The sequence below is a fragment of the Medicago sativa genome, chromosome 6 (genome assembly GCF_051527215.1).
Source record: "Medicago sativa cultivar Bolivia chromosome 6, Bolivia_mono, whole genome shotgun sequence".
NCBI lineage: Eukaryota > Viridiplantae > Streptophyta > Magnoliopsida > Fabales > Fabaceae > Medicago > Medicago sativa.
The window spans coordinates 10006766-10069404 of record NC_140754.1 but is presented as its reverse complement, the minus strand read 5'-3'; the positions used below and the strand labels follow the sequence as shown (position 1 = coordinate 10069404).

General features: G+C 33.3%; 6 protein-coding genes and 2 pseudogenes across 9 annotated transcripts; 5 read left to right on the top strand and 3 right to left on the bottom strand.

Annotated features, from left to right (window-relative positions):
• The first annotated feature begins 6695 nt into the window (after window positions 1–6695).
• On the top strand, window positions 6696–8405 carry LOC146912701 (phenolic glucoside malonyltransferase 1 pseudogene; annotated as a pseudogene). The gene has a single exon (XR_015016837.1). The product of XR_015016837.1 is annotated as a phenolic glucoside malonyltransferase 1 pseudogene (transcript).
• A 7620-nt stretch (window positions 8406–16025) lies between these two features.
• Window positions 16026–24183, top strand: LOC146912700 (nuclear matrix constituent protein 1-like). Of its 2 annotated transcripts, none has more exons than XM_085722198.1 (8): window positions 16026–16453; window positions 17451–17660; window positions 18617–18870; window positions 18974–19244; window positions 19350–19433; window positions 19873–21941; window positions 23369–23561; window positions 23658–24183. In XM_085722198.1, exons 1-8 carry the CDS (start codon window positions 16154–16156, stop codon window positions 23880–23882), a joined length of 3606 nt encoding a protein of 1201 aa, XP_085578324.1. In that variant the 5' UTR covers window positions 16026–16153; the 3' UTR covers window positions 23883–24183. The 2 variants fall into 2 exon arrangements, with proteins under 2 accessions (XP_085578324.1, XP_085578323.1); XM_085722197.1 differs by having other exon boundaries at window positions 23369–23567.
• A 3220-nt stretch (window positions 24184–27403) lies between these two features.
• RPK2 (receptor-like protein kinase 2) lies at window positions 27404–31468 on the bottom strand. Its single transcript, XM_085722200.1, has one exon. It carries the CDS (start codon window positions 31303–31305, stop codon window positions 27970–27972), a length of 3336 nt encoding a protein of 1111 aa, XP_085578326.1. The 5' UTR covers window positions 31306–31468; the 3' UTR covers window positions 27404–27969.
• A 1811-nt stretch (window positions 31469–33279) lies between these two features.
• LOC146912698 (hydroxyproline-rich glycoprotein family protein) lies at window positions 33280–35310 on the top strand. Its single transcript, XM_085722203.1, has 3 exons — window positions 33280–33651; window positions 34615–34726; window positions 35004–35310. Exons 1-3 carry the CDS (start codon window positions 33452–33454, stop codon window positions 35085–35087), a joined length of 396 nt encoding a protein of 131 aa, XP_085578329.1. The 5' UTR covers window positions 33280–33451; the 3' UTR covers window positions 35088–35310.
• Window positions 35311–35559: 249 nt separating this feature from the next.
• CRR7 (chlororespiratory reduction 7) lies at window positions 35560–37577 on the bottom strand. The gene is made up of 3 exons (XM_085722202.1): window positions 37417–37577; window positions 36869–36996; window positions 35560–36006 (listed from the first exon to the last, which is right to left on the bottom strand). The coding sequence occupies exons 1-3, from the start codon at window positions 37469–37471 to the stop codon at window positions 35734–35736; spliced, it is 456 nt and encodes a 151-aa protein (XP_085578328.1). The 5' UTR covers window positions 37472–37577; the 3' UTR covers window positions 35560–35733.
• A 1460-nt stretch (window positions 37578–39037) lies between these two features.
• On the top strand, window positions 39038–40492 carry LOC146912696 (uncharacterized). The gene is made up of 2 exons (XM_085722201.1): window positions 39038–39886; window positions 40165–40492. Exons 1-2 carry the CDS (start codon window positions 39045–39047, stop codon window positions 40370–40372), a joined length of 1050 nt encoding a protein of 349 aa, XP_085578327.1. The 5' UTR covers window positions 39038–39044; the 3' UTR covers window positions 40373–40492.
• Window positions 40493–43597: 3105 nt separating this feature from the next.
• Window positions 43598–47545, top strand: LOC146912695 (LRR receptor-like serine/threonine-protein kinase RPK2 pseudogene; annotated as a pseudogene). Its single transcript, XR_015016836.1, has one exon. The product of XR_015016836.1 is annotated as an LRR receptor-like serine/threonine-protein kinase RPK2 pseudogene (transcript).
• Window positions 47546–53511: 5966 nt separating this feature from the next.
• On the bottom strand, window positions 53512–61030 carry LOC146912694 (uncharacterized). Its single transcript, XM_085722196.1, has 3 exons — window positions 60869–61030; window positions 58687–58897; window positions 53512–58381 (listed from the first exon to the last, which is right to left on the bottom strand). The coding sequence occupies exons 1-3, from the start codon at window positions 61025–61027 to the stop codon at window positions 53655–53657; spliced, it is 5097 nt and encodes a 1698-aa protein (XP_085578322.1). The 5' UTR covers window positions 61028–61030; the 3' UTR covers window positions 53512–53654.
• Window positions 61031–62639: the final 1609 nt, after the last annotated feature.

The following is a 62639-nucleotide window of genomic DNA, read 5'->3' as shown; positions in this document are numbered from 1 at the left end:
ATGTCGGACTCAGCCCCACATTCAGGCGAACTTCCCTTGTTAGAGGAAGAGCAGAGATTTGAGATAGGCGAGCCTATTTGACCCACTCTCTCAACACTCTCAATCGAACTCACAAACGATTTCTCGAGTCAGGGTATGCTTAAGTCTGGCGAACAAGGTCCGTCTCATCCTCGAACAAGGGGACACATACCAGCTAACTTTCCCTTGGGGTCGGCTTCAAACGATCATTAACGCCCACACTTAAGTCATCACTCTTCATCAAGAGCAACGACTTGGGGGGTTACTGTTCTGGCGTTATTGCTCGCAACATACCCTCTCCCCGCGAGGGGGGTGCACGAAGCAAACGATACCGGTTCAAACGAACCCCAACGTCTCTTTGCACGTTCTGCACGTTTCCGCAATAAACTCTCTGGCGGTACACCTCCCACGATTTCGTAACCGCCAGAGCCAGGTGTGCCTCCTCAACGGCTCTGCAGCCCTCCACCTCTATAAATAGGGGACTCAATGCAGTCCCCAAGGTAGAACTCTTTCTTCCTCTAAAAACCTCACTCTCTGATCTCTACTGACTTGAGCGTCGGAGTGCCTGCAAGTATACACCCCCCATCCGCTCCAAGAAGCATTCCAACACATCCCTACCACCGTAGCAACCACCGCATTCAAAGCACCGGCAGTCACCTTCTGATCAGGTACGATCAAAAGTGAAAGTCAAAAAAGACACTTTTTAATCTTTTAATGCATTGATTACACAGCTTTCAAGGCAAATATTACTATATTTGCTTCCTTAACCAGTGCCCGGGGGCACCGGTTAACAAGACCCTTATAAACTTTATGTTCTTCATATGGTCCATTGATAAGGGACTTAATATAGACCTCACCTTAGAATCCACCCACTACTAAAAAAGCAAAAATTAGTGAGGGAAATTTTGAGAGGGAAAACATGAAATCCCTCGCTAATTCCGTCACTAAATTTTGCAACCAAAGAATTTGTGAGAAATTTTATTTTTTCCGTCACTAATTTCCCTCTCTAATTTTGCTTTTTCTAGTAGTGGGTGGATTCACTAAAACATTGGTTATTTAAACCATTTGTTTTGGAGAAAAAAAACCGTAACACGTGTATTTTTCATTTGTTTTGGAAGAAAAAAACCCGTAACACATGTATTTTTTTTATCAGCAGACGAAGTGGCAGGTACCACTAAAACTTACACGCACTGTGTTGTTCCAATTCAAACCCAAGTGAAAGTATCCGACCTAACAATATATTGATATTGTCATTTGAGCTAGGTCTTACAGACATAACATTTCTTAAATCTTATGACGTTTTTTATTTTGTCCATCGACGAAAGAATTAATAAAACCCTCACCTTAAAATTCATCTATAAGTATGCATGGAATTTATTGTCATTTTATTTATGGACTTAGAGGCAATTTCAATAAAACATTGATTATTTAAACCAATTGTTTTGAAGAGGAAAAAAACCGTAACACATGTGTGTTTATTTCGTCGGTAGACGCACCGGCAAGTATCACTTAATTACTCACACACATATATGGGTAGTTCCAGTTCAAACCAAAGTGAAAGTGTCCGGCCTAACAATATATCACCGTTATCAGTTGAGTGAGGTCTTACAAACATAACACGTATATTCTTTTATAAAGGCTTCATTGATTTTTAACCAATTTGTCCCAAAAACATATAGAAAATAAATATTTTAACATGAAACATTTTATTATGAATGTGATAATATATATTGCAAATCTTATTAAACATAAAACATAATATTTTTTTAGGTGTTAGGTTGAAGAGATCAAATGTTTAGTATGACTTAGGAATAAATATATTTCAAAATTTTGAGATATTTTTTAATGAAATGATATAAAAAAAATATTTTTTTTTGGTAAAAAATAAAAAAAAATAAAAAAAATAATGATTTAAATGAGATGAATATTTTTTTTGAATCACAATATGTTTGAGCGAAAAGAAGTGCACACATTTTTCTGATTAATAAGTATGAATGACCACCAAACGACCAAACTCCACTTTCAGATTAATATGTATCAACGAACATCAAGCGAACTAAAACACAAATAAACGTCTGTAGCGTGAACCCAAAGCCCTTCGAGCCAAAGATTCCAAAGCCAATATGAAGGAAGGAAATCAACAATTGCAACAACAAACTGAACAACAAAACCACCACCACAACACGAACTAATGCTGTGTTTGTTATAGCGGTGGAATTGAATAAAACTCCGTTTGCACATAAGCTTCAATATGTAGAGTTTGGCTTTTGCTTTAAAATTTGCATTGGGATATGTGTATAAACGTGATTCTTGGATGCAGACTGTATACCAAACACATACTAAATCATCCAGATCGTGAAGCTTAAAATCTCAACAAACGAAGCCAATTGAAGATGGGTTATGAAGCAATCCACATCGACCAAAAACAAGTTTCAGAAAACAAACGGTAGACAGAATGGAAAAAGGCTAGATCAAATAAGATGAACTAACAGAAGTGTGGCGAGTAACACCTAGAAGGGCGAAGAATAATAATGAACTCCCATGCAAGAAACATCAAACAAAAGACAATCAATGAATATAAGATTAAGCCTCCAAAAAAGGTAATCAAAATTGAAAGTAATGAGTTGTGATTTTAACCACCAAAACGTCTGAAGCTTATTTGTTTCACAAAGTGTTTACCGTTGTTCCTCCTTTTGCTAAAAAACGTGACGATTTCTTTTCTTTCAACTCCCCTTGCATTGCTATATTGATACTCCTAGCGCTAGTATGCACTTTCTCTTTGTTAAAATCACTTTTTTTCTTCTTTAAATTTATTTTTGAGAAAAGATAAACATTAACACCTAATTAATTAAAATCAACTTAAACCATATTAAAATGCTTTAAATTTGCAACTCAACTCAGCCATAATTATTAAAATACATTAACGTTTTTTTTAGGGAAAAATACATTAACATATGAGCCATGCCCAACTAGATTAAATAAATTAAGACAAAAATTTAAGCTTCAGAAAGAAGATAAAAGTTTTTGCACAATATACAAATTTGTACACGATAGAAACACCATATATGAGTTTATCTAACTTATGTAACATTACACATATTAAAGCAACCAAAAGTGCTTCAGAAAGAAGATAAAAGTTTGATAAAACTGAACAATATATTCAACTTGAAAACTGAACAATGTCTTGTTGAAACAACGATGGTATATAAGCAAAGCTTTTGTTGGTGGATTTCTTTAGGAATATATTCAACTTGCATAATCACGAATTTCCTTATGTTTATTGTGGGTTTGGTTTATGTCTCTTACCTTTGTATCTTTTTCTCACCTTTGTTTGCACCAGCACCTTCATATATTTTGGGTTGCAAATGACAGGAGAAGGTTGATGGTGTCAATTTAGTTGCTAAATGATCAATTCTTTGCATGTCTTAGTTTAACTAGAAAGGAAAAAAAGAAAGAATCTTTATTTTGAATTGAACACTGCATTTTGTAACAAAAATATTGTACTTGTTAGCAAAATATTTTTTGTTTTTGAATGTAATTAATTCAAATGAAAAACAATATTGAAACAATTGTTAACTACCAATAAAATTGTGGGCAGAACTCATATTTTCGCCATACAAAATGAAGGACTAAATTCATGCAATCCCGATCATATTTATAAGAGACATTTAAGTCAACAAATATCAAATATTGATGTATTTGATTCTAATTTTATCGGATGCATTGATTTTTATTGACTCAAATGCCCCTTCTGAAATATGTTAAATGAAATGAGAGCTTCCTCTGCCTCAAATTTCTAAAACATCACATGTGTATATGAAAATATATTTCTCACAAAAGAAAAAAGTATTTTTGTCCAAAAATACATACTTAATTTTTAATTTTTTAGAAGTATATTTTCGAAACGATTTTCAAAAGTAGAAAAGAAGCTTCCAAATGATATACAGCTGCCTCTATTCTATTGCCTGCTTGGATGCATGTGACTGAGTTGGTGAGACAAATGTTTTGACCTAACTCAATTAAAATTCGTTTCTCAGAGACTCACGACTACGTTGATAGCAACTACCATTAACATATTATATTTTTGCAAAGTTTTTACTATTTTTTGAAAGGGGAGTTTATGTATTATTCATTGAATGCATGTTATACGAGTTCTCAAAAGAGTAGTATTAAAAATTAAGGCTATATATTTGTTAGTGATATAACCAAAAAAAAAGATGACATTAAAATATAAAATTCTTTTCTCTGGTTACATTTATAAACAACTATTCATTTTCTAGATTAATTAAATAACCGACGAATATCTAATATAAATGTGACTAGAGGGAATAAGTTTTAGGTTTCCTCTACTAAAGTTAAGTATATTTAAAGTATATAGGACATTAAATATAAATAATCATCTTGACTAGCTAGATCATTAACTAATACTCCTTAGGTTAGATCCAACCTTCAATAATGAAAAATAAAATTCGATAAATGCTTTTTTAATATTTTTTTTTATATCTTTAACATTGACACTAAGAAAAGCATTGACCTTAACAAAAAACTTAATATATTGAATGCTTAAACAGTTTTGGCATTTAATAAAACTATCATTGTTATAAAAGAAATTATAAGAAGCCACTTTAATTATCTTGCACCCTCCTTCGTCCTAAAAAATAAGGAGGAAACTAAAAAATTATGTTATTGAATGAATCTTACTGCGTATTTTTTTTATTGGCTTAGTCACCAATATATATTCAAATAAACACCCATATAAGCGAGGAGAAATATGGTGACTTGAATTTGAACTTAGGATTCATAAGATGTCCTCACAATCAAACCATTAGGTTGTAACAACATGAGCATTAAGTAATAATGAATAGATACATGTGTCTTTGACACGAGATTTTGGAGCTTCTCACATGGTCAAGCCAACCTCAAATGCGAGAATTGTATGGGTGATTGTGAAACCAAACACATGCTTAGTATATTCTATATTATCATAAATACAAAGTTTTATTAACACAAAGTTGACGATGATGATTTGAAAGTGATGCATGTTATATTAATCATGAATAATGATATTTTGACATCCATTTGATGACAACTTTGTTGACAACCTTGTTTTTCTCACTTCTTATTGGTCAAAAACAATGGAGAGAGAAAAAGGAAGAGAGAGAATAACAACATCATGTGAGTATGAGAGAGAAAGTTGTCCAAAAGTTGTCAAAAATTGGTTGTCAAAATATCATTTCTCATTAATCATATGATATAATTGAATTGAATCCTTCAAAAAAAATGATATAATTGAAAAATAATAATAATTAATACATTTTTTTGGAGAAATAATAATTAATATATTAGAAACTTTTTTTTTTGTCAAGTAGCCTAGTGGCTAGAGCTCAGACATTTTAAATGTGAAAAAGTCGGGTGTCCGAGGTTCGAACCTCGACCTCTGCATATAATATGCAATATCCCTACCAACTGAGTTAAGATCACAGGGATACATTAGAGACTTTAAATGACACCACTTTTTGACATTTTTTCATATATGTGACAATCATAATGGGGTTGAGAGAGTAGTTATTTCATTTTTTTTAACATAATATAAGGAATTGATTTGTATGCACTGTTAGTGTTAAAATTGTTTGGTTACTTGATCAGTGTTCAAATTCTTAATTTTCATATTTATCCAATCAAATTTCACAATATAAATATTTGCAAATAAGATAAAAATTTAAGTGAGTTAGATTTCAACCATTAAAAGTTATAAAACAATAAGGTTAAAAATAGCTTACATAAATACTCCAATATCCTTCAAAAAAAAAACTCCAATATTACTCTTTTTTTTTATTACTCTGTCTATCACATATTACATGATATTTTAGTAAAATATCATATATTCTTTTTTTTTATCGATATCATTAATTATATTTCATAGATTATTTTATAATATCAATAAGGTATTAAATATTTTGTCAAAAAAGTAAACCATTATTTTTTTAGCATTTGTCCTTTTAATCATTTTAATTGCTCCTTTTTATTATCATGATTATTATGAAAGACTAAAAAATAGTAATTTCCTAAATTCTATAATATTTTTCATGAAAGAAATAATATCAATTGTATTATCAATTCAATTCATACCATGTTAAGATTTCAAAATACTTTATAGTATAATATTCCTTAAAAAAATACTTTATAACATGAAACAGAGATTTCGTAGATAGCACCGTTCTGTCTTTAAAACATGAAACAGAACGGTGCTATCTACAAAATCCTCCGAATCAAACCACGTCACATATTCCTTAAAAAAACAAAAATCACATCAAGTGTGATGCCTAGATATTTCCTCATTATTATAGAATAAGAATGTTTTCGTCGTTCCTTCAAAAAAATAGAATGTTTTCGTCGTATACGTATCTTCGTCATTATTACAAGTAAAAACGTATATTTTAAATTTATTGAATAAGTCATTTATGTGAGTTAATACATTATTTATTGCATGAACTTAAAATATGAATTTTTATTTATAATATTAATATGTGAATTTATAAAGAATGTATTATTATTATTATTATTATTATTATTATTATTATTATTATTATTATTATTATTATTATTATTATTATTATTATTATTATAATATTGAGAGCACATTCATAGCCTATGCATCATCATCGTCATCGTCATAAAATGTTTATAAAGTCAACAGATTGCCAAGCTTCACTTCCTCATCAATTTCTTCCCTCCCTTATGGCACAATCTCACATAGTTCATCAAGTTTTTTCAATATCACCAAAAAATGAAACCTCCCCAACTACTTTTCCCTTCACTTTCTTTGACACACTTTGGGTAAGATTTCCACCAGTTGAACGTTTGTTCTTCTATGAACACACCAATTTATCTACCAATTTTTTCTTTGATTCCATTCTGCCAAATCTCAAACACTCCCTTGAACTTACACTCAACCACTTCCTCCTTCTTGTTGGTAACATCACATGGCCACAAGATTCACCACACCCTATCATCAACTATGTCCCTAGTGATTCTATTCCCTTAATTGTAGCTGAATCAAATGAAAATTTCAACCTTTTATGTTCAAATCTTTGTGAAGTTGAAAAAAAACAATACTTGATCCCAACTTTGGAGATTTCACATGAAAAAGCATCAATTGTTTCACTACAAGTCACTTTTTTTCCTAACCATGGATTTTGTATTGGTATAACTACACACCATGCAGCTGTTGATGGCAAATCTTCAACTTTGTTTATGAAAGCTTGGTCTTATTTTTGTTCCAACCTTGAAAAAAATACACCCTCTTTGTCCTTACCTCAAGATCTAACACCTTTCTTTGATAGGTCCATTATAAGAGACCCTATAGGGATAAATGAGATTTATTCAAAAGGGTGGTTGAATTTTGGAGGAGAAACAAATAATCGAAGCTTGAAGGTTTGGGAAACAATCAATACGATAAAGGGTGAAGCAATCAAAGGTATTTTTCAATTGTCACCTTTGGATATTCAAAAGCTTAAGAAACATGCACAATCCAAGATTGAAAAAAATAACAAGGTTATTAAGCTTTCAACTTTTTCAGTTACTTGTGCTTATTTGTTGGCATGTGCGATCAAAGTTGACCAACCAAAATCCAACAAGGTACCTTTTATTTTTAGTGTGGATTGTAGGCCACGTTTGGATCCACCAATTAATGCAAATTATTTTGGAAATTGTGTTGTGTCAAAATTAGTTTTGGGTGAAACCGAGGAATTTTTAAAAGATGATGGATTTGTTAGTGCTCTTGAAGGGATAAGTGATGTGTTGAAGGGTTTGGAAAATGGTGTGTTGAATGGTTTGGAGAATTGGATGTCAATAATGCAATCTACAATGAGTGAGACAGATAGGATGTTTTCTATTGCCGGGTCACCTAGGTTTGATGTTTACAGTTTTGATTTTGGATGGGGTAAACCTAAGAAAGTTGATGTTACTTCTATTGACAAAACAGGAGCTTTTTCTCTTTCGGAGAATAAGAATAATGATGGTGGAATTGAGATTGGTTTGGCTTTGAACAAACAACAAATGGAGGTTTTTGCTCAACTTTTTGTTCAAGGACTTGAATCCTTGTAATAGTATCAAGAAAATCAACAAAACGGAGTCTATCATGTATTACTTTGCCTTCCAAAAAAAAAAAAACAAAGTCACGTACGTGGTTGTAGATTTGAATCATCTGATCTAGATCAAACAATTCGCATTTTGTATTCATGTAACATGAATATGTTTTGTAAGCTTGAAATTGAATTCATTAGAACCTCTTGCTTTAAACTATTCAATGTCTTTCAGCTCATCAACCCTGGTAGGGTAAAGATAAATTCTTGAAATACTTATTCTAATATGTGTTTTATTATGAATTTGGTCTCGGGCATAAACAATTTTTTTAAGATTTACTGTATAATTAATGTATTAGATTTACAACATAGACTAAATACTTCAATCATTAAATAAACCTGAAGAAAAATAAATTGTAAAAGAGAAAGAAGAAAAATATTCACAAATGTTTTAAGGATATTTGTTAGATTGAATGAATGAATTAATGAATGCTAAGCTTTGCTTCCTCCAATATGAATGTTTTGGCTTCATCTACTTGTTTTATCTCAAACTCAATGTTTGTCTCTTTGAATCTCCGTTCGAATACACTTGTCTTTTACCATTAATGCAAATAGTAGCCACCATCGACCTAAAATGGTTCACAAAAATGAATATGACCAAAATTTGACCCATAAATTTGTACCTTGACTGGCCCTCGATATAAAAGTTATAATAATAACGTGAATTCTGCTCTTCTCCCAGCACTTTTTGGTCGCGTCCAGCTGATTTGCTGAAAATACCCCTGCGTTAGTTAAGTAACGCAAGTGTTAAATTCTGCGCTACTTAACTCACGCTACGTGCTGTTTTAAAGAAGGCAGAACCTCATTTCTCATCTAAAATCTCAAAAATCTCTCACAAATCACCCAAATCCAAAAATCCTTCAAGTTCAAATCAAACAACACTCCTATAACAAGTAAGTTTTCATAATCAAACCCCATTCTTTTATGTTTATATGTTAGATTGTTTTCTCTTAAATTAGAAATTTTTTAGATTTAGGGTTTGTTTAAATTTTGGTTTTTTTGGCAAGAAATCATACAATATTTACATGAAATGACTTGTGTTGCTTAAATGTATAGTTGTTTGCATGTTTATGTTGTAGTTTTGAGTATTAGAGAATTGGGTTTGTTTAAATTTTGATTTTGCTTGCAAGAAATGATACAATGTTACATGTAAATGACTTATGTTGCTTAATTGTGTTTAGATGTTTGCATGTTAATGTTGTAGTTATGAGTTTTAGGGTTTGTGTATAATTTGCACTCCAAGTGTTTGATGAAATGTTTGAATGAGTTTTTCATTGATTGTTTTTAATTTCTTATTGTGTAGATTTGAAGCAATGGCCAATATGTTCGATGTTCATGCACAATTCAACGACGGAGAACCTCAGAGGTTGAAGGTTCGATGCCTTGGTGTAACGTTAAGAGGTCTGAAGGATCAATTGAATGAATTCAACCAAGGAGTCAACCCCGGAGACACAAGGAGGGTGGAATACGTTCAGTATAAACGTCCAACGCTCGACTAGGGGAGAATATCATTCAGTTGGGTGGAACTAACGAACGATGATGACGTGAAGAGCATGTTTTGGGAGCACAACATGTTCCAGTGGATCGATATGCGTGTAACGTTGCTGAGATTAACTGAAGATATTATCAAGAGTTTGATTCCGCCAAAAGATCGTGATTAAGTAGGGAATGCACCTTCCAACTACAACAATTGTCTTACTCTGAAATGAGGTAATTCAAACTTATTAAACGGCAGTTCCCAAGCATTCACCCGACATTCCTATTGTTCCTTTCAAAAGATTAAATTCTTGTTAGGCTGGTTTAGATGAAGGTATTGAAGTGTCAAGGAATGCACCTCATTCTTTTGACACTTTAATACCACAATAGAGATGTCGGGTGAATGCTTGAGAGCTGTTGTTTAGCAAGTTTGAATTTACCCTATTTCAGAGGTAAGACAATTGTTGTAGTTGGAAGGCTCTACCCGAATGTAATGTAATGTAATTATATGACATATTTAGGAACATGTATTATTGAGAATCAACTATATAAGTTATGATATCGAATTCCTTCATATAAGATGAGTGTCACGGAATGCACCTCATTCTTATGTGATGACTTGTCTTATATGAAGGAATTTGATGTGATAACATATATAGTTGATATACATGTTGTTTATGTAGTGTAATGTAACTTTTATTCGAATTTGTTCAATACGCAACTTTATTCGAATTCACGCTGAGTTTAATTAGGTTTTTTTCGATTTTTTTAATACGTAACTTTATTTAAATTTATTCAATACGCAATTTTTATTCGAATTTACGCTTAATTTATTATAATTTATTTATTTAATTTATTCGAATTTATTAATTCAATACGCAATCATAAAATAAATGCAAAAATTAACAAAAATAAAGAAACAAAAATAATAGATATAAAATATCATTTTATTAATATAATTCTTATTACATTTACAATGGGGTAAAACTAAATATGCGAAAAAATAAAAAACCACCAGAAAACCTAGCTTCCGGTGGTATAACTAAAAGAAATCCACAAGAAAACCAGCATTCTTGTGGTAAAACTAAAAGAAATCCACAAGAAAACTAGCCTTCTTGGGGTAAAACTGAATCTGCACAGAGAGTGAGGAGGAGAGTGGGAATGTGAGATGGTGTGAGGAAATGAGGAAGTTTGGAGGGGTATTTATAGGTGGTTTAAGGTAACATAGCATTTAATGAGGTCAAAAAACGTGAAAAACTTAAAAAAAAAAAAAAAAAAAAACGTGTAAAAACCATTAAAATGCATTGACCACCGTCCAAAAAACGTGTGTTCTTGAGCTCTAACCACCGCCCAACTTGCGTGAGTTAACCCGCGCACAGGCCAGTGATATGTCACACAGAGTTATAAGGTGCGTGAGTTAAGTCATGCAGCGTGACTTAACTCACGCAAAGGTATTTTCGGTAAATCAGCTGGGCGCGAGTAAAAAATACTGGGAGAAGAGCAGAATTCTCATGACGTGGACTATGCATTATTATTGCATCTAGAAGTAACACACCAGCACACCACCTTAATACGTCTTAAACAAAAATATTCATAGAAAAAGAATACTTGGACTGCATTATGCATTATTTCAACTACTTTAGCTTATCACATCACATACTATATTAATGGCATCTTGAGATTCTATGAAAAATATATAAGACGACAAAAAAACTTGCGGTAATAATATAAAAAAATAATTATATTAAAATTATTGTGAAATGCATAAAATATTAGATGGAAATTATCAGCATTAATGTAATGTTTCTATTAAATATTTTTAAGGGGTTTATTAATTAAATATTTTCCTATAGTATGAAAAAATTTGTTATTTATTTGCACCGCTTTAGTTGCAGATTTTCGTTGCTTATATATATATCGATTTTATTTTGCCAAATATATAAAAGTTAATTTTCATAAACTATAAGAGAAAGTCGATATGTCCCCGTGAGCTTAACTCAGTTGATAAGGACAATGCATAATATATGCAAGGTCTGGGGTTCGAACCCTGGACACTACCCAAAAAAAAAACGATATGATAAAATTTTGAAAATTCATGATTATTTTCAATATATCAACATTAATGTATTTTTTAATTAAATATGTTGTTATTTTATATGCAAAACACACTAAATATTTTTTTTTTTTACAATTGTTGTGGATTTTACAACTTTATAATTAAATAAACAAATTTTTGCATACCGATGTGAGAAAGTTGATCCAATACAATTTTAAAAACTCACAACTATTTTCAGTATATCAACGCTAAACAAAGGGAGATCATCCCAAAAGAATGCTCACCCTTGGATCTGTAAACTTCAACTTCTTGCGATGACTTTTCGACTAGGGATGGGAATAGGCCAGACCGGTCTACAGGGGCCTACCGCCTAGCCTACGACAGACCCGGTCATGCCAGACTTTTTTCTTAAACAGAGAAGGCCTAGGTTTTTTTTTTTTGAAGAAGCAGGCCTAGGCTTTTTTAAAAACCCATTTAACTTAATAGGCCAGGCCACATGTCATTCAAAAAGTCTCTTAGGCCTATTAGGCCGGCCTTTTAAGTAAATATGAATACTATTATTTATTATTATATTATATTATATTTTGTACTTTGAATTAAAATAAAAATGTGTTAACTTTTTCAGTAATTTAAGCTTATCAGTATAAATTATTTTTTTTGCATATTTAAATATATTATGATAAACTAGAATTGAAATATGATACAATATATAGTCAAATTCCCTAAAAACTCATGTTGATTATCAAAAGAGAGTTTAATCTAATTGATATATTAGTTCGCTAGTCTATTTACACTTAGATCACATTGCTGATTTAAAGATGTTCATACGAAATAGGCTTTTAAACAGACTAGCAGACCGTATCAGGCTTTCAGAAGGTCAGGCTCAGGCTTAAAAAGTAAGCCTATGACAGGCCGCAAGTCAGGCTTACGCCTTAAAAAAAAATTGACAGGTCAGGCTCAGGCCTTACAAAGCCTAGCTCGGCCTAGCCTATTCTCATCCATATCACATGTAAGTGGAAACCAATATATGTTCAGAATTACATAAATACTCCAATCTGTCTATCACATAAATAAAAGTGATTAATAGTAATCATATTGGATTAGTTGTGTTATTTTGAGTCTTGGAGGCTAGAACTTGTTTCCTATTTTGCTTTATGTTATGTTTGAATATTATATGTGTCATTTTGAGCCTTGGAGGCTAGAGCTTGTTTGCTACTTAGATTATATTATGTTGCAAATTTCATGATTAGCAATGGATGTGTTTAATTTTGTGCATTCTTCTATGTTTTAGTTTTTATGTGTAGTGCTTGTGTTGTTTCCTTAGACTTCGATGTAGTGGACATACCGCTACCCTCTACATCATTATAGTGTTTTGGGGTCGGCCACTACGCTACGCTATTTGCCAATCACTACATAAGTTTAATTTTTATATGTTGGGGGCTTAAATTGGAACAGTATGACTCTGTTAATTACTCAGATTTTAAAAACAATTTTCCATTGTCTTTGTCATGCTTGAAGATGATGGCGTATATAAGAAACAAGAAGTATGCACAACAATGCTAAAACTAAATGTTACTACAAAAAAAATAAGGTTAAAAGAAGAGAATAGTATATTTTTTTTATTTTTTTTCTTCGAAAAAAGAATACTATATTTTTTTCTTTCTCTTTTGAGCTGATTTTTTTTCTGCTTTTAAAATTACCCTCTACTTTCAATACAAATATCACATATAAAAATTAGATAAGAGTAAGTTTAAATATTAAAATAAAATGTAACAAATTGTATATGTTCGGTTTTTTTCCTTATCATTTTAAAAAGATGATGGATGAGAGTGAATTTAAATATTAAAAAAGATAAAATCGAATTGAATGACATTATAAATAAATGATTATTTTTGGGTATTCAATGTAATTGACTTTTACACAAGTCTTTTTTTACTAGACCTTTACACTATCCCTTTTGTCCCTTGTTATAGGGTTTATACCCCTTTTAGTCCCTGTAATTTGGGCGAATTTCAGTTTTAGTCCCTGTAAAAAAAAAAGTTTAGATTCTGTCCCTGTAATTTGAGATTCTTCCACTTTTGGTCCCTCCTCTAACCCTGTCAGCAGAATCTGCACATGTGGCACACTGACTGTGTATTTATTTTTATTTTTTAATTTTTTTATTGTGCCATGTGGCATTTGTGATTTAAATTCTTAAAAAAAGTAAAAAACGAAAAAAATCTGAAAAAATAAAAAAAAATCTAGAAAAATTTATAAAAATTAAAAATAATGATAAAAATCTGAACAAATATTAAAAAAATTATGAAAGAAATGTTAAAAAATAATGAAAAAATTTTAAAAATAAAAAAAAATCTAGAAAATTTTATAAAAATTTATAAAAAAAGGAAAAATCTTAAAAAATAATGAAAAAATTTAAAACGAAAAAACATCATAAAAAATAAAAAAAATCAAGAAAATTTTAAAAAAATTTATAATAAAATCTTAAAAAATAATGAAAAAATCTTAAAAAATTAAAAACGAAAAAAAAATCTAAAAAATTTATAAAAATCTGAAAAAATAATGGAAAATTTTTAAAAATCTCGTAAAATGAAAAAATAAAAAAAATCTGGAAAAATTAATACTTATCGAAATTTTCGAAAAAATTATAAAAAAAATCTTAATTAAGTTCCTGAAAATTTTTTAAAATAAAATTCAAAATTTTTTAAATTTGCAAAATATTCAGATTTTTTTTCAAAAACAAATAATCAGAAATTTTTTTTAGATTTTTTTTCGTTTTAAATTTTTTAAGATTTTTCAGATTTTTTTTCGTTTTAAATTTTTTAAGATTTTTCAGATTTTTTTTCGTTTTAAATTTTTTTAGATTTTTCGTTATTTTTTCAGTTTTTTTAAGAATTTTTTAAGATTTTTATAAATCTTTCTATATTTTTTAATTTTTTTTTTGTTTTAAATTTTTTAAGATTTTTGCAGATTTTTATAAAATTTTCTAGATTTTTTTTTATTTTTTAAGATTTTTCAAATTTTTTCATAATTTTTTAATATTTTTTCATTTTTTTTTATTTTTATAAATTTGTTTTATTTTTTAAGATATTTTTTCGTTTTTTAATTTTTTTAAGAATTTTTTATTAAAAAAATCACAAATTCCACTTGGCATAATAAAAAAAATAAAAAATAAAAATAAATACACAGTCAGCGTGCCACATGTGCAGATTCTGCTGACAGGGTTAGTGGAGGGACCAAAAGTGGAAGAATCTTAAATTACAGGGACAGAATCTAAACTTTTTTTTTACAGGGACTAAAACTGGAATTCGCCCAAATTACAGGGACTAAAAGGGGTATAAACCCCTTGTTATAAGTCCCCATTGAGAAAAAAGTCATGTCAGTTTCTATATAAATTATTAGATATAATTATTATTCTTGCCTGAAGATGCCCTTAATTGATACTAATAATTTGTCTTGCAATATGAAAAAGTTAAATTAAATAAACATACAAAGTACAATTTAACACTATTCACACATTCCTTAAAAAAACAATATTTACACATAAGATATACATAATAACTACATTACAGACTTTTCTTAATATATGTATGAAATTAGTCAAATAGACTTATAATAAAGGATAAATGAAGTATAAAAAAATCAGAGTCAGAATTTTTCAGTAGTAAAGACTTTTTATTTCCTCTTTTTGTTATGGTAATAATTTTTATTTCAATCTTTTTCGTGTAATTATCGAAGAGTAAATCAAATAAAAATGAAGTGTATAATCTTTTAATCTCTTAAACAAAACTAAAATATGACTAGAATTCGAGGTTGATTTTGAAGTAAAATAATTATTGATCAAACTATCCTACATCAAACTCCAAATTAACTCATCTACATCATAATCGAACGGTTAACTTTAAAAATAAAACTAAATATGGTTCATCAAACAAGAAAAAGAATAGTCAAATAAAAATCCAGACGCATAATAGTCATTTGAGTCTCTGAATGTGTAATGAGTAGCCACACTAGTCATTTAATGTATCAAAATTTTAAAATAGTCAATAATTATGCACTTCATTAGTCAAAATAGTTCTTGATATTAAAATGCTTCATTAATATTATCATATCAGTCATGCAATATACTTACTTATGTCATTTCAGTCTCTATATAGAAAGTATTGAGAGATTATTTTAGCATTATAATACCATTGGGGATACTATGTATAGACCAAATGACTATTATCCAAAATCCAAAATATATTCACAATTGTATTTTTTTTTTTCATTGAGGTACAAAATAAATATTAATAAGTGCTTTATATACACACTCTTCAAAGTTCAAAAAAACTAAACCAACGATTAATTGCGGTGATTTGAAAATCGAGTGTTTGATATCTTTTCCGGCAAAACCCTAAATCGAGTGTTTGATATCTTGAATTCATCGTTTCCGGCGGAACTCCGTTCAATCACCGGCGCAATGTTCACGCCGCAGAGAAAATCACGACCTATCGGTACACCAGCATCATTCACACCGCATCGAATTGGTGCCACACCTAAATCTGCCCTCGCAAAGGGAAAAGCTATTGTCATCGCCGATGAACCTCCTCCGCCGCCGCCGTTGGGTTCTTTGACTGATTCTGGCGATGATGTTGTGGTGGCTTCTAGTTGTGCTGAAGATTGGAAGAGGTTTAGAGAAGTTGGACTGCTTGATGAAGCGGTGATGAAGAGGAAAGATGATGAAGCGATGTTGGAGAAGATTTCGAGACTGGAGAAAGAGGTTTTGATTTGTGCAATTTTTTTTTTTTTTTGAATGGTTTTTCTAGGGTTTGTTTCAATCATTGCGTATACTTAGATTTATGATTATTCTGTTTTTTTTTTTTTTTGTGGGTTTATAGATGGTTTTTCTAGGGTATGTTTTTCTAGGAATTGGTCTCCGGATGAGTTGGTTTTTGAACCGGATACCGAGTTTTGTAGCATATTGATGCAGTATATATTACTGTAACTTTGAGGAATGAACTCTTTTGATATATGTTGAATCTTTAGATTGAAGACTATAAACATGTCTGGTGTCCGATATGTATCAGAGTCGAATACGGACACAACACGGAACAAAGTATTAATTACATTTGAGTTAGATAAGTTGTTTTTTTTTTGGTTTTTTGTGAATTAGATAACGGGTTGATTTGATGCGTATAATTTGCATTTGTTAGTTGTTGTTTTGTTTGTTGTTACTATTGAGTTTGAGGAATTAGGAAATGTACACAATATGCATTAAATTTCAACCATTTGTCAATAGTTTTGCGAGTATTTAGGATGGGGATATATTCTCTTTTGTCGGAACTAGGAAACGTACACAGGACCTATAAGTAGAGAGAGATGGTATGAAAGGAGTGAGCTAGGGAATTGGGGGGAGAGACCATGCCTTTTGTGGGCCTGGGTTATTTCCTTGAATTTTGCCTAAACCATGTGATTCAATTTCTCTTTCTTAGTAAAAGTCACTTGTTCTCAAAATATTGTCATGATATTGCGAGGAAATCTTACCAAGGATTACCACTGTAGAATAATGAGAAGTTAAAAGAAATGTCAATATATGGTGGATAATCGAGAGAACTCTTTGGTTGCCTTTAAATTATAATCTGTAAAATAATTTCATGGTTGCATCTCAATGTTGTGTTTTTCAAATGTTATTGTAACAAGTTATTTTGGAAACCACATGTTACTTTGTCGATGATTAACAATTGATTAACTTCTTGTTCTTTACATTTTTTCCGCAGCTTTATGATTATCAGTACAACATGGGTCTCCTTCTTATTGAGAAGCAAGAGTGGAGTTCCAAGTTCGATCGGCTGAGGCAAGAACTAGCTGAAACTCAGGAGGTTCTAAAACGAGATCAATCATCGCATTTGATTGCATTGTCTGAAGTCCAAAAACGAGAGGAAAATTTGAGGAAAGCTTTGAGTTTAGAAAAGCAGTGTGGAGCTGATGTATGTTCGTTTTTATTTTATTTTATCAAGTCTATAATTGTGTTGAATTGGTTGTGCTTGCGTACATGCTCATTTTATTTTGACTTTGTTTTTCTTTTTACATTGGTTAGTATTGGATACGTTGATCATAGGCTTTGAACTGGGCTATAATTTTTGCTTCTCTAGCTTACTTTGTTTTCCCCTGTTCCTTTAACTTCACTATGAACTATATATGCATAATTAGTTGACTTATAGCTGTTTTATGCAACAGAGTACCACTCAGCTCCTTTGGGTTTTGTCTTCTTATGTTACATTTATTACTTTTAAAATACAAGATAAAATTATCATGATGCAAAAGTTTATTTTCAGTTCATTAATAATATGTAAAAACATCGTATATGCTGGAAGTCTGGAACTCATCCCTACATTTTTGTCCTTGACATCATCAGGATCGATAATCTTGTATAAAAAATGTGGAAATGTAATTGCTTTGAATTTCAAAATAATTTAGATTTTATTTCCAACAAAAACACATGTTTGGAGGATACCGTACAAAGGGCATTATACTTGGTTTACAAAAAATTTTGTGCACCGGTTAGAATGCATAATTGAGAATGCATAATTGAATTTTAAATATTGGATATCTGGTCATACTTGATACTTTAGTCAAATTACTTCTTAGGAAACTCCTATGATTAGATAGATATAAGTATGTATCTATACTGTGCCTGTTATATACTGCAATGATACTTTAGTCAAACTACTTCCTAGGAAACTGCCATTAATTGGTTGTCTTTTCATTATGTTTGCTATTTTAGGTGTTCATCTTGAATGGATATAGCAAAGTTGTTATCTTTCCTTGAGACTTTTATCACAGAGTTTTGAGGAATTGCTTTCATTTGATTTTAAGGTTGTCGTACATTGTCTATTGCGCTATTTCACTTTATACTGTTTATGGTGAAATTGATAAATTGCAGCTTGAGAGAGCTTTGCGTGCGATGCAAGAAGAGCTTGCCGAAGTCCAGTCTTCTTCCCATACAAAGCTAGATAAAGCAAATGAATTGGTGGATGGAATTGAAGAGAAGGCTTCAACAGTTAACAAGAAACTGCATGATGCAGAAGCCAGGCTTGCTGAGGTAAACAGGAAAAATACAGAGCTAGATATGAAGTTGCGAGAGCTGGAGGTTCGTGAAAGTTTGCTTCAAAAGGAGCGGTTGTCAGTAGCTACCGAGTATGGACCTTGTTTTAAATTTTATGAATATTTCTTGCCATCATATTTAGTCTTGTGTTTTGTGACTCAATTAATTGAAGTTGGTACTGTAACTCTATTTCAGTCGAGAATCGTTTGAATCAGTATTCTACAAACAAAGGGAAGATTTGAAGGAGTGGGAGAGGAAGCTACGGCAAAGAGAGGATATGCTAAGTGATGGTAGGCAAAATCTTGGTGAGAAAGAAAAGAATGTGACTGAAACAGAAAAAAAGCTGAAGCAGAAAGAGAGAGATCTAGAAGTGTTGGAGAAGAATATTAACTCATCTAATTCTTTATTAAAAGAAAAGGAAGCTGAGATGAGTAGAAGAGTAGCAGATGTAGATGCAGAAGAGAAGGTGTGCTTTTAAATTTCTTATTGTGTCTTTTTCTTGCCTTTTGTAAAACTTGTAATTTGCTTTGGTTTTGGTCTTTCCATATTTATGGTATGGTTATGATTGCAGAAAGTGGATTCTGCAAAGAAAACGCTGGATATTAAAGAGAAAGAATTACATGAACTGGAACTAAAGCTTAGTGCCAGAGAAAGTGTGAGTACATGCACTTGGTAACTTTACAATATAATGCTTTTTTAATCTGATGATCCAATCCAAGTCCATTGTTATGGTTTGGAGTTGCTGATTTTTTTTAAGACAACCAAACAAACCAGTCCAAATAATATAATTTTATTCTATCCCAAACTCAAACCAAATCAACTCATTAACACCCCTGCCTAGTACCTTTGAGGTCAATATGGTGATTAGTTTTTTGAAATTTACTTGGAGACCGATAGTTTAAAAGTAATAACTGATAACTTTTAAAAATAATCACCACTTATGGAAAGAAATTGAATACTATGGATTACTATATCGACCCATAGTCCTGTGATATATAATGTGTTTTCCGAAAGCAAATTTACATAACTTGAATTGCTTGAGTAATTCACATGATTTTGTTGCATTCTGACTCTTGTACATATATTTCTTACAGGAAGGGATCCAGAAACTTCTTGATGAGCAAAAACATACTCTGGATTTAAAGTTGCAGCAGTTTGAGCTTGAAATGGAACAAAAGCGGAAATCTCTCGCTGAGGAGTTTAGCAGCAAGGAGGAGGCCTTGGAGTATAGGGAAATCGAAGTCAACCATAGGGAAACCAAGGTTGGAAAAGAAGAGCAAGCTTTGAGTACGAAGTCTGAGAGAATAAAGGAGCAAGATAAGGAACTTTTAACAAAGTTGAAATCATTGAAGGAGGAAGAAAAGACTATGAAAATAAAAGAGAGAGAGCTGGAGAAGGAAAAGGAGAAATTGCTTGCTGATCGGAAGAGTTTGGAGAATTTAAATGCTGAACTTGGGAAGCTTAAAGCTGAGATTTCTCAGCAGAAGCTGCAAATATGCCAAGAGACTGAGAATTTGAAGCTTACTCAAGATGAGAGGTCAGAGCATTCTCGTTTGCAATTGGAACTAAAGCAGGAGATAGAGCATACGAGAACGCAGAAAGATTTAATTATGAAGGAAGCTGAAAACTTGAGGGATGAGAGGCTTAGGTTTGAGAAAGAATGGGAAGAACTGGATAAGAAAAGAGCTGACATTAGTGCAGAACAACAGGAAGTTGAGAAGGAGAAGGAAAAGTTAAGAAAACTGAAGAACAGTGAAGAAGAAAGGTTGAAAAGAGAGAAGCAAGATATGGAAGATAATTTAAAGAAGGAGCTTGAAAAGCTTGAATTGGATAAGAAATCATTTAGTGATTCAATTAAACAAGAGGAATTTCTTTTATCTGAAAAGGTGAAAAATGAAAAGGCACAAATGGTTCAAGATTTTGAATGGAAAACAAGAAATCTTGAGAATGAAATTCAGAAAAGGAAAGAGGAGATGGAGAAAGACCTGCAGGAAAGAGAGAGAAAATTTCAGGAGGAGATGGAAAAAGAGCTTAATAATATTAATATCTTGAAAGATGCTGCTGAAAAGGAATGGGAAGAAGTCAAGTCTGAGGGGATCAGATTAGAGAATGGGAGAAAAGAACTCGAGACAAACAAGCAACAGCTGAAGTCTGACCAACGTGAGATGCATGAAGATTCTGAAATGCTTATGAATCTTAGCCAGAAAGTAAAGAAAGAACGTGAACGCCTTGTGGCTGAAAGAAACCATTTTCTCGCACTTTTTGAGAAGCTCAGGAATTGCAAGGACTGTGGGGAAGTTGTCAGGGACGTTGTTGTGTCTGATCTTCAGTTACCTGACAGTAAAGAGTGTGGGGTTCTTCCCTTGCCTACATCTCCTCTTGAGAACTCAAAGGACAATGTTATCGCTTCTGGCTCAAACCATTCTGGATCTAAATGGCCTGTGTCTGTGTTCCGCAAATGCACGTCCAAGATTTTCAGTTTATCCCCTAGTACTAACACAGATTCTATTGGTACTTCAAATATAGCTGGGATGTCCCCTGAGTCTGATGTAAATGTTAATATAGAAAAAGTAGGAGAGCCTGTGTCATCTCCTAATATAGAAGGACCGATAGTTACTCTTCAAGAACGACAAATAGCAGATGGAGTGGCTTTTCACTCTTCTGATACAGCACACCTCCAATCCGATAACATTGCCAGAGAGGGGAATACTGAATATTCTTTATCCATAGATGAACACAGCTACATGGAAAGTTTGACAGGGGGAGGTCCAGATGATTCTCAACAGTCAGTCCCAAAGGTTGGTCGACAAAGACCTGGGAGGAAAAGCAAATCTGGAATTGCTAGAACACGCTCAGTGAAGGCTGTGGTTAAGGAGGCCAATGAGTTCCTAGGAAAAACGAGTTTGCAAAATCTTGATACTGATCATATCAAAGAAAATAGTCATGAAGAGTCCAGTCACACTGAGAAAGCTACTGGTAACAGTACAAGGAAGCGACAACGTGCACAAACTTCTAAGATTGCTGAAGGTGAGCAGAGTGCTGCTGATAGTGAAGGACATTCAGACAGTACAACAGCTGGTGGGCGCAAGAAGAAAAGGTCAACAGTTGCTCCACCCACACAAGTTACAGGGGAGAAGCGTTACAACCTCAGGCGGCATAAGACGTAAGTTTAGTCTCAGGGGCCTTGTTTGGGGCAATAAAGCTTATATGTTTCTTTTTATTGTATCAGTGTACACACTGGTTGTATTTATTTTTTGCGGATTGTTTTCTTGGATGTTTATATTGGCATTAATTCTAAAGGAATGTTTTTTCTTTTTAAATTTAAGTAATGACGTGTTTTATATATAGATAGATTGGTTCTTGCTAATTTTCACACTAAAGGAATCATCACTCTTTTCTTGTCCCGTTCCCCTCTTCCCAATAAGAAATAAAGAAAAGTTGTGGTGTGCCAATCGTCTCATTGATTGCACCAATTGTCCCGTTGCCCCCTTTCAGTTTCTAATATAGTGTTTGTATGTTTCAAGTCATCTGAATTGATTCTTGGGAATAACATTTCTATGAATATAATGATGAAAATCTGATTCCTGCTTTTTTTTTTTGTTGCAAAAGTTTGGTTAATAATTATTACATTCCCACGGGTCTTATATAAAAGTGAGGTGTGGATGTAGTTCTAGGATTTAATTATTTGAACCTTGTAATAAACACAAGAAGACTCATTCCCTAACCATAGTTTCTCCGCAGATCATAACTGTTCCTATGTTAATTGATTTAGCCAACTGTTAATTGATTAGTCAATATTTCTACATTTCTGTAAACAGTATAGTGTATGTTTAGTTTGCAATGGAAAAACTGCAGGTCTTTGGACCCAAATTATCCCAAGATTTGTAAGAAAATTGTACGGTTACAACGGCAATCCAAACATACCCGCATTAGGTGTTGTCGTATTTGTAGTTCTAAAACTTACTATTTTGGCATTAATCACTTGAGTGCTAGATTGATTATTTATATGGACAGCAATGCACTAATTATCAGATATTAATGAAAATTGAGATTGCAGTTTGATTGCTCTACTGACATGCAGAAGATCTTAATTGCAGCCCCTCAATCCTGGTTATCTAGTTTGTATAGTTTTTTGATTGAGGGCATTTGAATTATTAATTTTGGATTTTTTTACTGGGTTATCTGAATGAAGTGCATTTGGCTTTACTGTGGTGGATATTTTTCCAATAATACAGAATATCTTACTGTGTGTAATAGGAGGAATGGCAATTGCCCGATTGAGAAACTATTTAATGCAGGAGGATGTCAAGGGTGTTATTGTTTGTGTCTTTCATGTGGATTTGTGTAGCTTGTAATAATATATTTAGCACCATGCATCATTGTCGGTTGTGGTCTGGTCAGAGTTTTCTTGATTATTCTGACATCACGTCATAGAGATTTGACAGTTTTATGTTGACTGTGGACTGCCTAAAACAGGAGTTATCCAACGATGCCGTTTGATAGAATGTTATGCCTTTCCTTGAGCTGACCCCGCTTAGTGGGATAAGGCTTGGTTGTTGTTGTTCTGACATCATGTCTTTCTTTGAGCAGTGCAGGCAGAGTTTCATCAACACAGGAGTTATCCAACGAAACAAAGACTCTTGAAAAAGAAGCTTCTGGTGGTAAACAGGAGGCAGGTGATAAAAACCCTGAAGTAGCAGTGGTAGCTGATGACAATATCCAAACCACGACTCTAGTGCAGATCTCAACCGTAAAGTCTGTGGAGATCAAAGATGATCGAGTTGTAAGGGTAAATCAGTCTTCCTTTATTGATGGTTGATTTAATTGGAATTTTTAGATATATGCGCTGATTTATTTAATATTCAAACACCTTTTACAGTTTGAAATACCAAGAGACAATGTTGATGACAATGGTGCTACAACCAACTCTGTGGACCGCATTGAAGAAAGTGCTACACTGGAGTATGGAGATGAAGATGGAAGCATAGTCAATGACGTTGAAAATGAGGACGAGGGGGAAGATGAAGAGGAAGACGAAGAGGAGGAGGAGGATCCCGGTGAGGTGTCTATCGGAAAGAAGATCTTCAAATTTTTCACAACATGATTGAAGTAGTTTTATTTCTCTCTGACATCACATTATTAGATACATCCTCATTCCTTTTAAATAGGAGAGTAGCCATAATCTAATCTTTGGGTTAACTTCCATGTTTTCTTTTGAGATTTGAGATTTATTAATAAAGGTAAAAATATTTTATTGGCTCTCTTTTGTCCGTTATGACTGTCCTCTGGCAAATTAAATGTACTGCTTAGGCAAGAGGATTTTCCATTCTAATGCTAATGGATAATAAATAGTGATGAAGTGATATTAACATTCAATAACAGAATAAAAAAGAGTGTTCAATTTACATGTTGGGCCTCTCTTATCAGTAGCTTTGAAAACTGTGCTAATATCCCATGTTCTTTGCTCCTCAGCTTTTCCATAAACACGGGAAGAGAAGAGGTCAGGTTGTTAACCTTCTGCATTTCCTCTACCATTTTCTATTTCATTTGCAGTTCCAACACATTTTCAGGATATTTCCCCTTTCTTGAACTAGTATCTCTTTTATTGTGTAACTGTAAGATTGGTGATGTTGTTAGGGCCCGAGTGTTGGGCGGTAAAGAACCAACACGAGAATAGAATAAGTGTAGCGGAGATTAGGATGTTGCTTTGGATGGGTGGTAAGACTAGACATGTTGGCATTAGAAGTGACAGTATTAGAGAGTTGGAGTATCACCTATCGTAGAAAAGATGGTGGAAATTCTGCTTAGGTGGTTTGGGCCTGTCGAGAGGACAGAGGAGATCTATAGATTATGTAGTAAGGAGAGTAGATCAGATGGAAGATAGTCAAACCACTATAGGTAAAGGAAGACCTAGAAAAACTAAAAGAAAAATTATTGAGAAAGATCTAGAGATGAGATAGAGATATTATATATGATAGAACATTATGACCTCGTTTGATCGGCCCCACTTTGTGGGATAAGGCTCTGCTGTTGTTGCTGTTCAAACTGTCACTGATTTTCTCTAGTGACCAATTTTGGTATTTGTCCACTTCATTGTCGAGTTATATTCCTTCCTTTTTTTTTGACAGAAGTTCTATTCCTTCTTTGTATGCCCATATTTTTGTAATTTATTGTATTATTGTCTGGGTTTATTGAAGTGCACGCCAAATTATGCAGTAGAGTTCAAGTCAAGCACATCCTGTTTTGTAATAGTGCATTTCTTTTACTTCAATTTTTCTTCATTTGTCTTGGTTTTGTTTGACTCAAAAACCTCGTGAAGAGGTTCAAGGCTTTTAGTCAAAGCCAAAATTGCTCTGTTCATCATTGTTATCAAGGACAGATGGCTGCTGGCAAAAAAATCTGCCATATATGTTTGGCGTTGCGGCCTATGCCACAAATATGGTGAATATAATAAAGTTGGTTTGGCCTAAATTCTTGTCATAAAATTCCATGGCGCCACCAAAGCTTAAATTTGACAACACAGCTTCATCACCATTCTGTGGTCAAGCTGCATTGGACTAGTAGACCTTGTTTTGGGTTCAATGGAAAAAAGAAGAGAAGGATACTTTATATTCCACCATCAAGGCTTTGCTGGTGATCGATGGAATGGCTCGGATTTCAATCCAGATCCTTGTGGTTGGACTCCTATTCAGGTACTTTTTTACCATCTGCACGACTGGACACCTAACTTCTAAATTTTCATGAAATACACTGCTACAGACAAGGTTGGACATGTCAAATTGTTTCTGGTTAAAAGTTACGTCGTTTCACGGTGACATGTCAAATTGTATATTTTTCCTTCAAAGATTATAGGGGAATCATGAATATGTATGCAAATGCAGCTCTGGAATTTTTAGAAATGCATTTTCAGGCGAGCTTCATCTGTGGTGCAATTTTCTGCAACTTCAAGCCAAAGTATAAGAATATCATTTGGCTTAAATATAATAATTCTGGCTAATCCAAAATCTGATCTCATTTGAATCTTGTTTCTCCCTCTACTTCTCACAATATGAAACTCAAATTATTTCTTATCACTTGTTCCCTTTCTCTAAGTTTTACTGGTCCTATAGTAAAAGGTTACATGACATGCCATGGTTACTATAATCATGGCCGTTTGGGACATGTCGTTGGTAAAATCAGGACTAAAAGTTAAAATACAAGCATCATGATCTTCAATTATGGTTTATGAAGTTGTTTTATACTGCAGGGGGTCCCTTGTGATCTTTATAATGTGTGCTTAAGAACCTTTGGTCATTAATTCCTTCCTTAATTTATCCATCTCTGAAATACCCACCTCATAGAGGCTGTGGCCCTGCAAGCAATTGCTGAATGGCACAGTGGATTATGTTGCTAACAATCATAGGCAATTTGTGAATGGAGGTCTGACAAGCCAAAGCAGCACCATAGGCCGCAATGGATAGTTTATATGGAGAGATTTCTCTCCTTCTGCCATCATTCCCTACTTTCCACCACTCCATCTTTTCATCAGTCTTTCCTCGACCTGATGTTACATGCAGATCTATCTTATAAGTGCGACTCTTGATATCTAAGATCACTCTATCATTCTCACCCTCTTGAACGATGTATAAAAATTCTCTGTATTCTCATGAAGTTATTGGTAGACACTTTCTATGTCTCTCAAAAGTGAAACATAAAAACTCTTAACTCAAGATTTCTTCACCTAAATTGCACGATCTTCACAAGTCCTTATTATTGTTAATATTTATTATTTGCTCTTATTTTTGTTGAATCAAAATCAACCATGGCATCATACCATTGATCTGCTATCCACAATAGATCACATATGAAACTTGATCACTCCAACAATTATTTCTATTTCCCGGTTGCTATTTTCAACATAAATAAATATTAAGTTGTACTATCACTATGGAGAAAAATAGAGCCAAACACGTTTTAAGCTAAGATATTAAACTTTGGAAGACAGGGAGGGTCCCAAATGGAAAAGGGATAGAAGGTTCTTTCACGGTCAGAATAGAATTTTTGTCACGGCAATTTTCTCACTCCAACTGAGTGAGTCAAACATATGGCAGTGAATAGTCACGTAGCACACCAATGTTGAACTTGAAGAATATTCTGTTTTTCGTCAAATATTGAAGGATATATTGTTTAAGAAAATTGATGAAGGAAATGTATAACAATGCAATTTAGGCATGTTTCAAAAGAGAAAAATGTAAAATCATTATATTTTTATTGTTTTTTTGGTTACTTTTTTTTATTTTGTTGTTATATGCAATTTTTTGTTTTCCTATTATAAAATGTTTAGAAGCATATATTTTAAACTGAGTATATCATGAATAATAACAATTGATTGATTTTGTATGTTTAAATTCAATTATTAAAATCAGTTGAGAGATAAGATATAAGTTTCCAACTTTCTCAGAAAAAAAGAAAAAAGTTTCCAACTTGACATAGATTCTAAGGTTGAATCGTAGCCACAAGCTCCACTTTGCTACTTTTCAGCTGATTCAATAATGTGGTGGGCAACAACAAAGTTAGAAGAACACGTGTTTCTTTTGAAATGAGAATTATTATAATCTTATTGTCAATCCAAACATGCACCAAAAATTGAGAAAAATAATCAAAATATAATCACTCAAATAGATTCAGCCAAACTGCACCAAAAATTTCAAGAAATCTACAATATGAAATGGAAATCAAATATCTGCATTCTTCAGCAGAAAATCTTCACCAAGCCCCCTAACCCAATCAACTAAAGAGTATGGAAAATTGGGGTGCTACAACTATATTAAAACTTATTTACAAGGGGATGATTAAGTACAAATTGGGGAACTCAACCTAATACAAGTCCATAAAAAATGGCCCAAATTTCTAATAAATCACAAATTACAACTTACATACAAATTACAAGTGGAACAAAATATCACCAACAATTAACAATGATTTCAAAGAGCATAGCCACACAATTCTATAGAACCGACACTTTTGAATGAATATGTTTCCGGTGTCTGACACGTATCCGATTCCGACATTGACACAACACTGCCACATGTGATTGCATTCAATTAATTCATTTTCTCAAATAACATGTCGGTGTCGTTGTATATCCGGTGTCAGTATAATTGTGTTTGGTGTCTGTACCTGTAACCAGTGTTTCATAGCACATAAGGGGGCTAGCATGGTGGGGGTTGAAGTTGCTTTAACCTTTTCACAACCTGTTTCATGGTAGGTCTAGTTGAAAGTGAATCAACAGTACAAACAACAGCTAAATGTAGAACCTCTACCAAATCATGTTCCGGTCCTACATCCCATAACCCTGCGGCGAAAAACTCCTTTGCCCTTCCTTGCCTTAGTAACATGCACGCAAATGCTACTATATTGAAACCATTCCCATAAGAAGAAAATGAAGGGTCCAAAACTTTCTTATCAGACAGCAACTCAAGAAGCACCACACCGTAGCTATACACATCAGCTTTATCGGAAACACGACATGTCATTGCGTATTCGGGAGCAACATAGCCGAATGTACCTGCCACACCAGTTGTCGCATGTGTCTCTGAAGTTCCTAGAAGTCTGGCGAGTCCAAAGTCGGAAAGATAAGCATTGCAATCGTCGTCCAACAAGATATTGCTAGGCTTAACATCACGGTGAAGTACACGCGGTACACATTGATCGTGCAGATAAGAAAGTGCACGCGCTATGTCCAGTGCAATCTTGTGAATAACTTTCCAGTCCACAGCCCTTGTAGATCTCTCCTGGATGAACTTTTCAAGATTACCACCGGGAAGATAATTGTATATGAGAAACATCTCTGTCTCGCAAGCATGGTAACCGATAAGAGTGACGAGGTTTGGATGATGAAGCCTTCCAAGGGTCTTAATCTCTGCATGGAATTGTTGAACACCTTGGAAACGTCCAACAGAAAGACGTTTCACTGCAACCAAGATTCCTTGTGATATCTCTGCCTTATAAGTTGCTCCAAATCCTCCACTCCCAATACAGTTGCCTGCATTGAAATTTCCTGTGGCTTGGACAACATTTTCAAATGTCAACGGGACACCGATATCAGTGAACACTGTAACTTCTCTTTTGACTGAACCACCAACCCGGGATCTTGGCTTCCACTTCCGCGTAATGAAAAACAGAACAATAAGGGCTATAAGAACTGAAACAATGGCTGAAGCAGAAGTAATAGATGCTATCTCAATAGCGTTGAAACCATTATTGCTATCTTTGCCAGTAGTTTGTGATGAACTAGAACTGTCTTCAACCTGCCCTTGTTGATTTGCTGACGGTACAGCAAGAGAAAGTCCGCGGCAGGAACTTAAAAATGGATTCCCAACAGCACTGCTGCATTTGATCAAGCTACTATTTGAAGGCAAGTATCCGGATAAGTTGTTGAATGACACGTTGAATGCAGAGAGTGTAGTGACATTTACCAAACCAGTAGGAATGTGTCCAGAAAGATTGTTGTTATTGAGCAAAACATTGGTCAGATTTCTCATGTTCTCGATAAACTTTGGAATCTCACCGGTAAGAGAGTTTGTAGACAGGTCCAAGACTTGTAAAGAGTACAACTGTCCCAGGCTGGTAGGAATTGAGCCACTCAAGTTATTACCAGCCAAAGATAGAAACTTCAGATCCTTCATCTGTCCAAGGCTGGTGGGAATCTGACCTTGTAACTGGTTTCTACTGAGGTTTAGGGAAACAAGAGAGACCAAATCCCCTAAAGTAAAGGGAATTTGTCCAGAAAATTGGTTTTTGGATGCATCCAAAAATTTCAGTGATTTGCACATGCTACTAATATTAGAAGGAATCTCACCAGATAGCCGATTATAACTGACATTCAAAAGCAATGCATCTAATCCATCACATTTCTCAAACAAATATGTAGGAAATGGTCCTGTGAGCTTGTTCTCTCCAACGAGAAGTGTGTAACTACTCTTTTCCTCCATCCTGTCACGCACTACTGGCAAAGACTGAATGCCACTGAAGTTATTTTGCCCAAAGTTGTGAAAAACCGAAAGACCATTTCCCCCTAATGATGCGTAAATGGTTCTATCATGAGCATTCGATGAAAAATATGATGCATAAGGAGACGTGACATCGTCAGCTTCAAATGGATTCACATTCCAGGAAGGATAGGGAGCACAAACATTATCAGAGAAATCAGGAACTGAACCGGACAACATGTTTGCACTAACATCAAACACAGACATACATGGAACATGAAGATCCTTAGAAAGCTCCCCAGTAAGATTGTTTGAGCTCAGATCAAGAAAATGTAGCTTCTTACATAGACCAAGCTGGTTTGGGAACTCTCCGGTGAAGAAATTCAGAGCCAAATTGACCATCTCCAAGTTACCACAAGCACCCCAACTCGTAGGAATACCACCCTCCAAATTCACCATGGGAGCCCACAAAATCCTAAGCTTAGGAAGCGACACAACTTCCTCAGGCATTCCACCTTCAAAATAATTCAACTCATCATTCAAAGTAACAAACTCACCATCCCCAACTGGATCGAAAAGGTTGGACAGCACAACAACAGAAAGCTCCGTACAATTCCCAAGCTCATGAGGAATACGACCACTAAGTGTATTCCTCGAAACATCCAACACCTCAAGACTCTTAAGCTTCCCAAATTCAGCAGGAATATCCTCTTCCAACAAATTTGAATACAACAAAAGCGTCTTCAACCCACCACAATTCCCCAAACTCTTCGGAATCTCTTGAACCAACGAATTACCAGACAAATCCAAATGCTCAAGCTTCCCACAATTCTTACCAATCTCCTCCGGAATAACACCACTAAACTGATTAAAAGACAAATACACCCCTCTAAACTTCCCAACAAAACCAGGAACAGAACCATTCAAACCATTTCCAGCCAAATTCAAAACCTCCAAACTATCAATATCACCTAAAACACTAGGCACCATTCCAACAATCTTATTAAACCCTAAATTCAAAACCCTCAATTTCCTCAAACCTTCAAAACTCAAAGGAATAGACCCACCAATCAAATTACCTTCTAAATCAAGAACCTCAAGTTTCTCCATATTCCAAATCTCTTTAGGAATAAAACCCTCCAACCCATTAAAGGGTAAACTCAAAACCCTAAGTTCAGTTAACTCACTGATCAAAGATGGTAACTTTCCAAACAAAGAACCCTTAAAACCAACACAACTTCTCCTAATTCCAAACCCATAAAGCGGAAACTTGTAAAAATCAGAGCAAGGATGTGAAATCAGTTTACCATCTTCGACGCCGCCGTTGCCGGTGATGTTAAGAGCAACAACACGGGAGTTGGAATCACAGAGAACTCCATAGAAGGAACAGTGGTTGGCAGTAGAGCTCCAGGTGGAGAGAACGGCGGATGGGTCGGAGAGGGAGGCTTTGAAGCGGAGGAGAGTTGATTTATCAGAAAATGTTGAAACGGCGTCGTTTGAAGAAGATAAGAAGAGAAGAAAGAAACTCCATTTGATGAAAATTGAAGATGAAAACATCTCATAGAAGATGAAATTTGAAGAAATTGAGTTTTTTTTTGAAGTGTTTTGGTGGAGTGTGTGAAAATTGGGGGTTTTTGAAAACCCTAATTTTGGAAATTTTGTGAAGGGAAAGAGAAGAAACTGAGAAAGAAGAATACTATAAAACGCTTGTTTCTATTTTCGTCTAAACGCGTTTTCTTTGGTTCTTCTGTTTGTCAAATTATGTTGGCTTGACTTTGGTTGACTAATACAAGTACATAGAACTATTACACATTTGATCATTGTATGAAATGACTAATTTAGTTTTCTGTATATTAAGAAACAAATTTAATGCATTTCATACGTTAAAAGAGTTGTGATACATGTTGAAATGTCCATGGAACTAGCATGATATAGAGACATCATAGTTGGACTATGAACAATTTTATGATTTGTCTTTGAATAAACAAATTTAACATAAGAGTTCACAAGATTTGCAAGTAATAGACATTGTCAATTGTTGATAATTACATTGAAACTAGAGACGTTTCTCTTCCTATAAATGTTATCCACGGGTGTTTTTGAATCCACCTCAAAATCCATATTAAGTTGTTGGAGATCCCACACTCATTGCAATGCTGATGGAAGTCCAGGAGCTTCTTAGTTGATATTACTAAAATATTTATATATCAATAACTCTCTTATTTCTAAAGAACAAATTAGGGTAAACAACATCTGTTGTCATAATAGTCTCTAACTTGAGAAAAAAACACAAAAAAAAACCTAACTCTACAATTCGTTAGCCACTTTGGTCTCCGACATTAGATTTGGCCGTTAACTAATCAAAAAAGTTGAGCTAACAAGACTAAGCAAAAACAAACATAAAATCACTTATCTGACTTGTCTTTCTCCGGATAAAAATGAATATGCTTTCCTTCTGGAGTTGAAAACCCCTTCAAACTGAAAATCTCAAAGTTGGAATCAAGAGATTCTTCAACAACCTCTTTCACAATCTCATCATCGTCACTCAAAATCTCAGAGTTAGAATCAACAAGTTCTTCAAAACATGGAAATATTTTGATTTATTACCATTGATTCATTAAATAGATACTATATATTTGAATTGATTTATTAACATCAATGAAAGATTGAATGGAATGGGGAGGAGGAAGAAGGAGTAAGATTAAGAATTTGGAATTGATTAAGGGATGGAATGAATTGTGAATCTAGGGATTTAAAGTGAACCCAAATATTTTTTTTTCTTATAAATTTAGTCTCTAATGCCACGTCGCACACTTCTTGTCAGCAAAAAAAAGCGTTAGCTCAACTTTTTTGATCAGATAACGGCCAAATCCAACATCGGAGACCATAATGGTTAACATATTGTAGAGTCGGGTTTTTTTTTTGTTTGTTTTTTCTCGAGTCAATGACCATTACAGCGAGGCGCGATTCAGGGACCAAAATTGATGTTTACATAACACATTATCACCCATGACACTATTAAGAATACTTTATCTGAGTCGAATGTCTCAACTGATTTAAGTTAACAATAAAGAGTTGTAGGTCTCAATTTCAAACTTGGATGAAAGAGTAAATATTGATCTAACAACTACTAATTATTAACCGTCACCATTAAAAAAATACTTTATTTTAATGTGATACACAAATTAATATTTTTAACAAAAAAATTTAAAAATAACCACGTTTTTATTTTTACTAATTTTTTTTAAGTGAATTGGATTTTGTTTGCTTTTTAAGGTCATGAACCTCAAACCTCAAAGGACGTTTCTAGATGTACATTATCAATCAAAACAACCCTCATATCAGCCTTATATATGAGCTAACTTCTTATCAATTGAGTAGACGACATTCATTAGCAAAATATCTATTTTTTTATAAATATAAAATTAAAATATTTACATTATTATTTTTATATTTTTAATGTTTGAAAAATGAATGTTTTTATTGGTGGGCCATTTTGTTTATGTTTATCCATCCCAAGTTCCAACGGACATACAACAGCATAATTGAACTCCATTTTCATTTCTGATTTCTAGCATCTTCACTAAATTCGACCGTTGCAATTATATTTCCTCAAAGACACACTCACTCACTCACTCACCTTATATATTAGAATCACATAACCAAGTAGCACAGTATAGTAGAATCATATCATATAACTGTGATGGAAAATATACCGCAAACCCCTCCAAAAGTTCCAACAATGGAATCTCAATGCAAAACAACACCAACTCCTCCTCTTCCTCCTCCTCCTCCTCCTCCTCCTCCGGTTGATCATCATCATCAACCACCCTCCAATGAATTGCGAAAACCTGTAACCCCGGATCATCTTAAACTCCCCAAACCATTCAAATACCCTGAAAGGTATCTATCTATCTATCTATCTATCTATCTATCTATCTATGTACTATGTCTTTTATATTAGATTAGATTCTCTGTAATCACGCAATTCAATAAAGATCTCACAGCTCATATTTCTAGTTATATTTTAAATTGATTGTTTCTGTAGAATTAATTCTAAATTGAAACTAGAATTTGTAATTTTTGTTTCAGCAATTAATTTTTTTTGCCTCAAATTTATTGTTAAATAAACTTTTTTATGAATTTATCAAAAGTAAATCACTTTTATGTTGAAACCAATTTTAATGAATTTATACATTCAAAATCAAATTTTGTCACTGTAGAATCATGTAGTTCTGAAGCTCTCCCATTTTTATTTGACTTTTTGTCTTGAATTTATCGTCCGACTCAATGTATTCAAATATAAATCACTTTGCATTCGAATCATTTTAGTTAAAGTTAATTTTCAAAATTTAGTCATTCAAAATCAATTTTTTGTCGCCCGCATAATCAAACACACAAATGGGAGTTGTTCCATTTATATCCAATAGTTGAAGTTCCTTAATTGTGTGAAAGTATAGTTTTTTGGGAATCCCGTCCAACACGGAATTCGAGGTAGCTACTCATTTTTCCACGCCTCGAGGCGCGACAAGTGAGAAGCTACAACTGTTAGCTTCGGATTCAACACACTGTGGTGCTGCGGGACCGTACAAACAAACACATGCGAAACACGAATTTGGAGTCCCACGTTATCATACCTATTTCTATTTCTTTTTATTGACTTAAGATTTTAGACGGAGATGTGATGTGATATTGAGGTGTGAAGTCTCGTTAGGACCTTAAACAAATAGTAGTACATTATGATATGTAATCATTTGCATAAATTCTATGGAGATAAATGTGCAAATGAGTTTAATAGTTGGGTTAGTGTCATGATATTTATCATTATGTGTTGGCTAATTGTTCTTTTTTACTTCATTTTGTAAGGTATACAAGCCCAACTGATATGATGATGTCCCCAGTAACCAAAGGCCTTCTTGCCAGAAACAAAAAGGGCGGCGCACTATTACCACCCGGAGCTGGTAAATATCAACCAAAGGTATCAATAACAGCTTCAGATTTCTGATATAACATATATAGCACGGACACTTCGTATTGTAGACGTGTTTGGTGTCTGACACAACACTGACACATGTGATTGCATTTAATAATTCAGTAATTTCATTTGCTCAAATTATTATATGTCCTCGTGTGAGTGTCGTGTCTGGTGCATGTGTCAGTGCTTCGTAGCGTATAACTTCTGGGATTGTTAAATTTGTTGTGTAATTTTCAGTGTTGTGGTTTATAACAGTGGTAGTTTATGTCAACTACTGCAGGTTCCAGAGATGTGCTTGCAGGATCTGAGTCCTCTTCAAAACAAGCTTCCAATGTTGATTGATGAGAAACTCAACTCAACTTGAGGAATTCAATGGAATCATGTGATAATGGTTCAATGGAAGTTTGAAGATGATGAAGTATCTTAAAGAACTATATGAAGCTCTTCTGATTTTTGTTCCTAAGTAGGCTTTTCTAGCAACATACTCTGATGTTAAAAAGTTTTGTACTCTCAGAATCTATTGATCCTTGAAGAAACTTATGTAAGGATTTCAAATAAGATCAATTTATTTTACCCTTCTAGTAGAATTTGTTTATCTTTGTTTCTTTTCAACCTTTTTTCTCTGATTTGGTATACTTTGGCAGATAGATTACGATAAATGGATATGATTAGGGAAGTGGTACTTTTCTGTTGCAAGGAATTTGATATGGAAACAACTTATGACATGTCTATAAGTTGTTCTCAGCTTATTTCCACAAGCGCTGCTGGATAGTTTATAAAAACAACTTATAGTTTATATGAAAATATTTTGTGCATAAGCACTTATATAATAAATGTTTATGTTCCAAGTGTTTAATTAAACTATTTATCCAAACTGTAAATGACATGTTCGTGTCAGTTACAAGAGAATGGAATGTTCTAAATAACATAAATGGTTCCTCAACTATTACAATCATAAGTTGGCAAGACACAAAGGAAATGGTTGATGCAATTTATCTGATTCTATAAATTCACTCCAAACGAACTTCATACCACTGAACTGATCCAACTTCTCCATCAATTTCAAGTTCACAAAAGGACTTTGCTAAGAAAGAAACAGCATCATCAATGGTTTCATATCTTGCAAGATCAGGAGGAAGAGTCTTGCCAGGCCAATTTGTGAGCCACTCTTTCAAAGTGTCTTTCAACTCTTCCTCTGACACAAACCTCTCATCCTTCCCTGGTTCTAATAGTACATAAGTATCTGTTCTTTCATTTGCCCTTCTCCTCCTCATTGCAAAAACCTGTTACAAAATTCAGTGTTAGTTGCTTAACAAAAGAAAAAAGTGCATTTAGCATATATGAAATGAAATGACCTAGTGTTATGCAGTTTAACATATATGAAATGACCCAGGCCACAACACTTGACATATCGTCTTTTCTTCCTACAGGTTACCTCCACGGGAGGTAATCTTGTTCGAGGTACGGTCGAGCACTAAAGGTGGATAGCTCTCCCAACTAAGATTCAAACTTTAGGTCGCCCGTTGTGGAAGACTAGTCACTTCGGCTAGACCTAACCTTGGTTCAAACTTGACAGTTGACACCAGTTCTTATCACATTTAACCTGCCATAGCAGTTCTTAGGAGCATTGATCTGAGAAAATCAGTTTTGACAAACATATGTTTGGTTTGATGTTTCAGTCTTCAATTGTGTATCTTGTACTATTTTTGCTGCAATTTCATCAAAGTTCCAAATCCAAGCTTTCACGTCAACATGGTTTTTCATCGTGATTGACGTGAAAGCCTCACAGAACCAAACATACTAAATGTCCCAATGAACAACTTTCTCTGAAATCAGGGTTGGTACTTGGTGATCAAAAGAACCCTATTAACTGATCACAAGAATACTAAGACTAAGAGCCTGGTAGATTTTTTTATTTATTTTTCATTTTTTTTATTTTTCTAAATGGTTTAAACAAAACATAATAAAAAGTTGTTCTCACTGTTTCTATATGAAACTTTTCACAGAAACATTGAAAACAGAAAATAAAGTGCAAACAAGATGTCAATTTTGTCCTTAAAACTAAATATAAGAAATAAAAAAAAAAAGTTTTTTGAAAACATACTATAGGTTCTGAGATTTCAGAAGTTACTGCAGGGAATATACCTTTGTTTTACTTCTGCAATCGAGTGCAACTTGAGGCAGTCTATGATGGATAGAAGAACTTAAACATTGAATTAGGCCTGGTGATGTTATATGTATTGCTGGATTCTGCATATGGTAACTTTTTGTAGCTGCAAATGATAAATAGTTCAAGTAGTTAAATTTCATTTGCAGCTGTTCAAAAAACATTCATACCAAGATTATGGTCAATTGTTTAAATTACTATCACAGTTATGGCTGCATTTGCTATGGATGAATCATCTGAATGCTCTCAAAACTACCACTCTATTTTACAATCATTCACAACAATGATAAAACTACATGTTTCTTTCCATCAAGTTAAGGGCAGAAAATTCCTATATGGTAAGGCAATTTTGGCCATCTAAGGAATTATACAAATGAGTTCCCTACTTACTAGTATTGATAATATAATTCATGTCATAAGAAACATGCCCTCTAAAAATAATGTAATGTATATGTATGTGTATATATACTACATTGTGAACAATAAAGCTCAAAAGCTGAAAAGATAAGGCCATAAAATAGCTTACAGTGGAGAAGCTGAACTCTAACATTGAAACCATGAGGCTGCAAAACAACTACCATGGTTATTAATTATTTTGTGCTAAGCTTCATTCATGTTTATGGAGTTTTGGACCAATAAGAAACCAAAGTTATCATCCATATAGGAGCTCGTATGAATTACAATCACAAACTTCTAGGGGATAATTTCTTTTCTTATGGTTCTCTAATTACCCTCCATTTTTCTCATATTTACAATATTGTCATTCTTGTTTTGTTCTGGATTTTATCTATTTTTGGCTTTTTAGTTATGATTTTTCAAATCTTGAAACAAAATTACAGATAGTATGTGTTTGACTATAGAAAAAAATAGTATGTTATTGATCTATCATAATTTGTTAACAAGGACCAAAGATGGTAATTGGTAATAGTTTCAATGGTTACAAGCAAAAATTGAGCACAATGAATATATAAAAGGATATAGTATATTTTGACGCAAAAAAAGTTTCATAAGAACTAATGTGTTTTTCATCTAAGGTGAGAGAAAATGATGATTAAAAAAGAAAATAGTAATTTTATCTAATTCATCTTCTTAAGTAATATACTAATCCAATTAAACCGTATTTAATTGGATTAGATCATATTTTTTAAAGGTGTCATCCAAACCGAGCCACATATAGTTTTAATATTTGAATATTTTATTTTTTTACCTCAAAATTGATTAAAACTGCATCGCTAACGCCGATCATTGTCATTTCCCTCATTTCCATTTTTTTAAAACATTACATGATAAGATATACCAACATTTTTTTAATTGAATAAGCAACATTGAGTTTGAATATAGATTTATGTGAAATATATAAGGATATAAAACTATTGATAAGATAACAAAACAAAAACATTGTCATTGACTCATTGGTCTCTAACAATATAAAGAGTAACGGCTAATAGAGTTGGATTAGTTCTAATATGTTATAATTAATCCCTCTGTTAAATAAACAGATTAATTCCCGAGATCTTCTCTTTGCCTTCCTTTATCAAAATTATCATTCTCAATGTCAATAATTTCTATGTTCTCCATACACAATTCCATATACCCCAAAACCCAGTTTTCATCCCTTTAATTAATTCCTCTAATTCTTCATCTTAATTGTATGTCTTACATTTCATCTCCTTATATGTGTAAAACCTTTAATCTCACATTAACCTTCATCTTTTGCCAATTTATTGATTGAAGGATTGTTATAAATTGAAGCTAAAGGATTTCCAGAATCAATTCTAATAACTTGAGTAAGTTTTATATATTTTCTCCTTATAAATTATTTGTGGATTGTAAAATAAGAAAATTCTATATTTTTCAATCATTTTTTTGTTGAAGATAAAATGGTGTATGCTAATGATGCAAATAATCTCTTCTTGTATAATGATTGATGTAATATTTGTAGCTTTTGTTATCTGCATGACATGACAATTAACATTAACGTATAATGAAATATCAAAATAAATTAATTTTGTGCCAAAAAAATAATCTATACAAAACCTTGTTAATTCTATTATCAAAATTATATGCTAGATTACAAGAATCTATTGTCAATTTTGTCATAATTGTGAGATCTTAATGTACTTTTTATCTTTCTTTTGTAGAGCTCCAAAATTAATGGCTTCATATAATTATGAGAATAGAAAAGGAAGTGGTAAAAAATTGAAAGTACATTTTGATCTTCCTAAGGATGGAGAATCTCCAATTGATCATCACAAAAAGCATTCAAGTGCTTCAATTTCATCACAATCTTCACTAGATTCGGATGATAACATAGAAAATTTGGAAGAATCTAGTAATGTTGGTGGTAGTTCACCTGCTTGGAGTTTTCATAGTGGAACATTTATGCAATCTCCTACACCTCAGTTAATGAGTCCTAACCCTAACCCTAATTCTGGATATGATCCAAGTAGAATACCATCTTCTATTTTTGCTTCTAAACCTACAAGTCCCATGGAATGGAGTGTTCAATCAAATGAATCATTGTTTAGTCTTCATTTGGGAAACTATAGTTTCTCAAAGGATCAATTTTTTGCATTCAATAGTAAATCAGGTGAATTGCCAAAGAATAATGATTTCATCGGCGCGTCGACGACATTGCCGCCAGTTCAAGAGGTGAATCATAATAATGACAAAAATGTAGTGGATAAGGAGAGAGATTCTATGTCGCCGGACTCGTCTCATGGCTCAATGGATACATCAGATGAAACGACAAATTTGCCTTTGAAGAAGGACAAGATTAAAACATCGAACGAGAAAATAGATTTAGTTTTGAAGGATGATGACCATGATAAAACCAAAACATCGACAAATTTTGATACAACTACATTGGACAAAACTCATGAAGATCATAATAAAGCGGCGGCGGTTCCTAGTGAAGAACCTAAGAATTATGCGACCAATGTCTCATACCGTTCAGTCGAAAGCGATATGAGCAACCATTCATTTCAATTTCCTATGTGAGTCTCTCATCATATCTTCTTGCTTGTATGTGCTATGTCATTATGCTCTATAATTTATATTAGCAGATTTGTTTTAAATGCAAACCAAACATCATGAGATTATGTTTTTGCACACACACAAAATTATCTATATATGTTTTCATGACAAATCTCCATAAACTTCAATTTTAGTATCCTCTTAATTTCCACCGAAAAAAAATGAAATAGAGGTGTAATTATAATCATTTCAGTTTCATACTATTAACCAAAATTATTTTTCTTGATTTTTTTTCTAGATTAACAGCTGATGGAGTAAGAACTAGTTCAGAAACAATAGAGTCAGAAAAGCAAGAAAAAAATGAAAAGAAACAACATCAAGAACAAGAAGAACAAGTGATAGAGAAGCCAATGGAACCTCCTAGTCCAAAATCTGAAAAACCACCAAAGAATTGGTTTAGACGTTGGTGTTGTTGTTCCTGCTTGTCAGGTTCACCTTGTTACTAATAAAAGGTCTTGAAATGGTGTTGTTGAAAAAGAAAGTATTGTGACTATGCCTCTCAGTTATAATGTCTGCCTAATCAAATATTCGGCACCCCGACAACCAGGGATTCTTAGCATTCACACAATTGAAATGTTGGTGGTTGTTCCATCAAGATCGAACGATCCAGATTCAAGTTTGGTATTTTCAATTATAAAATTAAAATCTGCATTTTTTTAACGGGAAAATCTTGATCGAACAGCTACCGATACCCTTCTTGGTTGCACAAGAAATCTGAATTCCAAGTATTTGGAGACACAATGGCTTCCTCACTTAAGGATATCTCATATCGCATGCGGGGTCAAGTAAGCATTCACGGTAATCAATCCATTAAGGATATCTCACTTTAGGATATCTCTTAAGGAAATCAGACGATTCGTACGACTTTGATTGAAGGACTCGAGTGATTATGGTTCATGAGAGCTATATGGTCTTTTATCCAACGATACTGATTGATTGACTCAAGAAATCGGGATGGTATTTGGTAGTGGAAATTCATTTCCCTCGATTACATGGGAATCATTTTGATATTTTGAAGAGAAATTCTTGCATGAGATCGTAGTTTACGATCAAAACTACTCAAAAATTCATAATATATTAAAATGATTAAAAGGTGTCCGTGTGCACAACTGTTGAGGCTCCGGCGTGGGCTCAAGGTGTAAATGATTGATAAGTAAATGCTTGTAATGTTGAAAGGGTGGAAGGTGAAAATAGGTGATAATAGATTCCTAATTTAATTCTACTCATGTATATATCCATATCCTTCTGATCGATGTTATATATATATATTTGCATCGAAGTGTGAATATGAACATTTTTTTCGTCTTATTTTATATTCCCTCAAACTATCATATGCATTTTTTATCCAAAAAAAGGACAATTTAGAGATTTAGATAGTCTTTTTTTTTTTGTTACAAGAGATTTAGATAGTTTATTTGATTTGCATCTTTGAGTTTTTATTTTAAACTTGATAAAATATGAGCTGTATGATCTTCATTAAAAGGTTTTTTTTTTCTTAAAAAATGTAGCGACAACAATGTTACACATAATTTGAGTCCACTAGGTAACATGAAGTGATGAATTGCGGTGATATTAAACCAAGAATTTAAGCACATGTGAGTTGTGGCACATCCCTTGACAAATTAGTCTATGGTTTATGATATCTTTGTCATAAATCTTAGGTTTAAATATATTTTCGGTCCCCCTATATTCAATATAATAAATAGTTTATCTCTATTTTAAAGCTGTTTTTGGGTCCACCCAACTTCACTTTTATATGAATTTTCATATTCTTTACATAATTTTTTATTCATTTTTATTGATGTGGCAACTCTTATTATGCTTTTTCTTTATGACATGGATATCCAAGGTGACCATATAAACTATACGTCATTAATGAATATGTCAACTCAACAAAAATGATCTTATAATAGAATGAGGGTGGAAAATTCAAAAGAAAATAAAACATGAAATTAAAGGACGAAAGAGTGGTTATTGAAAAGGGATGACAAGAAATGTATTTAACCTTAAATCTTAATTTTCTTTCTTGTATTATCTAAACTTTTTTGTTTTAAGCGTGGACCATATCCTTGTCCTTGGTAAAGATTAAAATATACCAATGCAAACTGTCGATTCATACAAATCATATGATTTAAATGTTTATTCCTTTCAAATTTTACTACATGTTATTTTGACATTTTCATACATATTAATAAATGTAATTAATATTGTATTGTAAAGAGAACTTATAAGTGATTTTACAAAGTCATCTCTCACTAGTGACATGGAAAAGAAAGATCAAAAGAATTGAAAGAAAATGTTATAATAAATAGTTAAGAGTATGATAGAGAAATGAACATTCATTATGTATTTGTATTGTAAAGTGACATATAATAAAATTCAAATATTTTTAAGTCATTTTCATAATTCATAAACTTCATCATTCATCAATTAACTTCATCATCATGCTTATCAAATTGCAAGTAGAACTTAAACATTAAAAATCTAACTACCTTTGTTTTATTTAGGTTACTTACAAAAATAGAACAAACATAATCAGTGAAACCTCATTTACTGTTTAACATTAACATCATACTTGGAACATGACATAAACTTCATCATTGTTCATCATGCATCAACTTACGTTTTAAGTCTAAGTCAATCATCATCAATTCGTGCAATATTTATCATTTAATACGTAAGACATAAAACATGAAAGTATATATAAAGTACAAAACAATATTTCCCAGATTTTTTTTGCAAAATCACTATTTAATTAAAGTCAAGAACGATATACAACATAAATTCAGACATTCTTGTAAAATTTACTAGGTATATATAATTCACATTCAAAGACAATGACTTGGTCCAATATCAAATTCAAAGTAATCAATTTAAAAAGAAAAAAAATATGAACTAAAATTGATCTCCATTACACTTTCTGCAATCCATACTGTCAAATGAAATCTTCAAATTTTGAATATTTTATTGAAGCTATTCAAATTACATATGAACTTGATGCAATTGGTCCCATCTAACAATTCTAAACCTATCAATTATGAAGAAAAAAAACACACTAAACCTATTTTGTGTAGTAAATTTTCAAAAACTGTGTTACCGTTAAAAATTTATTTTCATATGTAACAAGAATCACTTCACCTCAAAAACCTAATCACTCAAATAATTTCAGTAGCTGTAACTATAAACATTTAAATCATACTATCACTCGCATATAATCAATTTAGTAAAATTGCATGGTCTAATCAATGCAACAACTTCAACTCTTAAAATCTAACATGCACATTAAACTCTTTATTTTTCATCAACCAACATAGAATTTATATGATACCATATTGATTTTTCCAAGTTTAATGGACTACATTGAAAAACCGAGGAGTATCCAATAACTCATCTCATTCAATATTTGAGTAAGAACCGCATCACAAGTCAAATGTCTAAGGTCTAGGAATTGTTTTGGACATTAATATAAGTGTATGTCAGAGGAAAAAAGTGTGTTTGATATCACGGTAAGTATGTCAAAATCATAGTGAGTCACCATGATTTTGTAGAAGCATTAAGGTATTGTTTTTGAAAAATCGTACTGGATCGTTGTGATTCTGACATATCTACCGTAATATTAAACATAGACCAAAATTTAAAAGTAGTGTTATCCATAATCTACAATGAAGGAAAAAAAAAAAGTCTCAAAATCCTAGTAATTTTAGTCCAACATAAGTCAAAGAAACATAGTAAATTAACAACAACAGAAAAACATGTACGAAAAACGCGTTTTGTTTAGGAAAAAACAGAGCTTATGTTTGAGTCGTGTTTGTCTCCTTGTTCTTTCTATTTCTGCATCTTCACAATTTCAAAATTAGGGTTTTCAGAAAACCCCAATTTTCACTCACTTCACCAAAACACTTCCAAAAAAACTCAATTTCTTCAAATTTAATCTTCTATGAGATGTTTTCATCTTCAATTTTCATCAAATGGAGTTTCTTTCTTCTCTTCTTATCTTCTTCAAACGACGCCGTTTCATCATTTTCCGATAAATCAACTCTCCTCCGCTTCAAAGCCTCTCTTTCCGACCCATCTGTCGTTCTCTCCACCTGGAGCTCTACTGCCAACCACTGTTCCTTCTATGGAGTTCTCTGTGATTCCAACTCCCGTGTTGTTGCTCTCAATATCACCGGCAACGGCGGCGTCGAAGATGGTAAGCTGATTTCACATCCCTGCTCTGATTTTTTCAAGTTTCCGCTTTATGGGTTTGGAATTAGGAGAAGTTGTGTTGGTTTTAAGGGTTCTTTGTTTGGAAAGTTACCATCTTTGATCAGTGAGTTAACTGAACTTAGGGTTTTGAGTTTACCCTTTAATGGGTTGGAGGGTTTTATTCCTAAAGAGATTTGGAATATGGAGAAACTTGAGGTTCTTGATTTAGAAGGTAATTTGATTGGTGGGTCTATTCCTTTGAGTTTTGAAGGTTTGAGGAAATTGAGGGTTTTGAATTTAGGGTTTAATAAGATTGTTGGAATGGTGCCTAGTGTTTTAGGTGATATTGATAGTTTGGAGGTTTTGAATTTGGCTGCAAATGGTTTGAATGGTTCTGTTCCTGGTTTTGTTGGGAAGTTTAGAGGGGTGTATTTGTCTTTTAATCAGTTTAGTGGTGTTATTCCGGAGGAGATTGGTAAGAATTGTGGGAAGCTTGAGCATTTGGATTTGTCTGGTAATTCGTTGGTTCAAGAGATTCCAAAGAGTTTGGGGAATTGTGGTGGGTTGAAGACGATTTTGTTGTATTCGAATTTGTTGGAAGAAAATATTCCTGCTGAATTTGGGAAGCTTAAGAGTCTTGAGGTGTTGGATGTTTCGAGGAATACGCTTAGTGGTCATATTCCTCGTGAGCTTGGAAACTGTACGGAGCTTTCTGTTGTTGTGCTTTCCAACCTTTTTGATCCGGTTGGGGATGTTGAGTTGGTTACATTGAATGATGAGTTGAATTACTTTGAAGGTTCGATGCCTGAAGAAGTCGTGACACTCCCTAAGCTTAGAATTTTGTGGGCTCCCATGGTGAATTTGGAGGGAGGTTTTCCTTCGAGTTGGGGTGCTTGTAGTAACTTGGAGATGGTTAATTTGGCTCAGAATTTCTTCACTGGAGAGTTCCCAAACCAGCTCGGTTTATGTAAGAAGCTGCATTTTCTTGATCTGAGCTCAAACAATCTTACTGGGGAGCTTTCTGAGGAACTTCATGTTCCATGTATGACTGTGTTTGACGTTAGCGTGAATATGTTGTCTGGTTCAGTTCCTGTTTTTTCCAACAATGGTTGCTCTCCGTTTCCTTTATGGAATGGGAATCCGTTTGAATCTGTCAATGTTACGTCTCCTTATGCATCTTATTTTTCATCAAAAGTTCGTGAGAGATCACTTTTCACATTGTTAGGGGGAGTTGGCATTTCAGTCTTTCACAACTTTGGGCAAAACAACTTCACCGGCATTCAGTCGTTGCCAATAGCACGAGACAGGATGCAAGAAAAAAGTGGTTACACACTTCTTGTCGGAGAGAACAAACTCACGGGACTATTTCCTACATATTTACTTGAGAAATGTGATGGATTAGATGCATTGCTTTTGAATGTCAGTTATAATAGGTTTTCTGGCGAGTTTCCATCTAATATTAGTAAAATGTGCAGATCACTGAATTTTTTGGATGCATCTGGAAATCAAATTTCAGGACCCATTCCACCTGCTTTAGGGGATTCGGTCTCTTTAGTTTCCCTGAACCTCAGTAGAAACCTATTACTAGGTCAGATTCCCTCTAGCCTCGGACAGATGAAGGATCTGAAGTTTCTATCTTTGGCTGGTAATAACTTGAGTGGCTCAATTCCTTCCAATCTGGGTCAGTTGTATTCTTTACAAGTCTTGGACCTTTCAACAAACTCTCTTACCGGTGAGATTCCTAAGTTTATAGAGAACATGAGAAATCTAACCGATGTTTTGCTGAATAACAACAACCTTTCTGGACACATTCCAGCTGGTTTAGCAAATGTCACTACACTCTCTGTATTCAACGTGTCTTTCAATAACTTATCTGGATTCTTGCCATCAAATAGTAGCTTCATCAAGTGCAGCAGTGCTGTTGGGAATCCATTTCTAAGCTCCTGCCGTGGCGTTTCTCTGACTGTACCATCGGCAAATCAACAAGGGCAATTTGATGAAAATTCTTCCATGACTGCAGCAGATACTGAAAAAAACAGTGATAATGGTTTCAGTGCTATAGAGATAGCATCTATAGCTTCTGCTTCGGCCATTGTCTCTGTTCTTATAGCCCTCATTATTCTGTTCTTCTTCACGCGAAGGTTGAAGCCAAATTCCAGGGTTGGCGGTTCTACCAAAAGAGAAGTTACAGTGTTTACTGATATTGGTGTCCCTTTGACATTTGAAAATGTTGTCCAAGCCACAGGAAATTTCAATGCAAGCAACTGTATTGGGAGTGGAGGATTCGGAGCAACTTATAAGGCAGAGATATCGCAAGGGATCTTGGTGGCAGTGAAACGTCTTTCAGTTGGACGTTTCCAAGGTGTTCAACAGTTCCATGCAGAGATTAAGACCCTTGGAAGGCTTCATCATCCAAACCTCGTCACTCTGATTGGTTACCATGCTTGTGAGACAGAGATGTTTCTCATATACAATTATCTTCCGGGTGGTAATCTTGAAAAGTTCATCCAGGAGAGATCCACAAGGGCCGTGGATTGGAAAGTTCTTCACAAGATTGCACTGGACATAGCGCGTGCACTTTCCTATCTGCATGATCAATGTGTACCCCGTGTTCTTCATCGCGATGTCAAGCCTAGCAATATCTTGTTGGATGACGATTTGAATGCTTATCTATCCGACTTTGGACTGGCCAGACTTCTTGGAACTTCGGAGACACATGCTACAACCGGTGTGGCAGGAACATTCGGTTACGTTGCTCCTGAATACGCCATGACGTGCCGTGTTTCCGATAAGGCTGATGTGTATAGTTATGGTGTGGTGCTTCTTGAGTTGCTCTCAGATAAGAAGGCATTGGACCCTTCATTTTCTTCTTATGGAAATGGTTTCAATATAGTAGCATGGGGATGCATGCTGCTGAGGGAAGGAAGGGCAAAGGAGTTCTTCGCCGCAGGGTTATGGGATGTAGGACCGGAACATGATTTGGTAGAGGTTCTGCACTTGGCTGTTGTTTGTACTGTTGACTCACTATCAACAAGACCTACAATGAAACAGGTTGTGAAAAGACTAAAACAACTTCAACCTCCACCATGCTAGCCCCTTGTGTGGCTGTGCTCTTTTGAAATCATTGTTAATTGATAGCAATATTTTTCTTCCACTTTTAATTTGTAACTTGGTAATTTGTGATTTATTAGATTTCGGTCCTTTTTTATGGACTTGTATTAGGTAGAGTGCCCCGATTTGTACGTAATCATCCCCTTGTAAATTTTAATATAGTTGTATCCCCAATTTTCCACGCAATTTTCTTGATTAGTTTAGGGGACTTGGTGATGGTTCTGCAGAAGAATGTAGATGTTTGATTTCCACGCCATAGGCATCTTTTTCATCTCTATCTTGTTCAATAAAATTATAGAATAGATTCAGTTTCTTGAAAATGTTTGTGGTTCAGGTATGGTATTATACTGGGAGTATATCTTTTATACATTTTTATCACTCAAGATGTCTTTTTAAATATTACTATATTTGTTCTTAAAGTACAAAACATTTAAGAATGGGAACCCCTAATGGTTAACAAGGTCCCAATCTTAATATGGTCCCTAATGTTAGAAATTTTGCAGCCCTTTTTTCGTGTTTTTTATCATTAGGTGTGACTTGAAAAGGTTGGGATGTCGGAGGTGGCGTTATAAAGGCGGGGTGTGTTGGTGGGCGAATTCATCGCCTTATTAGGCTATGTGTAATGCTTTCTGAGGTTGACCGCATCAACGTCATTGACCGAGGAGGTCATGGTTCAGATAGACATGGAGACATCTATTTCATGAGAATATTTGTTGTTGGAGGGGCTTGGGAAGTTTTTTCTTCGTTCATGATTTATAGTGTGTTTTTTATGTGTCATTTGAATTGATGTTGTATAGCACTTGTGTATCATAATGTTATATAACATTGGCCAATTAAGGTGTGCCACGTGGTACACCTTTTAAAAAAATATATCAAATAAAACACTTACAAAGTAACATTAGTATGTGACACATTTTTATTGACCAATGTTATATAACATTGGTACGTCCACAAGTGCTATCCTTCTTGACACATATGCTTGAATGTTAAATAAAACGGGGGACAATTTTGTAGCTAATGGTAAATTCTATATCATATACCACTGTATAAATTCCTATTATAAGCCCAAAAATAACCACTTATATTGATGTTTGCAATTTTTGGGTGAATAGTGTTCTTGAGCAACTGTTTCAGAACCGTTTTAATTAAGCCGAAAACTTATTCACTTCTTTAATTTTCACAACTCTTAGCTAGACAAGAGATTATGAAATAATCATTTTTTTTAATTTCATTTGATGTATTTTTAAGTGTAACTAAAGTGTTCATGTTCCCAATTCATGTGTTCTGTATCAAAAATAAAGCAGAATTCGTGTGTTTATATTTTAGTTTAATTTAACTCATCTACTAAAACTACCATGTAATACCAAGAAACAAATAACAAACAGAATTTCTTCTGAATTGGTAAACAAGTTTTTTTTTTTTTCTTGGTGAACAAGCTACGTTACATTAGTTACATTGCAAATTTGGGAGTTCATTCTAATTCTAAGTATGAGTACCAATTCTGTTGGTTTAGTTATATGGTGAGAAGTTACAGTGCCAATTTGGGAATTCAAAGGAAGTTCCTTCTCAACAAAGGTTTAGATTTTGTTTAACGAAAAAATGTCGGTGTTCAAGTGGTTGATGAGACGAATTGTTTGTTTAGTAATAGCAGAATTAGTGGTATAGTTACACAAACTAATAGTTAATCTGGAATGGCCTTCATCAGCAACTATGTTTGGCTTGGTATACAATATTCCTAAGCTTATTGAATTATTGAAGATAGTATAATTGATTCTAATGGTAAGAAATTTCATCGGTTCCTTTTCAAATGATCCAATTTTTTAGATTGTTAGCTTTTTTTTTTTTCATTTATCATTATCTAAGTTTAAATCAATATTAACTATTGTTTTGTACAACCATTCTCTATAAGAGAAATGATATTTGTACAACCATTTTTTAACAATTTTTTGATAACTTTCTCTCTCATACTGACATTATACTCTTATTCTCTCTCTTTCCTTTTCTCTCTCCGTTGTTTTTGACCAATGAAAAGAGAGAAAAAAGAAGTTGTCTCACATGGTTGTTCAAATATCACTACTCTTTCTATAATGTTGATCAATGGTGTTGCCGCTACTCCTGTATTTTACATCGATTCTCTCTATTATCAAATGCAAAATTATGCATTTGATAATGGAGAGGAGTATAAATTTTACCTTTTTAAGGGAGGAAATGTATATTTTAACATAAGAGAGGAGGGGAGTGTAATTCAATCATCTTTGAGGGAAGGGGAGTGTAATTTACTCAGAAAATAAAGATAAAGGACCTAAGTATTACAAATAAATAAGATAAACGACTCTAATATAATTGTCATTTTTTTATTTCAAATTAAATTGGTCATTATCATTTAACACTTCTTTTAGATTTTATATTTCCACCCCTACCACACCAACACGTTTCGGTGATGGTATTTCACTTGCCATAAGCCCAACTATATCATTTCCTACGACTGCTCCATTTGCGTATACTGGCACATTCTTTGCTGTTGCAATAGACACCCGTTTGAATCCGTCTGGGATACCGTCAGAGACTTTATTAGGGGGTATTTAGGAACAATTTATCTCATTTAGCCACAGCCGAAATCGAGCAAGACATAAGAAGTGGAGAATTATGGGTAGATTTTAATGGAGTGACTAATGTGATATGATTTATCTTGGTGACAAAACCTCTCTAACCGCATTTAAGATTTTAAGACATATTTGATCTTAAACAATGGAAAGTTTTATATGGGAATCACATCTTCTTCACAACAATGTTTTGAGACTTATGAAGTTCATTTATGGGACTTTGATCAAGAGCAGGAGGAGGTTTCGATTCCATTTTAATGGAGTGACTAATGTGATATGATTTATCTTGGTGACAAAACCTCTCTAACCGCATTTAAGATTTTAAGACATATTTGATCTTAAACAATGGAAAGTTTTATATGGGAATCACATCTTCTTCACAACAATGTTTTGAGACTTATGAAGTTCATTTATGGGACTTTGATCAAGAGCAGGAGGAGGTTTCGATTCCATATAAGGAGCATGTTGAGATATGTCATGGTTAACGTGCGCCATGCACAAGGTAATTTTTTATTTTTATATTGTTTATTTTATAGTATTATATAAAATATTTTTGCATAATATTATAATGAAGGCTACAATAATTTCTTTAGTCTATGTATTTATATATATATATATATATATATATATATATATATAATATTTATTCAAAATTACGAATTTTTTGATATATTATTGTAAAAAATATATCTTCAATTATCAAATTGTTTATGAATGAAACACCTTAAATTTACTTGCTTCAAAAAAAAATTATCAAATTGTTTAGTTTAATTGAAAAGTTTAGGTGTGGTTCTCTCTGCTTCTTTGCATGTTCCACCCCTTCAAAAAAATATCTCTCATCCTCGTTCTCCATTATACAGAGGGATTTCCTTGTATGTACTCATTCCTGCACATCCTTACGGGTCTATACGTAAAATCTATCCACATAAAAATATATATGTTGTTTTATCGCTATCATTAATTTCAATTTACTTACAACTTTTATGAATAAGAGTAATTTGGTGATTTTTTTTATTTAAATTATGTTGGCTTTTTTAAAGTAAAATATTTTTAAGGGTATCTAGTGGTGGCCTTAAACATGTTAGGGATGGGCGACCGTTCAGGGCTCCATTCATTAAAGGCATCAATTTGTTTTTAATAATGCATACACATAGTATAAATATTTAGATGTGGACTAATTGTTTTTAATAATATATGTCAAATAATTAGTGGACTATAATTTGTTCTGCTCGTTTGTTTGTAAAAGTGTCTTTTATTTTACGCATTTATATATATATATATATATATATATATATATATATATATATATATATATAAAGAATTGATGAAAAAAATGAGAAAACAAATAAATTATTATCTTTGTTGATATTTCTCGTCTAATTTCAAAGTGATAAATGATGTAACTTAAATTTTTTCATAAAATAATAGAATGTTACTAAATATTATGTGATTCTAGAAAACTGATCAGTTATTTGACAGAAAATAGAAACATAATACATAAAAGTAATAAGGGTTAAAGTTGAGAATCTCTTTGTATTTCGAACATCTATAATATTTATTCTCACATGACATGCATGATTCAAAGAACTTACTTAATACATACAAAACGAGGAAAATATGTATTCTTTGAAAAATATATTGATGATTCATGCCTATGGTTGATGTTTTAGTTTCTAATTTAAATACATGATTTCAAAAGTCATATTTAATACATGAGGAATGAGATAGATATGTATTATTTGTAAGATATATTAGTGGTTCGTGCATATAATTTGTGATTGCAATACATTACTCCAAAGTCGGGTTTAGATCATGAGTATGAAAAAAATCAATTATGTGTGATTGATCTAATATTCAAAATTAATTATTTTTTTTAAATTTGAAGTTAATTATATATTATTTTATTAAAAAATCATGCATTCACAAAGTTCGATAATTTTATAAAATAATTCTATTTGCAAGCTGATTCAAGCAAGTTTGTATCAACTCACAACATTAATTAAAAAATGCACAACAACATTAAACGTTGTAATGGTTTTTTTCTTAATGGGATATAAATTGTTTAATTTTTGGGTCATTCTATATCAGCAAAAAAAAAATAGTAGCTTATATGGAATAAGCTTTGTCAATTTTGAGAATTTTTTTAGAGGAGTTTTGACTTTTGAGATTAATAGTTGGTACTTGTAAAAATATAGTTAAATAATTTAAATCATATACATTATGAGTGTAAAGATTTTTTACTTTGTCAGTAAATTATAATAGTCAAAGCATTAAGAATATTTAATTTTAATCGTATTTATTTATAAAACTACACATATAATTAGTTGTGATTTGCTGATGGTATAAAATATTTTACATTAGATAGTGCGTAAATATTAAACTCAAAGTTAAAACCTGCTTCAAATTATAAATACTACTTTGTAAAAAAAAAAAATAATCGAATCGAATAGAAATAGAAATTAGTTAGTCTCTATAAGCATAATTCAGTTGGTACAGACGTTGTAGAATGCAGAGATCGAAGTTTGAACTTTAGATTCTCCACTTATTCACCTTAAAAGGTAAACTTTTAACCATTAGACTACTTGACCCAAAAAAATACACATTAATTATCCTTGCATCTAGAGACATATAGATAACAACACTAGTAAATCATTTTTAATACATGAATGAAAAGAGTAATGCTAGCAACACTTTCTTTTAAACACTCTCTCTAATACTCACTCTCTTATTGGTTTAAACCATTATAGATCTACACTTTGAAAATTGAACCCCCACAAAGTGGTGGGACATACAATGATTTCATCCAATAAATGAGTGAGTGTTAGTGTTGAAAAGTGAGTGTTGTCAAAATGATTAACAATAAAATAGAAACAGGTTTGTCATTTCATGAGATGTCATAATTCTTAAAATTTTGTAAGCTGCTTAACCTTATCATTCAGAATAAACGATACGCTTTTTATAAGCACCAACATGTAACTAGACAAAAGGGTCAATTCAATTTTACTTTCACTTCTAGTTTACTCATTCAGTTGTGGCAGAGAGCGACTAAGCAATGGATGAATGATTTTTCTTTTTTAATTTCTAGTATTGATATTGATCATTGTTGTTGATTATGGTTGATATGAACGTTTGTAAATTGAACCGTAGTATTTAAACAAAGTTTTGTTTGTCGTAAACCCTAAACATTACAATATAGAAAACTACAACAGTCTATCTATTGTTAGAGATGTATGCGCAATTGGCCTAACTCTCTGATCAATCATTGTGTTCTTGTGTGTTTATTTATTTGCTTTCTTTAGAGCCACATTTGCTATTATAAACAATAACAATCATTCATTTCATAGCTTAATGGAAATGTCAAATCCTGTCTTCATAGTATACTAAATAAAACATGTCATAACACATTAAGACATGTAGAAAACAATAGGATCAAATGTTCCATACTCCACAGAATCTTGAGCTAATTGAATGCATTTGACATTCAACGCTTACATCTTTACAAAGGCTGCTAGTTGGAATTCAAACTGGTTAGTTCTTCGACGACTGGGAATGACCAGTCTTTATCAATGTAATACTTCAGTTCAGATGGATCTATACAACTCCAAACCATCAACTGCTCATCCTATTGATACTTCTCTTGCGCTAGTTTCTCCGTAAACAAACGAGTTTAAACAAGCAAAAGATTGTAAACGCAATCCAGTCAAATAGTATATTAATACGAACGAGTCTAAACATGATCACATCTACTGATAAGAAAACAAAGGTCCAACTAAAAAACTAAAAAACATATAAAAACAGAAAACATGAGTAAGCAGTGGCAATAGACTTAGCCAGAAGGGAAGGCAGAACTGAGAAACTCCTCATCTTCATGCTCAATCTGCAGATTCTTAGATTCCATTAGAAAATCAATTTCTTCATTCTTAAATTTCAGAAAAAAACCAGTCGTGATTAGGTCAGTGAGTGCAGGAACATGATCATGATTCTCACGCAAAACACCCTCAGATATTGCTTCAGAAAAATATGTAGCATATTTCAATATATCATCAGGAGCTCCATCCATCTTTTGGATTATAAACTTGCAGCTTTGACTCTCCCAACGCACCCTTTTGTTGGCTTTCTTGGTAATGGTTTTCCCTGATGATAATGTTATACTATAGCTTACATTGATTGGCTCCTTTGTCTCATAAAAACTCAAGTTGAGAAAATTTTGAACAGCTTCATGTCTCTTATTTGGTTCCATTTCAAGGCTAGAACATGCAAGAAAACCAAGAATAAGCTTAGCTAACCCCTGTAAGTTGAAAAGGCCATTAGGGTCAACATTTTTCAGTTTAACATCATGCTGTAAGGATGATTCTTCTTTGCATAGTAACTCGGAGATATTTTTAGCACCAATATTTCTGTAAATATCAGATAGTTTAGACTTGGACAATGGTGCCATGTTATGCTGAGGATACCACACAAACAAAATTGCCCTCTCAAAAAGCTTCATCATATGTAGGTTATCAGGAATGAAAGCATCTTCCTTGTCAACCAGAAATATGTTATCATTTCTTGATGTTGCAGGTAGTTTCATAAAATTCTCAGCAAGTTTGGTCTCATGTTTTGAGCTCAAAAGTTTCGAGATAGATTTCCAGAACTTGCAGCACTCATCATGTGACAATTGTTTCACTGAACTCCCCCAATCATTCCAAAGGTCAACATAATCATCTAGTGATGGCTTGTTCTTGACTTTCAATATTGCATTGAAAAATTCAAGAATATTACTATCATAGATATCTTCAAGAAAATAAAATTTTGAACCAGCAAAAAGTTTAGCAGGGTCGTGTATGATGCATTCTTCAGAATCAACCCACTTACCACCATTTATTCCATCCAGAACCCAAATCTTTTTTGCAGCTTTCTCCTTAGGTTTCCAGTTGTGTTCAAATAAATACTTATATATTTTCACAATATTATCATGATCAGAGAGAGAATCAAGGTGACTGGCAAGCAAGGAGCACCCCTTCTCAACTTCACTAATGACCCCTATTGCATTGAGTTCTTTCTGGAAAGATACAATTTTAGGTCCATACCAATTCTCATCAATAAAAGGTCCATCAGTTGGATTCAAGAAAGAACTCCACTTGGAATCAAACAACAAACACATCTCTGGATGCCTATAACCAGCATGTGTCTTCAACCAATTTTTGGACAATCTTTTTCTGAAATCATCATCAATTGCAAGTTTGTGATCTTGCATTAGAACTCGGATGCATCCCAGCAAAGAAAACACACTTTTAGGCTTAATAGTGGAGGGTTTTGAAGGAAATTTTAGACATTCAGACACAAACCTCACTCCATCTTTCAATTGAGTAACAACGCCGAAGCACTTCAGCTCTGCCTTGTACTCATGCATTTTCATACCACGATGTTTCGTACTGTAATCAATGAAAGGGAGAAAAGTTATAGAAGATATTGATTCCCACTCCGGACCATATAAAATGCATTCTCTTGGGCACCTAAAACCATCAACCGCAGTATGCAACCACTTCATTTCACATATGATGGTTGATAAATCAGAAGGAAAACTATAGTCAGATCCCTTGAGCAGCCTGTAACAAGAGAGTAATGCCATAACATGTTTTTGGTTAATTGAAGCTGCAGATGCCTTCTGTTCAAATAGACTAGCAAATTTTTTGATAGCATCCTTAAAATCAACCACCACCCCTGTCTGCTTCAATTCATCTTTGTAACTGAAAATCTTCTCCCCATAAAATTTATGATCAATAACAGGAAGACCATTGAATACCTCCAAAATGCAGCCCCACACTGGATCATACAAGAAACAATCACTTGGTGTTTTGAAACCCATGTTTGTCTTCAAGAAGCTTGTTCCCCCTAGCAAATTTAAGACTTCAATAGGGACATATGAATGTTTGATGCATTCCATTATCAAAAGAATAGCCTCAGCTGTCAAAGAAGCCAAATTTGAGGGCAGTTTTAAATGCTCTGTGACAACTTGGTAATTTCCATTGAAGTCAACTATCACTCCTAACAACTTGAGCTCCACTTTGTAATTATATATTTCCTCACCGAAATAATCATGATCAATGAAAGGTATATCACTAATCTGTGATGCAACTTGCCACTCCGAACTATTCAATACAGATCCAACTGGAGACCTAAGACCAGAAGATGTCTTCAGCCAACTTCCCTCTTTGATGTTGTCCACAAATTTGTCCAAAGGAAGAAGACTTTTCCTGAGATATTGGATGAAGTTAAGCATCAAAAGAACATGACTCTTTCTTAAAGAGAGAGAAGCCGCACGACACATTAGCTCTTTCCCAATGAACTCACAAGCTTCCTCATAATCGAACATCACTCCAACTGTTTTTAACTCCTCTTTGTACTTATTTATTATATCCCCATAGAAGCTCTCATCAATCAGGGGAATGTCAACAAGAACTGAACCACTTTCCAGAAGTTTTTCCAACCATGAACCAATTAAGAATGACTCCGAAGGAGGTCTGTATCCACATGTAACTTTAAGCCAGCTGCCTTCTTTTAGGCATTTCAAGAACATCTCTGGTAGGTTCACTCCCCTATACTTCAGTTTCTGAATCCAATCCAAAAGCAAAAAGGCATTTTCTTTGGTAAGTGGTGTATCTGCGGCTGAAAACCCAGCATTTGGAGGAGATATATAAGGTATGTCGGAAGCTCCAACATGGGTTTTGAGGAAACCAATAAGCTTCCCATAATCTGTATATTGGCCTGCATAAGAAGATGCATTTAGGTACGCCTTTCCTAGCTCGACATAATTTTCATTTCTCCATGGATTAGAAGAAACAATCAAGCCTGCCCATTTGCTCACATTTGCAGGCACAAGAACCTCTTGTCTGCTTTTAGTTATACTTCCATAGTTGTCCACAAGTGGCATAGATTTACATAGATCATCAACCTCCCGGGTTGACAAAAAACCGTTTGACAAAGAGTGGTATAAGAAATGAGCATAAGCAATGACAAGCTTACTATTATCAATAGAACTGCAGAGGACATCTGCAAAACTGTACACATTCAGAGTGAGAACATTAACTTCATTTGCTAACCATTCCAACAAACGTTGGTTCTTGTGCAATTGGGGGATAGCTTGTTGTGTGCTTTCTGGCATGAACCATTGGTTCGTTGCACATGCAAATACATTGTTCCAAGTGATCATCCAAGAACAAGTCCGACCTGAGTCTGCTAGTACTACTCTCTTGGCATTGCGGTGTCTGCATTCATGAAGACTGAAAAAAGACCGAATCCCATCAGAAGCCACATATTTAATCAATGGAATATTAACGATTTTGGATCTATAAAACCTTCTCCAGTTTTTAGCAACAAAATATAAAAGCTCCAGATAGATATCTTCTGATACTCCATCCGCAAGATTAGAACTCTGGATGCACTTTGCATACCAATCAATATGTACCTGTGTCACCCCTAAAAAGTTCAGTACATCATCATACTCTTTTTTATCAAACAAAGAACTCAAGATTTTCATTCTATCATGAGAAGATACGTCAAGCAAGTACACTCCTTCCTGCTGGGCCTTTGTCAAAATATTCCGAAATTTACGTAGTAGCCTGCAAACTTCACGGGGCTTATAGAAGTGCTTCTGGTTCGAAAATGTCTCAATAGGAATAATTTTTTCTTCAGCCAGTTTTGCTCTAATTTCCTCCCTCACGTGATAGAAGTTCCCATGACGAGAACTATGAATTGGAATGAACTTGAACAAATAAAGCAAGCTGCTTACTGGAGCTTCATATGATCCTGCAACAAGTGTTCTGAATGCTTCCATAAAAGCTGATGGAACGCATTCAAGTATCCCTTGATTCCACTTATTATCCAAGAGAATTGTCTCCCTTGACGAGGCAAGGACAAAATCAGCTTGAATTATGAAAGGAAAATTAGTGACCATCTCTGTAGGAAGAAATGCATAAACCCCTGGTAAGCTCTTATCCTTGTGAAGCCTCTCCTGATGTGGGAAGGCCAATGTCACAACACAGTCTTCCACACCCATTCTCCTTTCCACCACATTTTCCAACTTGACAGGAAACTTTTGCTTCCACATGTAGTAGCTGCATACCTTTTCGTCATTACCATTTTCCCCCGCAGATAAATGGATAGTGTAAGACTCAGCATTCAAGTTTTTTGTCGTCACAAAGTTAATCTCGCTTGAAATAGATACCGTAGTTACAGATTCCATTTTGGGGTCCCCGTTATCTTCTCTGACAGAAAAGTCTCTGATCTTTGAAAGGAACAATAAAACTTCCGGGTGAATGCTTGAGAGCTGCTGTTTCACAGAATTTATCTTGTCCGCCTTCAGAGGTAAGACAAATGTTGTAGTTGGAAGGGAATCTCTACCATATATATGCTTTATGTCAGGAAGGGTTGGCTTCTCCTCAACCCATTCAGGAACTATATACCCAAGACTGCAATGTGGACAAGGATTCTCATTGAAGCGTATCTGATATCCATTGCTAAAAATATAAGGCTGAGCAGTAACCAGAAACACACTCTTGAAACCAATTCCTGAAAATCAACCATAGGAGAGGCTGTCAAAGATTTGCATCATTTTCTACAATTTGGCTACTCTAATGGATATCCATATTATAATCAAGAATAATCTTATAGCCTTTGATTCAGAAGCTTTGTGAATTGATTCAAGCAAATTACATGCCAATACTGACAATTCATCCCAAGGTAAGAGTAAAAAATTATCCTCATTTTCCTATATCATTTAACTATATTTCAATGAAAGCAACCACATTAACACAAGTTTATCCTAAGGTAAAAGTACAAAATTAATTAACAGAAATTTAAATGTGAAAATATACCTTTTTCGCCTATGTAACCGCTACTCCGATTGCCTTTTTTTGTTGACCGTCCAACACTGCAGATTGACTCGATGTTTTGGTGAGAGAAACCCTTTTCATTGTTAAAAATGAGTAACGTGGCTGCAGCGCCAGAAGCTGTTATGTCAGTTGAAGTTATGATGAACTCCAATGTTGGATTCACTCCTTCAGAATATTGGTTGTCTTCAGCATTCTGTACAAATAAGGAAACCAGTGAGTATGTTTAGAAGAGATTATTATTTATTATCTATCAAAGTATTAACAATATTCCTGACATTCAAAAGATGACAATTTTATCTTATGTGTAACTTAAACATAACCATAGAAATCAACCGTTTGTTTTAATCCTTCTATTCCTGATAGTAATGTTGAAAAAAACAATATTAATACTATAATACACAAACTTTTATGGAATTCCTTAATCAAATGTTGTGCACAATGCAACGAGCATATGCATTATTACAAAAATAACATAGTGTGTGTGTAAGAAAATAAGTGAACTAGAGAATTGTTGAAAAGGTGACTAAGGCTATTTTTGGTTAAAAATAGTGGATAATTGATAAGTTAGCTTATAGTTGATAGCTAACTGATAGCAAATAAGATAGCCGATTGAATTTGTAGTGTTTGGTGAACTTAACGTTTGAGTTATAAAATGCTATAAAGAAGATATGTTTAATTAGTATTTAATTTTTTTCCAATCAAGTTAACAGGGGTACAATTGAGAGAGAAAATGATAAGCTATAAGCTGCTAGAAGCAACTTATCATAAAACATTACGGCATAATCTAGTAAAAAAAGTTGTAAGCTCAAAATTTTGTCTTGCCGAACAAAGCCTAAGGGTCTGTTTAGCAAAGACAATAAGTTAGCTTATAGCTTATAAACTCATGAATAAAAAAGTCATGTTTGGTAATCGTCAATCAGCTAGCTTATTTTCAATATCAGTTATCAGCTATCCGTTATCGGTTCTCTCTATAGCACCGGCGGTTCTGATCGAAAGACAACATTCCATTTTGAAAAAACCTTGCTAATACTATAATGCATAAAATTTTATGGAACTCTTTACTTGAATGTCGTGCATAATGCAACAAATGCATTATTGCAAAAATAGCATTGCGTGTGTGAGAAAAGAAGTGAACTAGAAAATTGATGAAAAGGGGACTAAGGTACAGTTTGGTCAAAAATAGCAGATAGTTGATAAACTAGCTTATAGCGGATAGCAAATAAGCTAGCTTTCATTGAATTTGTAGTTTTTGGTAAAATTAGTGGTTGAACTACATGATAAATAAATGACATTAAAACGATATGTTTAATTAATATATTTTTCTTTGATTAAGATGACGGGCAAAATTGAGGGGAAAAATAATAAGTTATAAGCTACATGAAGCAGCTTATCAAAAAACGGTATAAGCTAGCAAAAAAAAAAAAACTATAAGCTCGTGAGAAAAAAAATTATTACCTAACAAGTCGGTTTTGGTCCCATGAGTTTATAAGCTCAAAATTTGGTCCTAAGCCCAAGGGTCTGTTTGGCAAACATAATAGGTTAGCCTATAGCTTATAAGCTCATATGAATAGCTTATTTGATATCAGATATTAGTTAGCTTATAAGATATCAGCTATAAACTCATCTGTTATAAGCTGATTTATCGGTTATCTCTACAACACCAAGCCACCAACACTTTTGAAGGAAACACGGACACCAGACACGACACATACACCGACACGCTGACCCCGAATATAATTTGAGAAAATGAAATATTTTAGTGTAATCATATGTGTCAATGTTGTGTCAGTGTCGGACGTGACGTGTGTCTGACATCGGGACACACCTAATCTGAGAAGTGTTAATGCTTCATAGTTTTTGATTGAAAACGTGTCTGGTGTCTGACACGTGGCCATGCAAGACACTGACGCGTGTGATTAAATTAAATTACTATCAGTGTCAACATGTCAGTGTGAGTATATGCCCAGTGTCTGCAATGCTCCATAGTGAGTCCTGTAGCACCAACACTTGTGACCGAAGATGTGTCTGGTATCTAACACTGACATGTGTGATTATATTAAATTACTATGTGTGAGTGTATGTCCGGTGTCGGTGTCGGTGTCTATGTCAGTGCTCCAAAGTGAGTTATCAACTTATCATAGTCAGTTATCCGTCATTCTTTTACCTGAATTAGCTCCATGAGGAAATGAGCATCAGTGGTATAAAGTTCACCCGCGAGATTCTTGACAGCTTGATTAAGGTCTTCAATCAAAGGGTTTGGTTTCCCGCCAATAGAGAATTTTTCCCTTCGTATCTCTTCAATATGCTTCTTCTGTGTACCCATTTTTCACACACTGAAATTTGTAACAGAAAAAAATATATGAAATTAAATCAGAGAAAAAAATATAAATTTGAACAAGGCTACTTATTGAACAAGTAATGTAAATAAAAACAGTTGAAAATGTAAATTTGAAGATGAAAGGCACATGAACCTTCTTCTTCTTCTTCTTCCTAACCTGTGTGAAGCTATGAAAAACCCTAGAAACTGAACAGACTCTGCGTAGAAATGGGTTTCTTCTTTCAGAATTGTTTTTCAATTTTGAAATGAAGTTTTCATTACTGCTTTTGTTGCTACGTTGTAGTACTATCTTGGGCTCAAGTGTTAATGGGCTTCATTAAATAATGCCCGTATGAGAGAGAATCCGAGTTCGATTAAATATTGAATAATTTTAATCGACTTTTATTTGAACCCGAGTCACTTGAATGGTAGTTAACTACTGTTCCTAAAATATGATTGAGTTTGAACGGCAATTAACTACCGTTTATAATCGAACGATAGTTAACTTAACTACTTTTAGATGTATTTTTATTGACGTGCTTTTGAATAATTGGTAGGTGTCTAAAGAGCAACTTCTGATTTTATTTGTCTTAGGACCGAATTTCAGATTGATAGAACCCTTTCTTTTGAGAATTGAAGTGTTAACACCAAAACAAAAACAAAAATTCTCAAAACAAGAAAAGGAGTTTTTTTTTAAGGAAGGGAGAAAAATAGTTTTTATTTAAAATAAATTGCATCTTATTTATTTATTTATGGATAAACTATGTTTTAATTGAATTTTCTTTAATTCTTAAAAAAAATGAATTTTCTTTAATTAGAAATATGAGTGAAAGTTAACACATGAGCATTAATAACCTTTTAACCGCATTAAATTATTAGCATTTAAATCATATTTTTGAGATTTTTAATAATATTTTTTTAAAATATTCTAATTTTAATAAATTAATTATCAAATTCCTTTTTTTGTTTATCTTTTTCTAATTTTGATTAAATTTCAATTCGTGTATTTTAAGGAGCGAGAGATAATTGTTACTACTTGAATGGTTGGTTGTATAATTTTTAGTGCGAAGAGAGGGATTACTCCTTAAGATAGTTATGATCTATTGTAGGGTTTATGATTTAAGGTTTAAGGTTGAGTTGATATTGATTTTTAGTACTTGCAGCATACCATAGAACATCCATTTTTATTTCTATTTTCCTTTTGTTTATTGAAAATACAACCATGGTCATTTTTTTAGATTTGCCTAAAACCCTGAAGATTAGTTTTCGAATATACAAAATTGACATAAGCTGAGTTTGATTTTAAGAGTTGCTCATTTAAGAGATAGTTCAACTATCTCAGAAAAAAAAAAATATATGGATGTTTCGTTGCTGACTCGAAAACCAATCTCATGACAAGTCCAAAAGATTCATTTAAGCACTTCAGGAACTTCCTAATGTGACATAAGTGAAAAATATCTTTCAATTTGAAAAGGGAATAAGTCGTGATTAAAGAAATAGATTCTCTCAATTTATTTTTCCACATTTCTATACTTTTAAATTACACTTTTTGTAAATTTTCTTTCTCTCTCCTATGGAAGGTGGAGATTCCAATTGACTCTCGTTTAACATGAGAGGA

Excerpts from the sequence above, each read along its gene's own strand:
- LOC146912700 (XM_085722197.1), top strand. The coding sequence starts at position 16,154 with ATGTTCACGCCGCAGAGAAAATCACGACCTATCGGTACACCAGCATCA. Across the intron at positions 19,434-19,872 it reads AGCTTAGTGCCAGAGAAAGT|GAAGGGATCCAGAAACTTCT; the intron begins GTGAGTACATGC and ends TATTTCTTACAG. Across the intron at positions 23,568-23,657 it reads AAGATGATCGAGTTGTAAGG|TTTGAAATACCAAGAGACAA; the intron begins GTAAATCAGTCT and ends CACCTTTTACAG.
- RPK2 (XM_085722200.1), bottom strand. The coding sequence starts at position 31,305 with ATGTTTTCATCTTCAATTTTCATCAAATGGAGTTTCTTTCTTCTCTTC.
- LOC146912698 (XM_085722203.1), top strand. The coding sequence starts at position 33,452 with ATGGAAAATATACCGCAAACCCCTCCAAAAGTTCCAACAATGGAATCT. Across the intron at positions 33,652-34,614 it reads CCATTCAAATACCCTGAAAG|GTATACAAGCCCAACTGATA; the intron begins GTATCTATCTAT and ends TCATTTTGTAAG. Across the intron at positions 34,727-35,003 it reads CTGGTAAATATCAACCAAAG|GTTCCAGAGATGTGCTTGCA; the intron begins GTATCAATAACA and ends CAACTACTGCAG.
- CRR7 (XM_085722202.1), bottom strand. The coding sequence starts at position 37,471 with ATGGTAGTTGTTTTGCAGCCTCATGGTTTCAATGTTAGAGTTCAGCTT. Across the intron at positions 36,997-37,416 it reads TAGAGTTCAGCTTCTCCACT|CTACAAAAAGTTACCATATG; the intron begins GTAAGCTATTTT and ends TATCATTTGCAG. Across the intron at positions 36,007-36,868 it reads ATTGCAGAAGTAAAACAAAG|GTTTTTGCAATGAGGAGGAG; the intron begins GTATATTCCCTG and ends ATTTTGTAACAG.
- LOC146912696 (XM_085722201.1), top strand. The coding sequence starts at position 39,045 with ATGGCTTCATATAATTATGAGAATAGAAAAGGAAGTGGTAAAAAATTG. Across the intron at positions 39,887-40,164 it reads CATTCATTTCAATTTCCTAT|ATTAACAGCTGATGGAGTAA; the intron begins GTGAGTCTCTCA and ends TTTTTTTTCTAG.
- LOC146912694 (XM_085722196.1), bottom strand. The coding sequence starts at position 61,027 with ATGGGTACACAGAAGAAGCATATTGAAGAGATACGAAGGGAAAAATTC. Across the intron at positions 58,898-60,868 it reads TCCTCATGGAGCTAATTCAG|AATGCTGAAGACAACCAATA; the intron begins GTAAAAGAATGA and ends TTATTTGTACAG. Across the intron at positions 58,382-58,686 it reads CGGTTACATAGGCGAAAAAG|GAATTGGTTTCAAGAGTGTG; the intron begins GTATATTTTCAC and ends GTTGATTTTCAG.